Source organism: Dryobates pubescens, chromosome Z, assembly GCF_014839835.1.
Source record: "Dryobates pubescens isolate bDryPub1 chromosome Z, bDryPub1.pri, whole genome shotgun sequence".
Classification (NCBI taxonomy): domain Eukaryota; kingdom Metazoa; phylum Chordata; class Aves; order Piciformes; family Picidae; genus Dryobates; species Dryobates pubescens.
In genome coordinates this window covers 67661898-67733986 of record NC_071657.1, presented here as the reverse complement: position 1 = coordinate 67733986, position 72089 = coordinate 67661898, and positions in this window count along the sequence as shown.

The window sequence follows — 72089 nt, the reverse complement described above, 5'->3', positions numbered from 1 at the left end:
GGTAAATAACTGGCTTGATGGCCACACCCAAAGGGTGGCTGTCAATGGGTCCATGTCTAAGTGGAGGCCAGTGACAAGTGGAGATGCTGGCACAGGTTGCCCCGGGAGGAGCTGGAAGCCTCATCCCTGGAAGCTTTTAAGGCCAGGCTGGATGTGGCTCTGAGCAACCTGATGTAGTGTGAGGTGTCCCTGCCCATGGCAGAGAGGCTGGAACTAGATGATCCTTGAGGTCCCTTCCAACTGTAACAATTCTATGATTCTATGATTCTTTACTAGCAGTTAAAAATTAATACAATCCAAAATGCTGCTGTATGTTTAAATGAAAATGCTGGTGAAATGAAAGAGGTTGGTACTGGAATACAGGTAGCCATTTAGGCAATAAGAAGTTAGGTTAAACTCATCTCCTGTAAAATTGCAACGAGCACAGCTGAGATTTGCAGCATCTCAGCTCAGCTTTTCAAACTGTAACAGCTGGAAAGCATTTAAATTATCTGAAAAAGACTCTGGTATCTTAATGCCAAAGCAGGATAATTGGATGTAGTTGAGTATTGCTATTGTTTAAGGACATACAATGCTGTCAGTAATATGCAACTAAATATACACTCTCATAACCATCTAACAGTAAATTAATTGATCCTTGAAAACTCTTTTAGAGTTGCTTGGAGAAAAATTACTAGCTTGCTAAAATACAGTGTTTGCTAAAAATTTTACAGCTGTGAGCAATAATCTTAGCTGGTTGGATTATACAAAAGAGCTAACAAATATTTTAATTTCCCACTGCAGCCTGCAGTCTTAACAAGATATTAAAAAAAAAAAAAAGTGAGATTAAATACTTTAGTATTTTTTTCAGTGATGAACATTGCTTTATCAAGTCTTTCCTATTATGCCCAGAACTGGGAAACCTCTGTGTGTGTGTGTGAATCAATTAAAACTGCACCTATAAACCTATACCTTTCTTTTGGAGATTTGCAGACATATTAGTGACTTTTGATTTATTGATTTGAGTCACTAGTCACCATATTTTTTACTTAATAACAAAGAAATAAGAAAAAAAAATTTGTCTCTGCATTTCCATGAGGAAGGAAAATGTACCCAATCAAGTGCCACATACAATCCCTTTCTGAACATGTCCAGGGACGAAGACTCCACCACCTCCCAGGGCAGCCCATTCCAATGGCCAATCTCTCTTTCTGTGTAGAATTTCTTCCTAACATCCAGCCTAAACCTCCCGTGGCACAGCTTGAGACTGTGTCCTCTTGTTCTGGTGCTGGTTGCCTGGGAGAAGTGACCAACTCCCACCTGGCTACAACCTCCCTTCAGGTAGTTGTAGACAACAAGAAGGTCACCCCTGAGCCTCCTCTTCTCCAGGCTATACAACCCCATCTCCCTCAGCCTCTCCTCATAGGGCTTGTGCTCAAAACCCTTCCCCAGCTTTGTTGCCCGTCTCTGGACACATTCAAGTGTCTCAATATCTTTCCTAAACTGAGGAGCCCAGAACTGGACACAGGACTTAAGGTGTGGCCTAACCAATGCAGAGTACAGGGGCAGAATGACCTCCCTGCTCCTGCTGGCCACACTGTTCCTGATACAGGCCAGGATGCCACTGGCCTTCTTGGCCACCTGGGCACACTGATGCCTTGTGTTCAGCTTACTGTCAACCAGTACCCTCAGGTCCCTTTCTGCCTGGCTGCTCTCCAGCCACTCTGACCCCAGCTTGTAGCACTGTATGGAGCTGTGGCCAATGTGTAGAACCTAACACTTAGATGCGCTAAACCTCATGCCCTTGGACTCTGCCCATCTGTCCATCTTGTCAAGGTCCCTCTGCAGAGCCCTTCTATTCTCTAATAGATCAACACCTGCTCCCAACTTGGTGTCATCTGCAAATTCACTATCACAAGAATGGAACGTGATTCACAGTATCACAGTATCACAGTATCACAGTATAACTAAGGTTGGAAGAGACCCCAAGGATCATCAAGTCCAACCTGTTCCAACAGACCTCACAACTAGATCATGGCACCAAGTGCCACGTCCAATCTCCATCTTCAGCTAGTTGTAGAGTGTGATAAGGTCCCCACTGAGTCTCCTCCTCTCCAGGCTAAACAATCCCTGCTCCCTCAGCTTCTCCTCATAAGACTTTCCCTCCAGTCCCTTCACCAGTCTCATCACTCTCCTCTGGACTCTCTAGAACTGGGGGAAGGAAAGAAGTCAGAGAGTTGTGGTCAATGGGGCAGAGTCTAGGTGGAGGCCTGTATCTAGTAAAGTCCCTCAAGGGTCAGTATTTGGACAAATAGTATTCAATATAGCAATCAATGATCTGGATGAGGGAATGGAGTGCACTGGCAGCAGGTTTGCTTATGACACCAAACTGGGTGGAGTGGCTGACACAGCAGAGGGTTGTGCTGCCATTCAGTGAGACTTGGACTGGCTGGAGAGCTGGGCAGGGAGAATCTTGATGGAACTTAGCAAGGTGTGGTAGTTTTAGGCTATGTCTTTAAAAATTTTCCACAGATTGTGAGCAGAAAGCTGTAGAATGTAGATAAATCACTACTAAGTATAAAAAGGAAAATAAGGATAGTTCTAAAAAATCCCATTGGAAGAGATAATGGACTTAAACTAGTTGTGCAAAACAATTTCTCTCTCTTTTTGCTTCTTTGCTCTGGAAGAAACTAACACGCTTCTGATTGACCTTGGCTGCACTGCTTCACTGTGATTGGTATTAACAACTTCTCTGCTCTTTTTTCTTGCCCCTTTTTGTGTACGGGGGATAAGGAAGGTGAGCAGGGGAAGGAGAAGCTGTTGCAGCTTCCCTGGTCTTTGACCCTGGGGAGTTCTTGTAAGTACCTGTAAGTATTGTAATATTGTACAAATTCATTGCACTTCCTTGTAGATTGTGGTTTTGCTTGTAAATACAGCTTCCATTTGTTTCCAGTTGAGCTGGTATAGCAAATTTAATGTTGGCAGGGGAATTTTCAACCTATCACACAAGGGCAATTGTAGAGTTTTGCACCCAGGAAAGAACCACTCTACGTACCAGTATAGGTTCAGGACCGACCTGTTGGAAAACAGTGAAGTCGAAAAAGACCTGGGGTTCCTAGTGGATGGAAGGTTGACCATGAGCCAGCAGTATGCTTTTGTGGCCAAGAGGCCAGTGCCATTTTGGGGTGTATTAGAAGGGGTGTGGTTAGTAAGTTGAGGTAAGTAAGTTGAGGTTAGTAAGCCTGGTGAGGCTGCATCTGCAATATTGTGGCCCATTCTGGGCCCTTCAGATCAAGCAGGACAGGGAGCTGCTTGAAAGAGTCCAGTGCATAGCCACAAAAATGATTAAGGGAGTGGAACATTTTCCTTATGAAGACAGCCTGTGGGAGCTGGCACTCTTTAGCTTGGAGAGGAGGAGACTAAGGGATGACTTCATTAATTGTTTATAAATATGCAAAGTGTGAGTGCCAGGAGGCTGGAGCCAGGCTCTTCTTGGTGATGTCCAATGACAGAATAGGGGCAATGAGTGGAAGTTGAGGCATAGGAAGTTCCATGGAAACAGGAGGAAAAATTTTTCCACTGTGAGGATGATGGAACACTGGAACAGGCTGCCCAGGGGGGTTGTGGAGTCTCCCTCTGTGGAGATATTCAAAACTCACCCGGATGCATTCCTGTGTGGTCTGGTATAGGTAATCCTGCTTTGGCCAAGGATTGGGCTAGATGATCTCTCGAGGTCCCTTCTAGCTCCTAACGTTCTTTGATTCTGTGATTTTAATTACATTCAAACTGAGCAATCTATAAAACCTTTACTGTAAAATAAAGCCTAAAGGGAAAAGTCAATCAATGTAGTGGTGACAAAATCCTTGTGGACTTATCCTGTGCTTTTCTTAGAATTAGGTCTTTTTAATTAAGTCACAGAACAAACTCACCCATACTGGTAATTTGATTCATAGACACCTATTGATTTCAAAGCAAAACCTCCAACAAATATTAACTGGAAAAGTGAATACTCTCTTCTATGAGGTCTATAATATTAGAGATTCATTATTCACCATATTAACAAAATGAACCTTTTGGTTATTCACTTTTTCTTACAGTCACCTCCTCCATACTTCTACTATTAATAACTTTGTCTGCAGAGTTTATGGCAACATGGACCACAGGCTAGTAGGGCATTGCAGAATACTGCTGGGTCATCACTAAATATTCACACTTCCCAGGGCACCACTTCTAATTCCTAACTGCAGCTCAGTGCCTGCAGTGAAGGGAAGAATTCTTCACACCTGTAGCCTGTAATTGCAGCTGGATTTTTACTTTCCATTCCAGAAAACACAGGTGCTTTGATCTCAAATCAAAATAAAGAGAAAGGAGAGTCAGGTTAGTGACAGGTAGAGAAGAAATAAATAGTTGGGGTTTTTTCATATATATGTAAGTTGAAAAATTATTTGCACTTCCTCTACAAAAGGCAGCAGAAAGATCAAGAACCTGACTTTCCAGTTAAGAGTTGCCAGTTTTTTTCAGACAACGTTCTTAAGGCCAGACATTGAACCTAATCAGCTGGAAAATCAAAACCATTGGGGTAGTTTGGGGAATGTTATCAACAACTCTGTCATAATCCTTTTTGCCTAAAAGCTTTGAGTGTCCTCTAAATAGAGTATTCATAGGAGATGGAAGCAATCATATTGTGCCTGCTGTGCACAATTATTTTCCAGCGGTAACCACGAAGCAATGCTTACAGATCTATACCAGCAACTGTTGCTATGCAGTCACAGAGCAGGGAATATGTTTGGGGGTTTTTCTGCCACACTTATGCAGCTGAAGATATTTCTGTGGAGCTGATTTTAATTAACATCCTCCTCAGATATGAGACCCTTGTGGTCAGTCTTCAGTAAGATTGTGGAACTAAGATTCTGCACGAATTAAGCTAGTATATAGATAAAGGCCATGGAGCCTGAGGAGAGCTGGCATCTGTGGGTGGATTTAATCTTTTGCTGTGTCATTTTTTTAAAACTTCTGTTTTATTTCAGTCTATTGTTTCAATACTGATCACTTCTGGCCTATGATTTGTTGTGAGGTCATGCTCAGAAAAGTTTTTCATCAAGGTAGGATGGTATTATCTCAATGACTCTTTCATTTAGCTAATCTTTTGTGGACGAAGTTGATTCTTCTCTTGGAACAATGAATATTACCTCATTCATCAAGCCAAATGTCTCTTAATTGCCACCTGTACTCCTGTCACTCTTTGCTCTCAATTTATCATCAGGAGAGCTTCTAATGTGACAGTAGTTGATGCATACAACTAATTTTTAACCTCCAAAGAGCCTTGAAGACGTGGATAGTTCTTTATAATTCTGTTGTGAGTGATAATATTATTATGGAATTAGGTAGGAGCTTTTCAAAAGCATATCTGCTAAACAGACAATCTTTCCTGCAACAGAAACAGAGTTGCAGAATGCAGGTTATGGAAGATTTGGGTATAGCACTATAAATAGTGGTTCAGTGCTAAGTTCTCAGGACCTATTTGCATTAAAAAAATGACTCTGACTATCTGAAGACCGTTTGCTGTATTACAGACTGCCAAGGAAAGGTATGGGAGGCAGATGGCAAAGTAACTCAAATAGATTAATAAGGTCTGCAGATCATTAACTCTTTTGGAGGAAAAAAAAATACATTCAAGTATTTGTCAAATGATTGTATCCTCCAGAATATTTCTTCTCTTGCTCTTTCAGAAACAAGGATAGTTCCTGTGTACAGGCTGTGGTGGTAGGGCCAAACCCAGAACGAGTCCTGGCATGTCCAGGCATGATCACAGTATCACAGAATCACTAAGGTTGAAAGAGACCTCAAAGATCATCAAGTCCAACCTGTCACCACAGACCTCATGACTAGACCATGGCACCAAGTGCCACATCCAATCCCCTCTTGAACATTTCCAAAAATGGTGACTCCACCACCTCCCTGGGCAGCACATTCCAATGACGAATGACTTGCTCAGTGAAAAACTTTCTCCTCACCTTGAGCCTAAACTTCCCGTGGTGCAGCTTGAGACTGTGTCCTCTTGTTCTGGTGCTGGTTGCTAGAGAGAAGAGACCAACCCCTTCCTGGCTACAACCACCTTTCAGGTAGCTGTAGAGAGCAATGAGGTCACCCCTGAGCTTCCTCTTCTCCAGGCTAAACAATCCCAGCTCCCTCAGCCTCTCCTCACAGGGCTTGTGCTCAAGGCCTCTCACCAGCCTTGTTGCACTCTCCCTGTCTGTCCTGCAGGGGTCCAGGGAATGTGAGAAAGAGACACGGAACCCAGGCATCAGAAAGTCTGGCAAGTAAGGGATACATCCATCTTTGTTGTAAACAGGCATGTCCACTGCCCATGCTTTACCTAGACTAGGTTTATGTCTTTACCTTATATGTTCACAGCTTGGAGGAATCCCATTCTCTTGGTTGCCAGTTGGCCAAATTGAACTACAGGCAAATGATAAAAGCAAAGCCAAACTGTAAAAAATGTGCCTTGCCTAATATCTGGGAAACGAAGCCATGGGGTTGTTTAGCCTGCAGAAGAGGAGGCTCAGGGGAGGACCTAATTGATGTCTACAACTACCTGAAGGGAGGTTGTAGCCAGATGGGGGTTGGTCTCTTCTCCCAGGCAACCAGCACCAGAACAAGAGAACACAGTCTCAAGCTGGACCGGGGGAGGTTTAGGTTGGATGTTAGGAAGAAATTCTTCCCAGACAGAGAGATTCGCCATTGGAATGTGCTGCCCAGGGAGGTGGTGGAGTCACCGTCACTGGAGGTGTTTAGGAAGAGCCTGGATGAGGCACTTGGTGCCGTGGTTTAGTTGATTAGATGGTGTTAGATGATGGGTTGGACTCAATGATCTCGAAGGTCTTTCTATTCTATTCTATTCTATTCTATTCTATTCTATTCTATTCTATTCTATTCTATTCTGTATTTCAACCCTGGAGAGAATTCTGGAGAAGTAATTTTGTGAGTAATTGGTTATCTCCACAAAGCTTCTGTGAATGGCTCTATCTGTCTTCACTGCTGCTGTTTTGGCAGTGTTCCTGTTGAGTCTTCCCTAGTGAACAAGCAGCATCACCACACTGCAGATTCTCTGTCCCAGTGTTATTTTTCCAGTTTGCTTAATACTGTTTAAATTGTTAATATTGCCTACATACTGTACATATCTGTGTTAAATATACTACAGCCATACACCGTACCTATTTTAGCAAGTTTTGGACAATCTTTCATATTAAGAAATAATTAATCTTTGCATTAATATAATATTTTCCTTAACATTTAATAATTCATATTCATAACAGAGACTTAAACAGAAATCACTTCCCTCTGAGGCAGGAAATACTAAAAATCCCAGAGGTTACTCAAGGATAGAAAATAGGAGTTTGGACTTTGTGTCATCAAAACTATTGGAATGTGCTGCCCAGGGAGGTGGTGGAGTCACCATCCCTGAAGGTGTTCGAGAGGGGACTGGATGTGGCACTTGGTGCCATGGTCTAGTCATGAGGTCTGTGGTGACAGGTTGGACTCGATGATCCTCGAGGTCTCTTCCAACTTTGGTGATTCTGTGATTCTTTGATAACTACTCTCCCAGCATAGTCTCACAAGTACAGAGCAATGCTTCACCAGCAAGGATGCAATACCTGCAAGTAGCCTATGTCACAACACATTATTCCTAGGAGGCTGCAAAGACTGAGAATATTTTGGAATTTGGAACATAATGATGTGCTAACTAATCCAAATGTTGTGTGAAAAAAGACACCCCTATCTTCCTGAATTCCTCTGATGATCAGGAAGTCCTTGCATGATTCTTCCAGCCACTACATGAACCCAGAGGCCTCAGCTCAGCATGGCGCTAAAGGTGTCATTCTTGAAGTGTTTGTGGAGTATGTCCTATGAACATCTGTTCCTCAGCTTCTTTAATAATAAAAGAAAGTTTATATAAATAGCTATGTAAAATAGTACTTTAAAATTCCTAATATTATTTTGTATAAAATTACAGTTTTGAACAGAAGATTAGTTTGTGCAGTCCATACTGACAGTACACACTCATTTATTGGATTACAACATACTATACAGCACGGGCATTATGTTTTGGATCCTCCTAGCCTCTAAGGACCATCACTCATAAGCTTACACATGCAAAAATTCACCACTACACCTGCAGATCTGCAAAAACCAGATGCAAATGATGCATGTTCCTTGTTTTGACTGTAGCTAACAGTCAGGGAGCTGGAATTCCATTAAGTGAGTAGAAGTGTATTTTTTCATTTACCAAGGAAATCAAGAGCTTTCACAGAAACACACAGAATCACAGAATGCTAGGAGCTGGAAGGGATAACAAAACATCATCCTGCCAGAGCAGGATCACCTATACCAGATCACACAGAAATGTATTCAAGCAGGTTTTGATTGTCTCCAAGAAGGAGACTACAGAACCCCCCTGGGCAGCCTGTTACAGTTTTCCTTTCCTTGCATGAGTTGAAGACCTGCATATGGTCAAGAAGGACAAAACAGATCACACATGCTGACAGATTCACAGATTGCATTGGGGTTGGCAGGTCAAAGGTCATCTTGGCAACACCCCCGCAGTGAGTAGGGACACCTCCAGCTGGCTCAGGATGCTCAGAGCCACATCAAGTATGTTCTTGAATGTCTCCAGGGATGAAGCCGCAAGCAAAGCCCTGAGCAGCCTGCTCAAGCATTTCATTGTTCTCATTGTAAAGAACTTACTTCTTATGTCCAATCTAAATCTACTGTGCTCTAATTTAAAAACATTAATGACCTCATCAATGTTTACAAATATGTAAAGGGTGAGTCCTGAGAGGATGGAGCCAGGCTCTGCTTGGTGGTGCCCAACGACAGGACAAGGGGCAGTGGGTGGAAGCTGAGGGATAGGAAGTTCCATGTAAATATGAGGAAAGCTTTTTTCACTGAGAGGGTGACAGAGCACTGGAACAGGCTGCCCAGGGGGGTTGTGGAGTCTCCCTCTGTGGAGATATTCAAAACCCACCTGGATGCATTCCTGTGTGATCTGGTGCAGGTGATCCTGCTCTGGCAGGGGTTTGGACTGGATGATCTTTCAAGGTCCCCTCCAGCCCCTGAAATTCTGTGATTCTTTGATTATCCTATTGCTAGGCACCCTTCTAATTGGTCCTTCCACAGCTTTCCTGTAGGTCCCCTTCAAGGGAATCATCTACCACCCAGTACTCCCAGGCAAGAAGGAAGGCCACTCAAAAAGATGGCCATGATGGAACATCATATACTGGGCTCCTTAGCAGTTCACCATATTCAGCCTCAGTTGCTCTTATTTGCCTGTTAGTCAGGTTCACATCCCAACAATCCCACTGATAACATCAAGGCATAACTCTGAAACATATGCAAGAGGCAAGGATGGGCACCTTCCTTCAGGCTACCTGGTTTTTGTTGTACACTTTGGATACTGCTAGGAGAGGAGTTTCTGAAAGTATAAAGTGGTGCTATTGACCATTCTTTCTCCTCAGACTGAGACTTCTCCTGCTGCTCAATGCCAAACTGTTTGCTGATGCAGCTGCCTTTATTTGCAGTGAAGATGAGGAAATCTGTGCAGAGGGAAAAGAACAAACCCCAAAACCTGCAGCAATATTTCATCCTTTAGCAAGACAAGGAAACACCTGTGGGTTTGGTTTATTTCTTTTTAACATACATGCTACACTTAATACACTGTTCTATTAACCAGGGACTGACTATATTGATACTCTTTTTTACCCACCTTCCCCTCCCCCCCCCCCCCTTTTTTTCTTCTCCTGGCTTTTTGGTGATAAAAATTACTCCAGATATCTTGCTGGCAGTACAGCCCTCCACCCTGCTATTGTTCTAAGTCAATGTAGAAGGATGCTTTATGAGAAGCAATTACAGCACTGCAACAGCCTAGTGCAGATGTCTATCTGTCATAGTAAGACTAAAGCACAGTGGGCATAATAAGCTTCCATAATAATGAAAGCAACAACAAAAAATTATTTAAGAAGGAAGAAAAACAGGAAATCTTTAGAAAACCAAGAATACTCAGCTTTTTTAATCAATCACTTAAAAAAAAAAAAAAGTAAACATCAAATAAATGAGAAATTGATCACTAATCCAATCTTCTGTTATTGCAACTATTGCAAAACACAGTCATAATTTTCAGATAAGTACAGTGGAACTAATATATTTTCTAATGGAGATATTTTATGCTTTCCCTGAAGAGCCATCAAGTGAGCAATAGCATTTCTGCTGCATTTAAGTGGTGGTTTCAGTTCAAAAGGAAAAAAGTCACTTCATTCTAAACAGGCTAGCAAGATGATGTACACAAGGTGATTTGATGCTTAGATTATAGATAAGGTAATATTATAACCATGCTGCTGGTGTAAACCATTCAGTTCCTTCTCATTTGAGAAGATCAAACAAAAGGAAACACCCTTGATGGCTTTACAGTCAAAATAAATGGATTGAAATGAAAATGGATTGAAATCACTTAGCTGATTAAATTCTGGAAATATCCATTACATGACAATCACCTTCAGACTGTAACTGCACAGAAAATTAGCTAGAGTGAGCAACCTACTCTTTGAATCACACCTGGATGGGCAGAGCCACACTGAAGACATCCCATGCAGCTAGGCTGCCTTGCAGTGTGGTGCACAAGCCTCTGTGCTGCCTTTAACCTGAGCTGTTTGGTGCTGTTACAGAAAGCCTTGTTTCTTCTTCTGGCTTATTAAGCAAAGAGTGGAAAGGCAGGGGTGGCCTGTCAGATTGTATGTGGTGTCGTACATGCCTGTCTTTGCTAGGAAGTGGTTGGTTTACTACTCCAAGTGAATTTTTAGTCCAAATTTCAGCTCAAACTTTTTCTGTGTCTGTTGGAAGGGACACTAGAATGACAAGCAATAAGGTCTTTTGTGTGGATAGAAAGAGTACGAGCAAGGTCCCTATTCATACTATGATGTCCTTCTTCATTTTAGCCCCTCCCCCATTTTCTATACAACAGCCTGTCCCATTCTCTGCACATATCTATCTAGTTTTAAGACAGTTCAGAAGAAGATGTGTTTGGAATTTAAACATATCACAAGGCAGGCTTAAAAATAATGTGGTGATTGAAATTCTGTAACTACCCAGACAGATACATGCTAGCCTTTGCTGGACTGTCAGTGAAGCACAGGATTTGTTCAGGCAACATCTAACATAAAACCGAAGCCTTCCATAGAGGCAATGCTCACAAAGAAAGGTGTTACTACAATAGAGAAAATAACTGAGTGGAACAAAGCAAGCAAACTGTCTGGGATAACAGCTGTCAGTTACAGAAAATATAAGCAGCAAATTTCATTCTAAACACAGGTTTTCAATAACTGTTTAAAGTTCAGGGTATTGATGCCAATAAACTGAACAGATTAAAAGAAATTAAACTAGCTTGCCAGTGATTTCAAGTTTGAGCTTTGTCTGAAAAGCATGTTGATTTCAGATCAAAGGAAGAGAAGATGATTTCTTCACAATGCACCTGCATCTTTTTTTCCCATGCTCTCTCAAACAATCTTACAAAATTGCTACTTTTAACCTTGTTCTTTTATGGGTAGACAAAGACATACTGCAAAATCATCAGAACACCTCAACAAACACTTTTGCTTTTTCACTATGCATGTAGCAATTGTTATTGCTCCCCTTTAGGCTCAGAACTGAATTCAAATTAACCATGAAGCAGAAAGCTTCGCATACATTGCAAGCCACAGTAAGAGTCCAGCAACCAAAGACTACTGCTGGGCCCAATGGTATTTAACATCTTTATTGATGATCTAGATGAGGGCATTGAGTCCATCATCAGTAAATTTGTTGCCGATACCAAGCTGGGGGCAGGAGTTGATCTGCTGGAGGGTAGAGAGGCTCTGCAGAGGGACCTCGACAGGCTGGACAGATGGGCAGAGTCCAACGGCATGAGATTTAACACATCCAAGTGCCGGGTTCTGCACATTGGCCACAACAACCCCATGCAGAGCTACAGGCTGGGGTCAGAGTGGCTGGAGAGCAGCCAGATAGAGAGGGACCTGGGGGTGCTGGTCGATGGTAGGCTGAACATGACCCTGCAGTGTACCCAGGCAGCCAAGAGGGCCAATGGCATCCTGGCCTGCATCAGGAACAGTGTGGCCAGCAGGAGCAGGGAGGTCATTCTGCCCCTGTACACTGCACTGGTTAGGCCACACCTTGAGTCCTGTGTCCAGTTCTGGGCCCCTCAATTTAGGAAGGATGTTGACTTGCTGGAGCATGTCCAGAGAAGGGCAACAAAGTTGGTGAAGGGCTTGGAACACAAGCCCTACGAGGAGAGGCTGAGGGAGCTGGGGTTGCTTAGCCTGGAGAAGAGGAGACTCAGGGGTGACCTTATTGCTCTCTACAACTACCTGAAGGGAGGTTGTAGACAGACGGATGATGGTCTCTTCTCCCAGGCAGCCAGCACCAGAACAAGAGGACACAGTCTCAGGCTGCGCCAGGAGAGGTTTATGCTGGAGTTTAGGAAGAAGTTCTATCCAAAGGGAGTGATTGCCCATTGGAATGGGCTGCCTGGGAAGGTGGTGGAGTCGCTGTCATTGGAGGTTTTCAGGAGAAGACTTGATGGGGTGCTTGGTGCCATGGGTTAGTTGTTTAGGTGGGTTGGATTGGTTGATGTGTTGGACACGATGATCTTGAAGGTCTCTTCCAACCTGGTTTATTCTATTCTATTCTATTCTATTTCTATTCTATTCTATTCTATTCTATTCTATTCTATTCTATTCTATTCTATTCTATCTATGCAGAACCAAATATCACATGAAAAATAAAAGTAATGAGATATTTGATTGAGCTTACAATGAGCAGCTTTAGAGTCAGGGATGAGCAGCACTAATACAACCTGAAAGAGTGTTCACCAATGTCAGACCTTCACTGAGACACCAAATATAGTGCACCGCAGACAGAGAGAGGTTAGAAAGCCACAGATGCTCCAGCTGCAGAAGGAGTGAAATTCTACATCCAGTGCCTTGAGGTGGGTAGTTTCCTCTGAGATATCAGTGGATTGAAAGAATTCTCATCTGTGTCCCACAGAGGGAAAATTCCTCATTTGTGGTCAAAGACTGCGAAGTACTGAGAGGTATAATGGACTAGTGATGTGCAAACAATTGCTTTCCTGCTTCAGCAGCAAGACGAAGTAAACCCAAATGAGCAAACAGAGAAAGAGGCAGTAAAATTAGTATGCCAAATTAACTTCACACACACCTCTTATTTTCAAGTTCCACCAGAAGAAAACAATCAAACAACCAAACATTTCACCATGGGAATTATTTTGTTCATCCCAAAACTGATGTGTGTTTTCAGGACAGTTAGAGAGGTTTTTTGCTTCCATTTTTTGTTTTTAGTATACTGGACTTTCTGTTCTATACTCTGAAGTCCAGAGACAAAGCTGGCCACCTAAGTGCTGGTGAGCACGGTTCAAAACCTGTGTTCTGAATCCACTTGACAAATATTTTCAATCAGTTGCCAGGAGTTTCTCACTTAAATCAGGGTTGCAAACCCAAATGCAGACTCTGAATCAAAAGTGAGTACATGACTGGCATCCAGACTCAGTCTGATGAAGATCTCATCCTGTATTACCTTTGGAAGGAGGGGAAGGCTTCTCGAGGTATGTTTAAGGAAGTGGTTAGATTATGTAGGAATAAAATTAGAGAGGCAAAGGCTCAGTTGGAACTGAAGCTGGCCACCTCTGTGAAAGACAATAAAAAGCAATTTTACAAATATATCAACGCTAAAAAGAAGGGCAAGAAGAACCTCCACTCCTTACTGGACCTGGAGGGGAACATGGTGATCAAAGATGAGGAAAAGGCTGAGGTCCTGAATGCCTTCTTTGCCTCGATGTTTAACATCAAGGCAGGAGTCCAGGATGAGTGGCCTCCTGAGCTGGGTAATAGGGTCGGGGAGCAGTGTAATGCCCCAGAAATCCATGAGGAATTAGTTCGGGACCTGCTGAACCACTTGGACACCCACAAGTCCATGGGACCGGATGGGATCCATCCTAGGGTGCTAAGAGAGCTGGCAGATGAGCTGGCCAAGCTGCTCTCCATCATTTTCCTCCAGTCCTGGCTCACTGGAGAGGTCCCAGGTGACTGGAAACTGGCCAATGTGGTCCCCATCCACAAGAAGGGTCAGATGAAGGAACCTGGAAACTACAGGCCAGTCAGCCTGACCTCAGTGCCAGGGAAAGTGATGGAACAGATTATCCTGGTGGCAATAGCTGCGCACCTGAAGGATGGCCAAGGGCTCAGGTCCAGCCAACATGGATTTAGGAAGGGCAGGTCCTGCCTCTCCAACCTGATCTCCTTCCATGATCAGGTGACCCGTCTGGTGGACGTGGGGAGGCCTGTGGATGTGGTCTGCCTGGACTTCAGCAAGGCCTTTGACACCGTCCCCCACAGTAAACTGCTGGCTAAGCTGTCAGCTCGTGGCTTGGACAGCAACACTCTGTGCTGGGTTAGGAACTGGCTGGAGGGCCGAGCCCAGAGAGTGGTGGTGAATGGTGCCACATCCAGCTGGCAGCCAGTCACCAGTGGCGTCCCCCAGGGATTGATGCTGGGCCCCATCCTCTTTAACATCTTCATTGATGATATGGATGAGGGGGTTGAGTCAGTCATCAGCAAGTTTGCAGATGACACCAAGTTGGGAACAGATGTTAGTCAGTTAGAGCGTAGAAAGGCTCTGCAGAGGGACCTCGACCGACTGGACAGATGGGCAGAGTCCAATGGGATGGCATTTAACAAGTCCAAGTGCCGGGTGCTGCACTTTGGCCACGGCAACCCCATGCAGAGCTACAGGCTGGGGTCAGAGTGACTGAGAGCTGCCAAACAGAGAAGGACCTGGGGGTGCTGATTGACACCCGTCTAAACATGAGCCAGCAGTGTGCCCAGGTGGCCAAGAAGGCCAATGGCATCCTGGCCTGCATTAGGAATAGTGTGGCCAGCAGGAGCAGGGAGGTCATTGTGCCCCTGTACTCTGCATTGGTTAGGCCACACCTTGAGTACTGTGTCCAGTTCTGGGCTCCTCAGTTTAAGAAGGACATCGAGACATTTGAACGTGTCCAGAGAAGGGCAACAAGGCTGGGGAGAGGCCTTGAGCACAGCCCTATGAAGAGAGGCTGAGGGAGCTGGGATTGTTTAGCCTGGAGAAGAGAAGGATCTGAGGTGACCTCATTGCCCTCTACAACTACCTGAACGGTGGTTGTAGCCAGGAAGGGGTTGGTCTCTTGTCCCAGGCAACCAGCACCAGAACAAGGGGACACAGTCTCAAGCTGTGCCAGGGGAGGTTTAGACTCGAGGTGAGGAAAAAGTTCTTCACTGAGCGAGTCATTCGTCATTGGAATGTGCTGCCCAGGGAGGTGGTGGAGTCGCCGTCCCTGGAGGTGTTCAAGGGGAGATTGGACGTGGCACTTGGTGCCATGGTCTAGTTGTGAGGTCTGTTGGAACAGGTTGTACTTGATGATCCTTGGGGTCTCTTCCAACCTTAGTTACTGTGATACTGTGATACTGTGATCCCTTGGAACTTCAGTTATAGAATGGAATGGAATGGAATGGAATGGAATGGAATGGAATGGAATGGAATGGAATGGAATGGAATGGAATGGAATGGAATGGGATGGAGTGGAATGGGATGGAATGGAATGGGATGGAATAGAATAGAGCAGAATAGAATAGAATAGAATAGAATAGAATAGAATAGAATAGAATAGAATTAACCAGGTTGGAAAAGACCTTTGAGATCATCAAGTCCAACCTATCACCCAACACCATCTAATCAACTAAACCATGGCACCAAGCACCCCATCCAGTCTCTTCTGAAACACCTCCAGTGATGGTGACTCCACCACCTCCTCGGGCAGCCCATTCCAATGGCCAATCACTCTTGCTGGGAAGAACTTCTTCCTAAACATCCAGCCTAAACCTCCCCTGGTGCAGCTTGAGACTGTGATCTCTTGTTCTGGTGCTGGTTGCCTGGGAGAAGAGACCAACCCCCACCTGGCTACAACCTCCCTTCAGGGAGTTGTAGAGAGCAAGAAGGTCTCCCTTGAGCCTCCTCTTCTCCAGGCTAAGCAACCCCAGCTCCCTCAGCCTCTCCTCACAGGGCTGTGCTCCAAACCCCTCCCCAGCTTTGTTGCCCTTCTCTGGACACCTTCCAGCAACTCACCATCTTTCCTAAACTGAGGGGCCCAGAACTGGACACAGGACTCAAGGTGTGGCCTAACCAGGGCTGAGACACCAAATGTATCAAATGTTCTAATGAGCTTCATCTGCCTTCCAGTTGATTATTATATAGGTATGGGGAAATGTTTCCTGTGGTAAAACTAAAAGGCATTGCTTTGTGAAACAATTACATTGTCTGAAAGACAGTCAACAAAAGTGAAATAACTCTCTTGTGCCACTTACTGTAAGACAACTGTGCTAGCATTAGAGTAGCAATCTGAGATATATTGTTGACCAATGGTTGCACAGAACGTTTACAAACAGCCTCCAGTATTATTCCAATAGTGCTTTTTCAGCAGTGTTCTCAACTTGCAGGTGCCAGCGTCTAGTCACAACCAAAAAATCAGTTAACCCTTTTTTTTTTTTAAGCTACTTATATACCCCAGGATTATATATTGGCAGGTAGACTGATCAGAAAATGTACCTTTATTTCCTCAGCTTCTACTGTGGTTAGGCCAAGTTACCTAAGATCTCCCTTTGCCATAAGCATAGATGTCAGGAAGAAGTTCTATACAGAGAGAGTGATTGCCCATTGGAATGGGCTGCCTGGGGAGGTGGTGGAGTCACCATCATTGGAGGTGTTCAGGAGGAGACTTGATGGGGTGCTTGGTGCCATGGTTTAGTTGTTTAGGTGGTGTTGGATTGGTTGATGAGTTGGACGCAATGATCTTGAAGGTCTCTTCCAGCCTGGTCTATTCTATTCTATTCTATTCTATTCTATTCTATTCTATTCTATTCTATTCTATTCTATTCTATTCTATTCTATAACCAGGAAAGAATGTGTTGAAGAGCAGTTCCTACTTCCCACAGATCAGGATCTGTTTTGTTGTTGTATGTGCACTAGACCCATCATTACTTTGAAGAATACTGGTATCAAAAACATTGGAGGAACAATGTCTGAGTGCCTGAGATGACAAGGTGAAGGCAGTGACATAGCTGTGTGCAAATCAGAAGTTAAGAGTTTGTTTTCCCACACTGCAGGGATATCTTCACCTGCCAGTAATAGGGCACATAGGAAAGATTCAGCTGAAACACACACATACAATTAGCATTTTTAAAAATAGTAGATTTTGCAATCAAGTACATGCCTAGGAGCAGAAAATAGCTTGTAGGAAACTTTATGAAATCTTATTAACCTAAACACTAATTTGCCAAGTATATAAAAGAGATGGTTTAGCAGCTGATTAAAAGTGCTCAAAATAAAGTTAATCAGTCAGAAACCTGGAAGTAGACAATGAATGTACTGAACTGGTTTTATTTTAGAGAAAAAAAGTGTTCAAGGACAGAATTCTACAAGATTTTCTGAATACATGTAGCATCTGATAAGAGGAAAGAGTTATGTTTTAATCTGTCTCTGACATGGAGCAAAGGAAGAAAGGATGGACTGAAAAAAAGGCAAAAGGAAGCAGAAGTATTCTGTTACAAAAATAATAATTTTTCTTTCTCTACTGTCCAATATTAGACTGTCTGCAAACTAAATTGAACCTCTGAAACTGTTTATTTCACATCTAATGAAACAACTTGGGTCCTAGGTGTCTCATAAAAGAAAGCTTGAATCTACAGATTGTTAATGAGAGAGGACAGAAATTTTCCATTCTCATGGAAAATGTTTGTGCTGATCCCTAGAACAAAGAAATACGAGTTTGCCATGTTTTTCAGACAGACTTGTTATCAGCCAGACTTCAACAGCAAGACAAAATCTGTATCATAGTGAACAGCCAACAGCACTTAACAGATCTCAGCAGAGATTCTCACTTAGGAAAGCTTTTTCCTTCCTATTTGTTTGTCTAAAAACCTGTTTCTTCATTTCTGAGGATGAATATCAACAAATAGTGTTGATAAAGGAAGCAAACAAGGCTGAAAGGTTTACATCATAGTATTGAGAACACTGGATTTTGCAGTAGTTGGGTTTTGTACAGTGCGTTCTATTAACAGTTCACCACATACAGCCCTTTTTGCTCATAATCATTTCTCAAGCCCACAGAGTTCTATGACTCTGCAGATTATATGGTCCTTTAATGTAATTATGGTGTTAATGTAACGCTACAATTTTAATAAAATAAGAGAAAATCATTCCAATTTTACTGCAAGAGTATTTCTGCCTGATGTTCTGCCTGATGCCCTATTTGCTAAATCTGTGAAGATAAAAGTATTTGAATTATGGTAAACACCTGTGTTATAGATTGAGAGACTAAGTGCAAATATTGAATACTGGGAAGATATTGAGGAAGAAAAAAACTCAGTAATAATCAGCTGGTTATGCTCTATGCTTTCAATACACCCTGGCAGGATTAATTCTGGAGAAACATTTATCCTTACCTCTTTTTTTGTCATCTAGCTAAAATTGCAATTTTTTTATCTTGGATGCTGTGCTGTACTTCAGAAAACCTGACCTCTTTCTTTTTGGATACTAGTGAAGCCTCATTGAAAGTAAAGTACGCTTTGTAACCGTCTCCTAAATTGAGTCAAGTTTGTTTTAAAAGGCAACTTCCAGCAATTTGTGTGTTTTAAGTTTGGGGTTGGTTTGGTTTGTTAATGAAAAACACAGTATTCATACATGACAGCATCTCATAACTCTTCAGGGACAATCTACACCTCTGGATTCTCAGAGAGTCAATTAACATCACAACACCTTCACAAAGGCCATGAACACCAGGTGTTTTCCTGCAGTCTTTACCTTTACACTTAGGTGTGTAATCCATATTTTACTGAAATACAACCAACTCTAACCTGAAAAAACAGCAGCTAATAGAAGGCTTGTGGAAGCTGTACAGAGCCTTTGAGAACAGCAAGTATCAGAGACAGAAAGTGCCTGGAATAGCAGAATTCAGGAATTATCAAAAGAAGGCAAACTTTGGTTTTGAATGATCAAAGGCTAGGTTCTCAGCTACTGTTCATCTCACTGGAGAAAATAAAAAGCAGGTAGAGAAAGATGAAACACAGAAAACGAGGTTAAAATTTGCCCATTATGCATTCCTGTTTACACAAGAGCTCTGTGAAGATGAAATTATTTTTCTAGACCTTACTCTAACCTCACTCAAAAGCCATCAAAAACATCAGCAGGATGAAACATAAGGGCTACACTGTTAAATCTGATGATTTCAGCATTGTTACACAATACTGAGCCACTCTTGTTCCACATTTAAGCCTTCCACAACAGTATCTTCACACTCATGACAGAGATAGCTATCACGGCTGCAGCTACCTTTTCTTCTGCAATTAATTTCTCAGTGTTGTAAGACTATTTTTCTTGCTCATGGAAACAGAAATTTCAATTAATCCCACAGATCCACAAAAAATGATAACACAGAAAAGCTGGAAAGGTCTTGATATTAAATACCTTTTAACCCAGTTGGAACTCAGAAGCCCAAGCCCGTCCTGTTGAATTTAACAGGCATACTGACCATTTATATTTAAGCACATTAAGATTTCAGGGCAAGGTCCTGCGCTTCTTAGTTTTCTTATTTAAATAGACAAAAAAAAAGAGTGGTTTATATGCATTTTACATTATTCCCCAAAATGTCTGAAAGTCCTTTAGTAGTTTTCTCTGCTGACTTTACATCAGATGATTAAGAGCTGACAAGGACACTGAGATTTGAGTCAAAAGCAGTAACAAAGAAAAGCCTTCTACTCAGGTCTCAAAAGGTCAGAAGAGTGTTTCAGACCTAAGCTTCTAATAAAACTAGATTGTCTGAACTCAGTCCAGAATTAAATGGGAAAGAGAAATCTTCCTTATCTTCCATGTTTGAAAAGGGATTTCCAATTCCCCTCCTTCTCTTGGTAATGAAATTCATAAAATAATAGAATGATAGATTGGCTTGAGTTGGGAGATCATCTCATCATCTACTTCCAACACTCCTGCCAAGGGCAGGAACACCTTCCACTAGACCAGATTGCTCAAAGCCTCATTCAGCCTGGACTTAAACACCTTCAGGAATGAGGCACCCACAACTTCTCTGGACAAGCCTCTCCAGTGTCTCATCACCCTCATAGTAAAAAGCTTCTTCCTAATGTCTAATCTAAATCTACCCTGCTCCAGTTTCAGATCATTGCCCCTTGCCCTGTCAACACATGCCCTTATGAATAGTGTCTCCACACATTTCCTGTAGATCCCCTTCAGGTATTGGAAGGCAGCTATAAAGTCTTCCTGGAGCCTTCACTTCTTCATGCTGAACAGAGGCAACTCTCAAACTGTCCTCTCAGGAGAGGTGCTCCAGCCCTCTGGTCATCTCTGTGGTCCTCCTCTAGACCTGCTCCATGTCCTTCTTGTGTTGGGGACTCCAGGTGGGGGTCTCATAAGAGCAGAGCAGAGGGGCAGAATCACCTACCTTGACCTGCTGGTGATGCACTTTTTGATGCAGCCCAGCATACAGTTCACTTCTCAAGCTGCCAGTGCACATTGCTGGCTCATGTCATGCACCTCATCAAACAGTGCCCCCAAGTCCTTCTCTGCAGGGATGCTCTCATGTAAACCTTTCTGAGAAAAAACAAACAAACAAAAAAACCCAAGAAATAAAGAAACAACCTTTATTTTTTGGGGGGTGTGTGGTTTGTGTGGATTTATGTATTTTTTAATGTCTAAGAGAGATTTCTATCAAAGTGATCAATACAGTCTCACATCTTCAGCAAATACCCACACAGAGCCACAATCACAAAGATCCAACACATTCTCTGTTAATAAATTGTTTATTCTGTCACAAAAAAGAAATTTTCCACTCTGGTTGTTTGAGCACTTACCCAGAAGGGGCCTAGTTTGAGCATGTTAGTGAGTGGAACCAGAAAGTTGACTCTGAAGACTTGCTGGAACGTGTCCAGAGAGGGCAACAAAGCTGGGGAGGGGTTTGGAGCACAGCCCTGCGAGGAGAGGCTGAGGGAGCTGGGATTGCTTAGCCTGGAGAAGAGGAGGCTCAGGGGAGACCTTACTGCTCTCTACAACTACCTGAAGGGAGGCTGTAGCCAGGAGGGGGTTGGTCTCTTCTCCCAGGCAACCAGCACCAGAACAAGAGGACACAGTCTCAAGCTGCACCAGGGGAGGTTTAGGCTGGATGTTAGGAAGAAGTTCTTCATAGAGAGAGTGATTTGCTGTTGGAATGTGCTGCCCAGGGAGGTGGTGGTGTCACCATCACTAGAGGTGTTTAGGAAGAGACTTGTTGGGATGCTTGGTGCCATGGTTTAGATGATTAGATGGTATTGGGTGATAGCTTGGACGTGATGAACTCAAAGGTCTCTTCCAACCTATTCCTATTCTATTCTGTTCTTCCAAATGAAATAAAATAAAGCACATTCCCACTGTTCAAAACAGCAATGGACTTGTGGGAACATTCCTAAACAATGCTGTAGACTGTTTCATATACTCAGGAATAAGTAATTGTTTTTCAAGTTGAGCACAACTTAGACATCAAGTATATTGTGCATTCCATTAATTGTTGGTCCTATTATTTTTTCTTCCTCTGTATCATATTATATTATACATCAGAGTTACAGAGGTTATCAAGAGGCCAGCAGTTTTTACTCCAGCATACAATATTTCATTAGCAGTGCGCTCAATTTTATTGGCATCTGACTGCCTCCTTGTCAAACTTCTGTGTACATTTATTACTGTTTGAAGTTCGCCATTTTTGTCAATTACTTCAAGCCCTAGGGAAAGTCCTTTTGCAAATTGTTTGTGTAATGACAATTTGACTTCATTGTCTTAAGTGACAACAACTACATTTAAAACAGTAGTAGCCACAAGTGAGGGGTTACACCCATCCTGAAAGCAGGAGGGAGGAGGGCTTATGAGAGCTTTGCCCTCCCTGCAGGGGGTTTTCCCCCTGGCAAACTGAGTTAGTCTGTTACACTCCCTCTCCTTGTCCAGCAAGACAATAAAAAGGAAGGCGTTGCAGCCATTAGCTCTCTTTTTTGGCTCCTGCCCTGCCTGGACGAGAGCTACTGTTGCTGGCTTCCTGCTTTTCTGCCATGTGGTCAGGCCTGGTCCTCTCCCTGCTACATCCATGCCTGGTGGGCTGGTTTTGTGTACAATTTTTCCCCTCCCCCATCCATCCTTGTTCCTTACCCCTTGTGAAGCCTTCCTGTTATTGTGTTTATATATATATATATATATATATATATATATATATATATATACACTCACACATATTTTGTTTAAAAAAAACTTTTACCTCTTTACTTCCAGACCAACTCCAAATTATTTCTTGGCAGATTTGCTCCTTCCCTTTTTTTTTCCTCTCTATTGGGAAAGTGGAGGGGGCAACAGGGGATGGATTCTCAGTCTTGCCCCCAACTGAGCTTTTAAATCCCAGTTAAGGCTCAAACCACCACACCAGACAACACACTCACACAGAGACTTGCAAGTTAGAGATGGACAGGGCATGGTGAAGAAGGATGCTCCAGCCACACCTACGGGAGTGTTACTGCGGACATGGTACACTGTGATGCAGTGGTTCACATCAGAGTTACCCTGCTTCTCTAAATGTTACTTAAGTAAATAACTAGAGCCCCAGAAGATTCATGTCCACATTCTGCACCAATATATAAATCCTGTCACTAGAATTTCTGACTCATGGAGGGCAAACCTGACTAAGGTTCCCACATGACTTCCCTCAATATAACTGCCTTCTGACTTCTGCTCCTATATAGAGAGTCTTGAAGAAATAAATTATCCTCCTTCTTGCACACAGTTATTTAATTCATAACACACACATCTATTCCCTGTGCTTTGGTTCTATGCCTACACCACATTGGAAGGAGACTATTCTAGAAGAGAGCTGAGTACTGAACTTATTAACCTACCATAAAGAGACAAAATTGCCTATGGCTTTTTGGAATAAATGACCAAATACTCTATTAGTCAAAGCTTGAAACTGGTCATAGCATGACATGAGCCAGCCTTTTAACAGGGCAATGGCAAAGTCTTGGTTTATGACAACAAAGTGAGAATTTGTATCAGTTTCAAAGTCAATTTCATCATAAAAATTAAAATTATCTCACACAGTATTAAGCCTGAAGTGGCAACTTTTTCTTCACAGCATAAATTTGATTACAACTCAGCACAGATCCCACAGAGCATTCATGGTGGTGCAGTCCCTTAGGAGGGAGCACTTCTTAACTGCTGCTCAGTGTACTGACCGAACTCCTGACATACAGGATTCTTGCAGCTTAACTTCAAGCATCAAGAAGTATTACTTCCTGATTAAATCCTAGTTTTATAATACACTGTAAAGTATTTACACTGTGTTATAAAAATGTATTGTAAATCATTGAATGGTATTTATGGAGAGACCATAGGTAGGCTGATGCAGAAATCAGATGAGAGGGATTTCTTGATTCCAAGAAACATATTGAAATTCTTTGGTTTTCACCTGTTGTTACTTTGTGCTCATCAATGAACCATAGAATCATAGAATCAACAAGGTTGGAAAAGACCTCAAAGATCATCAAGTCCAACCTGTAACCCAAGACCTCATGACTACTAGACCATGGTACCAAGTGCCACAACCAATCCCCTCTTGAACAACTCCAGGGATGGTGACTCCATCACCTCCCTGGGCAGCACATTCCAATGGCTAACAACTCTCTCTGTGAAGAGTTTTATCCTTACCTTGAGTCTAAACTTCTCCTGGTACAGCTTGAGACTGTGTCCTCTTGTTCTGGTGCTGCTTGCCTGGGGGACCAAACCCCCACCTGCCTACAACCTCCCTTCAGGTAGTTGTAGAGAGCAATAAGGTCTCCCTTGAGCTTCCTCTTCTCCAGGCTAAACAACCCCAGCTCCCTCAGCCTCTCCTCACAGGGCTGTGCTCAAGGCCTCTCCCCAGCCTCATTGCCCTTCTCTGGACACGTTCAAGTGTCTCGATGTCCTTCTTAAACTGAGGAGCCCAGAACTGGACACAGTACTCAAGGTGTGGCCTAACCAATGCAGAGCACAGGAGCAGAATGATCTCCCTGCTCCTGCTGGCCACACTATTCTTGATACAGGCCAGGATGCCATTGGCCTTCTTGGCCACCTGGGCACACTGCTGGCTCATGTTCAGCCAGCTGTCAATCAGCACCCCCAGGTCCCTCTCTGTTTGGCAGCTCTCTATCCACTCTGACCCCAGCCTGTAGCTCTGCATGGGGTTGTTGTGGCCAAAGTGCAGCAACCAATTCAGTTACTGATTTTTGTATTGAGGTCAGATATGAGTGCATCTGGTGGTTTGTTTCAATAATTCTGCAAAATTGATTGGTAAATCCTCAAAAGCAATTTTCCACAAACATTGATCTTCAGTGTCACTAGCAAACTGCAGTATGTTACTGCTGGACCTGGTTTCAATCTGCAAAAAAACCTTCAGGCAAGATTTGAATTGGTTTCTCAACCTATCAGTGAAAACAGAGCTCATAGAATCATAGAATCACCCAGGCTAGAAGGGACATCCTTATTGATGACCTTGATGAAGACATTGAATGTGTCATCAGTAAATTCATAAGTTGGGTAGGATGTTGATCTGCACAAGGGTAGGGAGGCTCTACAGAGGGACTTGGATAGATTGGATCCATGGCCAATGTTAATGTGATGAGCTTCAACAAGGCCAAATGCCAGGTCCTGCACTTAGGTCACAACAACCCCAAGCAATGCCACAGGCCTGGGGAAGTATGTCTGGCAGAAAGGGACCTGGGGAGTTCTAACTGACAAGCAACTGAATATGAGCAAGAAGTATGCCCAGGTGGCCAAGAAAGCCAATGGCATCCTGCAATGTATCAGAAATGCTGTGTCCAGCAGGAGTAGAGAGTTGATTCTCCCCTTATACTCACCTCTGGTGAGACCACAACTTGAGTATTGTGTCCAGTATTGGGCACCTCAATACAGGAGAGTTGTGGAGGTGCTGGAGTCAATGCAGATGAGGGCAACAAAGGGAAGGGCCTCAAGAATAAATCTTATGAAGCGTGACTGAAAGAGCTGTGGCTGTTTAGTTTGGAAAAGAGGAGGCTGAAGGGAGACCTCATTGCTGTCTACAGCTGCCTGAAAGGAGAGAATCACAGAATCATAGAATCAGTCAGGGTTGGAAGGGACCACAAGGATCATCTAGTTCCAACCCCCTGCCATGGGCAGGGACACCTCACACTAGATCAGGCTGGACAGAGCCTCATCCAGCCTGTTCTTAAACACCTCCAGGGACAGGGCCCCAACCACCTCCTGGACAACCCATTCCAGGGCTTCACCACTCTCATGGTGAACAACTTCCTGCTCACCTCCAGCCTGAATCTCCCCACCTCCAGCTTCATTCCATTCTCCCTAGTCCTATCACTACCTGAGAGCCTGAGAAGTCCCTCCCCAGCCTTCTTGTAGCCCCCTTCAGATACTGGAAGGCCACAATCAGGTCACCTTGGAGCCTTCTCTTCTCCAGACTGAACAGCCCCAACTCCTTCAGTCTGTCCTCATAGGAGATGTGCTCCAGCCCTCTGATCATCCTTGTGGCCCTTCTCTGGACACCTTCCAGCACCTCCAGATCCCTCTTGTAATAGGGGCTTCAGAACTGGATGCAGTACTCCAGGTGGGGTCTCAGCAGAGCTGAGCAGAGGGGGAGAATCACTTCCCTTGACCTGCTGGCCACACTTCTCTTGCTGCAGCCCAGGCTCTGGTTGGCTTTCCGGGCTGCAAGTGCACACTGAGAGCTCATGTTGAGCTTCTCATCCACCAGCACCCCCAAGTCTCTCTCCTCAGGGCTGCTTTCCAGCCAGTCACTGCCTGGGGCTTCTCTCTTCTCACAGGTGATTAGTGATGGAACAGGCTCAAGCTGCAACTGGGCAGATTTAGACTGGACAACAAGGAAAAAAATCATGGAAGGAGTGATCAGGCATTGCAATGAGTTTCCCAGGGAGACAGTTGAGTCACCAACCCTGGATGTGTTTGAGGGGCATTTGGATATGGTGCTTGGGCATATGGTTTAGGGTTGAATCTTGTAGAATAGGGATGTTAGTTGGACTTGAGGATTCTGAAGGTCTTTTCCAACCTGAATGTTTCTACGATTCTATGACCTCCACAAGATATCTATTCTAACCCCCATGCAGTGAGCAGGGATATCCTCAACTAGATCAGGTCACCCAGAGCCCTGTCTGGCCTTATCTTGAATACGTCCAGGGATGAGATATCAACCACCTCTCTGGAAACCTGTTCCAGTGTTCAATCACCCTAATTGTACAGAACTTTTTCCTAACAACCAACCTAAAGCTACTCTATTTGCTCTTTAATTGCCCCACATTAATGCTTAAAATTAGAAACCAGAACCACATACAATTGTTACTGAATAAGATCATACTCCTTCCAGTTCTCAGAAACTGATTTCCTTTTGATTAGATAAATGGAGACATGCTTAATGGTCTTGCATATCTCTTCTATGCTAGATGCCTACTTTTGCCAGCTTTAATTAAGAGAGCTCCACACTGTTCCCATAGTGGCCAAGTTTAGCAGTCACAAGGCATTCTAGAAAGTCCAGAACAAATACTCCAGAAGGGACTAGTGGTAAGAAATCTGTGATAAATGTTGCCTGACTTACCTTAACAAGCCCAAAATAACTCAGCTGAAAACTAAAGCTTTTCAGCCATCAGGAATGAACTACCATTCTATGGAGACGTCAGTGTGAGCTATTGTACTGTTTCCAGACACATTCTCAGTCTGCTTCCATTCTAAATGATGATTAAACTCTTCATGGCAGAAGAATGGAGCTTCAAGACAACATCTGAGCAGCTGAGTTTTTGAAATTTGTTTTGCTTAAGAAATCATTAAAGATGCAAGGAACATCCTTGTTTCTTTCCTCAGAAAAGAGTAGCTGAAAAAAAGTGATTTAAAGGAGGCTTTGGTCAACGGCATCTGAAAGACTGAATTCAAGTCCAGTCTGTCATTCAGATCATACAGAATACTTATGTTGGCTGAACTGTCATAACTAGAAAACTTTCAGCAAAATTCTACGAGGATCAGAGGAAAAAAGAGAAGATATATGGATGTTTTCTGTGGTGAGAAGGCACCAGGACCTCTACTAATAAAAACTATACTCAGCACTGGTTAGGCCACACCTTGAGTCCTGTGTTCAGCTCTGGGCCCCTCAGTTTAGGCAAGATGTTGAGTTGCTGAAACATGCCCAAAGAAGGGCAACAAAGCTGGGGAGGGGTTTAGAGCACAGCCCTGTGAGGAGAGGCTGAGGGAGCTGAGGTTACTTAGCCTGGAGAGGAGGCTCAGGGGAGACCTCCTTGCTCTCTACAACTACCTGAAGGGAGTTTGTAGCCAGGTGGGGGTTGGTCTCTTCTCCCAGGCAACCAGCACCAGAACAAGAGGACACAGTCTCAAGCTGCACCAGGGGAGGTTTAGGCTGGATGTTTAGGAAGAAGTTCTTCACAGAAAGAGTGATTGGCCATTGGAATGTGCTGCCCAGGGAGGTGGTGGAGTCACCATCACTGTAAGTGTTTAGGAAGAGCCTGGATGAGGCACTTGGTGCCATGGTTTAGTTGATTAGATGGTGTTGGATGATAGGTTGGACTTGATGATCTTGAAGGTCTTTTCCACCTGGTCTATTCTATTCTATTCCAATGTGCTCTCATCAGGGCCAAAGGCTAAAGAAGGGAGAAATTTTTGTGCACATCAAGACAAACTGTATCCTCTTACAAGGAATATATGGAATAAAGTAGAAAATTTGACTGATGTGAAATTATCACCTGATGTACTTCAGGTTTGGAAAGCACATCCAAAGGATATAATAATCTGGAGAATGAATTTGTTTTATACACTGAAAATGTATTCTATCAGCATCATGGCAGCAGTAGTTGTATCCTCTTATTCCTTTCTTACTCCCTTCCCTTCTGCTTTCCCCAATACAAACTGAAATTAACTTGATATTTGAAATCCCAGTATGACATATTAATGGCAAACCAATTTATACAGAGCAGCAAACCAAAAGTCAGAAAGAAAACGGCATACAACCAGAGAGGCTCAGATGAAGCAGGTACAAATCAGTGTCAAGAACTAACACTTCTGACTCTGTAAACAATTCAACACTTTTAAGTACTTATAAAATACTGCTTGAACTCGGTGCATTGTTTTCAGCAGTAGACTGGAAATTAATTGCTATTTTGACACAAGGAAGGAGGAAAACATTTATTAGGATGGATATGCAGGTTACTGTTAAAATGTCTGCTAACAGATTTGTCAAAGAGCAGCATTCCTTCAGGGAGCAAGTGCTGTGACAACTGCTTAATAATGCTTGTCCCACGTGTCAGTCATTGCTATCATTACAACCATCTTATGGCTTCACCTGCGCTGTTGCCAGTGCCTCCTGGATGATACTGCTCATTTTCAGGTAAAGAATATATGTCATTTCTGTGTGGTTATTCTCACACTGTGAAAGAGAAATGTTGCATTGCTTACACCAATACTGTTGAAAGTGTAATTAATTCAAAGCTATAGCTCAGCAGACTTTCCTTATGAAAGTGCTTTAAAGCAATGCTCAAGCCATTGAAAAAATATAACTTTTGAGTCTGCATTGGACAGCAAATTTTCTGGAGTCTGTGCCCAACACCAAGTTTGTTTTGTGACTGTGGTGACTTCAAAAAAACAAGATGGGTATTTGTAGATGAAGAAACACAGAGAATATTATCCACTGAAAACAGCAGCAGCGTTTTTGGCTGAGTACCTAGATTGCATCTTTTTCTCTGATTTCATAATGGTGTTCTGGTTCATAACATGAGATTCTGAAAGCTTTTTGCTAAATTAAGAAAACAAACTGGCAGTGTCATGTCACCTCATACTACACAATACAGAACACAGTGTTCAGTTGTGGATTGGTATCAAAGGTCAGGCCGGGGTGAGCCACTAGATGTGTGAGAGATGCTCTCTATTAACCTCTCTCCCTCCCCAAAGGGAAGAGAAAGGAAATAAGAGACAGATTGACACACTGGGAAGAAAACTACCTTAAAGAAAACACTAAAAATAAAATTAAATATGGACAAACATATATCAATTCCAAACCTACCTGATGTCAATTACCTCCCTGTCATCACTAATGTTATGGGCAGGTCCTGGGAAAGCCCCAGACTGGACTCAGCATCAGAGAGAAGCTGGATTCAGGAGCTGGATTCTGGAACCAGACTCATGAACACATGGAAGGGGATGAAAGGGAGAATAGAAGCCAGCCACTGAAGAAGAAAAGACTGACACATGATCCCTCTGCTTTATATGCAATATCTTCTCAGTCAGTTTAGGGTCACTGGTGGATCTATTCCTCCCCACACGTGTGGCTTTTTGCTTCCTGTACCTCCATCGTGATACAAAAGGTTTATCAGTGATTTCCATAGCAATCCTTGTAGTAACTATAATCATCAAGTGTTATCACTTCTAGAAGTAGAGAGTTAAGCAGGGAGAAATTTAATGAAGTTCAGCAAGGGCAAGAGTATCACAGTATCACAGTATCACAGTAACTAAGGTTGGAAGAGACCCCAAGGATCATCAAGTCCAACCTGTTCCAACAGACCTCACAACTAGATCATAACACCAAGCGCCACGTCCAATCTCCCCTTGAACACCTCCAGGGACGGCGACTCCACCACCTCCCTGGGCAGCCCATTCCAATGACGAATGACTCGCTCAGTGAAGAACTTTTTCCTCACCTCGAGTCTAAACCTCCCCTGACACAACTTGAGACTGTGTCCCCTTGTTCTGGTGCTGGTTGCCTGGGAGAAGAGACCAACCCCCACCCGGCTACAACCACCCTTCAGGTAGTTGTAGAGGGCAATGAGGTCGCCTCTGATCCTTCTCTTCTCCAGGCTAAACAATCCCAGCTCCCTCAGCCTCTCCTCATAGGGCTTGTGCTCAAGGCCTCTCACCAGCCTTGTTGCCCTTCTCTGGACACGTTCAAGTGTCTCGATGTCCTTCCTAAACTGAGGGGCCCAGAACTGGACACAGTACTCAAGGTGTGGCCTAACCAATGCAGAGTACAGGGGCACAATGACCTCCCTGCTCCTGCTGGCCACACTATTCCTAATACAGGCCAGGATGCCATTGGCCTTCTTGGCCACCTGGGCACACTGCTGGCTCATGTTTAGGCGGGTGTCAATCAGCACCCCCAGGTCCCTCTCCGTTTGGCAGCTCTCCAGCCACTCTGACCCCAGCCTGTAGCTCTGCATGGGGTTGCCGTGGCCAAAGTGCAGCACCCGGCACTTAGACTTATTAAATGCCATCCCATTGGACTCTGCCCATCTGTCCAGTCAGTCAAGGTCCCTCTGCAGAGCCTTTCTACCCTCTAACTGACTAACATCTGTTCCCAACTTGGTGTCATCTGCAAACTTGCTGATGACTGACTCAACCCCCTCATCCAGATCATCAATGAAGATGTTAAAGAGGATGGGGCCCAGCACTGATCCCTGGGGGACGCCACTGGTGACTGGCCGCCAGCCGGATGTGGCACCATTCACCACCACTCTCTGGGCTCGGCCCTCCAGCCAGTTCCTAACCCAGCACAGAGTGTTGTGGTCCAAACCACGAGCTGACAGCTTAGCCAGCAGTTTACTGTGGGGGACGGTGTCAAAGGCCTTGCTGAAGTCCAGATAGACTACATCCACAGGCCTCCCCACATCCACCAGACGGGTCACCTGATCATAGAAGGAGATCAGGTTGGAGAGGCAGGACCTGCCCTTCCTAAATCCATGTTGGCTGGACCTGAGCCCTTGGCCATCCTTCAGGTGCGCAGTTATTGCCGCCAGGATAATCTGCTCCATCACTTTCCCTGGCACTGAGGTCAGGCTGACTGGTCTGTAGTTTCCAGGTTCCTCCATCCGTCCCTTCTTGTGGATGGGGACCACATTGGCCAGTTTCCAGTCACCTGGGACCTCCCCAGTGAGCCAGGACTGGAGGAAAATGATGGAGAGCGGCTTGGCCAGCTCATCTGCCAGCTCTCTCAGCACCCTAGGATGGATCCCATCCGGTCCCATGGACTTATGGGTGTCCAAGTGGCTCAGCAGGTCCCGGACTAATTCCTCATGGATTTCTGGGGCATTACACTGCTCCCCGACCCTATTACCCAGCTCAGGAGGCCACTCATCCTGGACTCCTACCTTGCTGTTAAACATTGAGGCAAAGAAGGCGTTCAGGACCTCAGCCTTTTCCTCGTCTTTGGTCACCATGTTCCCCTCCAGGTCCAGTAAGGAGTGGAGGTTCTTCTTGCCCTTCTTTTTAGCATTGATATATTTGTAAAATTGCTTTTTATTATCTTTCACAGAGGTGGCCAGCTTCAGTTCCAACTGGGCCTTTGCCTCTCTAATTTTATTCCTACATAATCTAACCACTTCCTTAAACATACCTCGAGAAGCCTTCCCCTCCTTCCAAAGGTGATACAGCCTCTTTTTTTCCCTTAAATCCTTCAGGAGCTGCCTGTCCATCCAGGCCGGTCGCCTTCCCCGCCGGCTCATCTTTCGGCACATGGGGACCGCCAGTTCCTGTGCCTTCAAGAGCTCCTGTTTGAAGTAGGTCCAACCCTCCTGGACCCCTCGGTTCATGAGGGTTGGTACCCAGGGAACTTTACAAATAAGTTTCTTAAAGAGGCTGAAGTTTGCCCTCCGGAAGTCCAAGGTGAAGGTTCTGTTGGTACTCCTCCCTATCTCCCTGCATATTGAAAACTGCACTATCTCGTGGTCACTGCACCCTAGGCAGCCTCCCACGGTCACATCTCCCACTAGCCCTTCCCTATTGGAGAGCAGCAAGTCAAGCAGAGCCTGTCCCCTGGTAGGCTCACTTAACAGCTGCGTCAGGAAGCAATCCTCTATCCGCTCCAGGAATCTTCTGGACTGCCTTCTCTCTGCTGAATTAAGTTCCCAGCAGATATCCGGCAGGTTGAAGTCCCCCACGAGGACAAGATCTGATGATCTTGAAACAGCTTCCAGTTGTTTATAGAATAATTCATCAGCCTCCTCATTCTGGTTGGGTGGTCTATAACAGACTCCAACCAGGATGTCAGATTTGTTGGGCTGCCCTCTGATTTTAACCCACAGGCTCTCAATTCCCTCATCTTCCACCTCGAGTTCTGAGGCAGAAAGTGTATCCCTAATATACAAAGCCACCCCTCCTCCTCTCCTCCCTCGCCTATCCTTCCTAAAGAGCCTGTAGCCCCCCAGTGTAGCACTCCAATTGTACCTGTTGTCCCACCATGTTTCTGAGATGGCAACTATATCATAGTTGCCCTGGTGGATTAGGACCTCCAGCTCATCTTGCTTATTGCCTAGGCTGCGTGCATTGGTGTACATGCACTGCAGCTGGGCTCCTGAGCTCTCAATTGACCCTACCTTGTGCTCTACTCTTACCTCTGCAGAGGGACCGATGTCTTCACCCACCCCCTTCAGACCTAGTTTAAAGCCCTCCTAATGAGTCCTGCCAACTCTAGTGCTAGGACTCTCTTGCCCCTTCTAGATAAATGCACCCCATCAGGACCCAGGAGGTTGGGTGCCGTAAAAGTAGCCCCATGATCAAAGAAACCAAAGTTCTTCCGCTGGCACCATTCCCTGAGCCACTTGTTGATGGTGTGGGTTCTCCCGTTCCTCTCAGTGTACTCCCCTGCCACTGAGGGAACTGAGCAGAACACCACTTGTGTGCCTGCCCCATCAATCAATTGTCCAAGGGCCCTGAACTCCTTCTTAATTGCCCTGGTGCCCTTCCTGTCGATCTCATCACTCCCAGCCTGTATTACCAGCAGAGGGTAATAGTCAGAGGGACTGATGAGCTTGGGGATTCCCCTTGCAATGTCCCTTACCTGCGCCCCAGGTAGAGAGCAGACCACCCTGTGGGATGGGTCGGGACGACATATGGGTCCCTCAGTACCCCCCAGGAGAGAGTCCCCAACAACTATAACCCTTCTCCTTTTCTTTGTGGAGCTGGTCGTTATAGCTGGTAGTGGCCGCTTGGCCTTAGGCTTGGCCTTAGGCTGCTCCCTGGAGCTGGTCGTTACAGCTGGCGGGGACCGCTTGGCCTTGATCTCCCCTCTGGATGGCTGCTCCTCAGCCCTCTCATCCCCACCGCCCTCAGCCCGCAGGGCCTCATACTTATTATGCAAGGGCAGCGGAGGGGGAGGAGATGGCCGGGGTGGATTTCTCTTGCCACCCTTGGCAGGGACTTGTGTCCATCCCTCTCCGTTTTCAGGGGCCCGTCCCTCAGCAGGGGAGATCTGCAGAGCCTTCTCCCACAAGTCTAACTCCCTTTCACTTTCCCTTATTGACCTTAGCCTAGACACCTCCTCTTTCAGCTCGGCCACTTCATCCTTCAGCTCAGCCACCAGGCTGAGGAGAAAGTTCACCTGTTCACACCTGACACAGGTGTCCTCACCCTCTCCCTCTATTCCAACTGCCAGGCTGAAGCACTCTCTGCAGCTGGCAGCCTGGACTCCAGCATGCTGGAGAAACAACTCTGTCTGGGTAGATGCTGTCTTTCTACCCTTGGTCCGAGTAATGACCATGGTGCAACGTGTGGGTTAAAACCAAAAATTTTTTTTTTTTTTTTTTTTTTTCCTCCCAAGCAGCCGAAAGGCTACCGAGCCAAAATGGCGCCGCGCGCACAGCCCGCCCGGGATTTAAATCTCCCGCGGCTGACGTCAGGCACTAGCTCCCGTGCACGCTCGCGAGAGCACGAGCCCGCCTCAATCCCTGCCCCCGAGGAGTCCTCCCGACCCGCTAAACCCCGAAAGCAAGGCAAAAAGCCGAGCAGAAACTCACAAAGCGAGCGGTGCTGTCCCGAAGGAGCGGTTCTGACCGGCTACCGAGCCAAAATGGCGCCGCGCGCACAGCCCGCCCGGGATTTAAATCTCCCGCGGCTGACGTCAGGCACTAGCTCCCGTGCACGCTCGCGAGAGCACGAGCCCGCCTCAATCCCTGCCCCCGAGGAGTCCTCCCGACCCGCTAAACCCCGAAAGCAAGGCAAAAAGCCGAGCAGAAACTCACAAAGCGAGCGGTGCTGTCCCGAAGGAGCGGTTCTGACCGGCTACCGAGTAGAGTCTTGCACCTGGTAAAGCACAGCCCTGTGAATCAGTATAGGCTGGGGACTGATCTGCTGGAGAACAGTGAAAGGGAAAAGAACCTGGGAGTCCTAGTGGATGGAAGGATGACCATGAGCCAACAACGTGCTCTTGTGGCCAAGAAGGCCAGTGGGGTGTATTAGAAGGGCTGTGATTAGTGGTTTGAGACATGTTCTCCTCCTCCCCTGCACTGCCCTGGTGGGGCTGCATCTGGGATATTGTGTCCAGTTCCAGGTCCTTCAGATCAAGCAGGACAGGGAATTGCTTGAATGAGTCCAGTGCAGAGCCACAAAAATGATTAAGGGAATGGAACATCTTCCTTATGACAACAGCCTGTGGGAGATGGCACTCTAGCTTGGAGAATAGGAGACTAAGAGGTGACTTCATTAATGTTTATAAATATATTAAGAGTGAGTGCCAGGAGGCTGGAGCCAGGCTCTGCCTGGTGGCCCAATGACAGAACTAGGGACAATGGGTGGAAGTTGAGCCCTAGGAAGTTCCATGGAAACATAAGGAAAATTTTTTTCACTGTGAGGATGATGGAACACTGGAACAGGCTGCCCAGGGGGGTGTTGGAGTCTCTGTCTGCAGAGATACTCTGTGGAGATATTCAAAACCCACCTGGATGCATTCCTGGGTGATCTGGTATAGATGATCCTGCTTTAGCAAGGGGGGTTGGACTAGATGAAGTTTTTGGTGTCTCTTCCAGCTCCTAACATTCTGTGGTTCTGTGATTCAATGATAAATGTCAAGTGATATCACTTCCAGTAGTAGATATTGTCTGTGAAAACGTGCTGTTAATTTCAGAGAGTGATGTCACTTAGAAGGGATTTAACTGAAAAACAAAATCACTGAACACAGTTCTGCTCCACCTCAAACCAGGATAATTGATTTTGTCTGGTCCAGCTTGTCCATTTTTTCTCCTCTTCCATTAACTCTCTTATTTTTTTTACTATTTACCTGACTAACTGGTGTTAGAGGAAAAATCCTCTCATGGAGAGCTGTTGAGTAAACATGTAAGAAGTTTGAAATTAGATTAATGGGGAAAAAAATTTAGTGAAAGGTCAGGACAAGAAAGACTGTTAAGTTCAGGAGCTGACAAACTGTGAAGGGGAGAAAAAATATCAAACAAACAAACCACAAATTAAACCCAAAATACTTACTGGCAATAGTGAAAAGGAAAAGGCTCTCCTGTGTTTCAGAGGCTATTACTTAGCTTCCTGATCCAATGTGAAAAATTCCCATTGGGCTGAATATTTATTTACTTTTAAAACCTTACATATTTAATAAAAAGCAACTACTATAAAACCTTAAAAGACTTCTTTCCACTAGGTACTGAAACACATATAAAATCATTCCCTTTTAGCACACAGCTCTAAACATATTGTAGATACAATGAACATATGAATAATTTTTAACAGTTTCTCACAAAAAAAAACAGTAAAGGCTGTTTTAATTTTTCTCCTGTTGCCTGTAATACCAAGAGACCAGTGGTCACAGAGCATGGAATGGCATACATTGGAAGGGACCTCTCTGGTTGTTCAAGGTCTCATCCAGTCTGGCCTCCACACTTCCAAGGATGGGGCACACATATCCTCTCTGGGCAACCTGTTCCAGAGTCTCACTGACACTGAGGAAAAATAGATAGTATATTTCACCTTCAGAAATACTTGTTCTTGTCTCTTCAGTCTTCAAAAAGGACAAGAAGGAAAATCTAGGAAACTGCAAAGCAGTCATTTTCACCTCCATCCCTGGAATGGTGAAGAAGCAGCTCATTCTGGAGGTCATCTCTAAGCACATAGAAGAAAAGAGCTAAGACAGAAGGTTGTGTTTAAAAAGAAGATTTTATAGGTGAAATAGCTTACATGCTTCTATTAAAAAAAAAAGGCATGAAATGTAGGAAAATGCCATTTTTCCTGAATTTCAGCACTCTCATTATTTCTGTTCATTAGAAAGTTTGTTATGATGAAACTGCTTGAATGCTTCTTTATGTAGAGCGCTACATGGTGATTAAAGAAAAACAGAAGCATCACACAGGTGGAACATTTATAATCAGGCACTGTTTTAAGATGTTCAATGATAATTTGGAAGACATTCTTCTAGGTAGTGCTAATAAAGCCAACACATACAAGAACAAACCACAGCCCATCTTTAAGTCAAGTACTTGGTGCAAAATACTGTTTCAGAATCTTATGAAAATTTATAACCAGTACAGAATCATAGAATCAACAAGGTTGGAAAAGACCTCAAAGATCATCAAGTCCAACCTGTCACCCAACACCTCATGACTACTAAACCATGGCACCAAGTGCCACATCCAATCCCTTTTTGAACACCTGCAGGGATGGTGACTCCACCACCTCCCTGGGCAGCACATTCCAATGGCCAACAACTCTTTTTGTGAAGAACTTTCTCCTCACATCCAGCCTAAACCTCCCCTGGCACAGCTTGAGACTGTGTCCTCTTGTTCTGGTGCTGGTTGCCTGGGAGAAGAGACCAACCCCCACCTGGCTACAACCTCTCTTCAGGTTATTGTAGACAACAATAAGGTCTCCTCTGAGCCTCCTCTTCTCCAGGCTAAACAATCCCAGCTCACTCAGCCTCTCCTCACAGGGCTGTGCTCGAGGCCTCTCCCCAGCCTTGTTGCCCGTCTCTGGACACATTCAAGAGTCTCAATATCCTTCTTAAACTGTGGGGCCCAGAACTGGACACAGGAATCAAGGTGTGGCCTAACCAGTGCTGAGCACAGGGCACACTGACTTCCCTGCTCCTGCTGGCCATACTATTCCTGATACAGGCCAGGAAGCCACTGGCCCTCTTGACCCCCTGGGCACACTGCTGGCTCATGTTCAGGCTACTATCAACCAGTACCCCCAGGTCCCTTTCTGCCTCGCTGCTCTCCATCCACTCTGACCCCAGCCTGTAGCTCTGCATGGGGTTGCTGTGGCCAAAGTGCAGCACCCAGCACTTGGACTTGTTGCATGCCATCATGTTGGACTCCGCCCATCTGTCCAGTCTGTCTGGACAGTATGTCTGTGTTCTTCACCATAGATAGATTACTCTTTTCTCAATATTGGGACACAGTCTCAAGCTGTGCCAGGGGAAGTTTAGGCTCGAGGTGAGGAGAAAGTTCTTCACTGAGAGAATCATTGCTTGATTAATGACAAGTGATAAAGCATCTATAGGATCTTCAATAAAAGAATAGACAAGGAATTTTGCATGAGATAATGTTCTATTTCTAAAGTTTCTTTTCATCCTCTATATATCAAATTCTTTCATAAAAGGATTAGATCAATACAGTGATTCAAACTAGAAAATTGATTTGTTGTTAAAGGGAATAAAATCATACCACTGATACTCTGTTCTCCCATCTGCCCACATCAATTTAAAAAATTCAGTAGAAACCTTGTAAAAGAGATACTTGTAATGGAAAAAACCCAAATTTTAACTGAACCAGAAGAGATGTCAAGTGTCATTACAACTCTACAGGATTGAGCCTAGGAAAACAAAATAAAGGACTTTTTGGGGGCTGCATATATAAATGGCAGTGGTAAGAAGAACTTCTCAATGACCTCTAAATGATCCAAAATAGTGCTTTTCAATCTTATTCAAAAGGAAGGTTATGCATTATACCTTTTCTTTCAGTGTATAGAAGGGATTTATACCTGGGTTGGATCAATTGCTGTTCCTACATACTTACTAAATTATCTAATTTTAAAACAAGCTTCCATTAGTTATTTTGAAAGAAACCAATCAACGAACCAATCAACCAAAACACTAAAAAACCTGAACAAAACAAAGAAAAAAACAACAAGAAAACCAAAACAAACCCACAAACAACATATTAAAGCCCCCCCCCAAAAAAAATACACACATAGAACTCCAGGAAAAAAAGCCAAACAAAACCACCAAAATAAGCACCTCAACACAGGGGACACAGTCTCAAGCTGTACCAGGGGAGGTTTAGACTCGAAGTGAGGAGAAAGTTCTTCACTGAGAGAGTCGTTCGTCATTGGAATGTGCTGCCCAGGGAGGTGGTGGAGTCACCCTCCCTGGAGGGGTTCAAGGGGAGACTGGACGTGGCATTTGGTGCCATGGTCTAGTCATGAGGTCTGTGGAGACAGGTTGGACTTGATGATCCTTGGGGTCTCTTCCAGCCTTAGCTATACTGTGATACTGTGATAACATCTGTTACAGGGTACTTCAAAACCTCCCTTCCCCTACCTCCATCAGGGGAGATTTGAATGGGGAAAGACAAAGGAACAAAATTGCCTTCCCAGGTGTGAAATTGCATTCCCCTTTTCCCTGCCAGCGCAGAAGTCCCTTATAGGTATTTATTGGTGGGGAAGATCTGCTGGGTTTGGTGATTAGCAGGGTGCCTCACACCCAGTATACACTGGCCCTGGACACATTGTCTAGGAAAGCCTGTACACATCCTAATACCGGGTTCTGCACATTGAGCACAGCAACCCCATGCAGTGCTACAGGCTGGGGTCAGAGTGACTGGAGAGCAGCCAGGCAGAGAGGTACTGGGGGTACTGGTCAATGATAGGCTGAACATGAGCCTGTAGTATGCCCAGGCGGCCAAAAGGGCCAATGGCATCCTGGCCTGTATCAGGAACAGTGTGGCCAGCAGGAGCAGGGAGGTCATTCTGCCCCTGTACACTGCACTGGTTAGGCCACACCTTGAGTCCTGTGTCCAGTTCTGGGCCCCTCAGTTTAGGAAAGATGTTGACTTACTGGAATGGGTCGAGAGAAGGGCAACGAAGTTGGTGAGGGGTTTGGATCACAGCCCTATGAGGAGAGACTGAGGGAGTTGGGGTTGCTTAGCCTGGAGAAGAGGAGACTCAGGGCGGACCTTCTTGCTCTCTACAACTACATGAAGGGGGGTTGTAGACAGGCAACCAGCACCAGAACAAAAGGACACAGTCCTAAGCTGCACCAGGGGAGGTTTAGACTGGATGTTAGGAAGAAATTCTTCATAGAGAGAGTGATTTGCCATTGGAATGGGCTGCCTGGGGAGGTGGTGGAGTCACCATCATTGGAGGTGTTTAGGAGGAGACTTGATGGGGTGCTTGGTGCCATGGTTTAGTTGATTAGATGGTGTTGGGTGATGGGTTGGATGCGATGATCTTGGAGGTCTTTTCCAACCTGGTCTATTGTATTGTATTGCATTGCATTGCATTGCATTGCATTGCATTGCATTGCATTGCATTGCATTGCATTGCATTGCATTGCATTGCATTGCATTGCATTGCATTGCATTGCATTGCATTCTATTCTATTCTATTCTATTCTATTCTATTGAGTGACCAGAAAGTGGTTTGGGCTCTCACCTTTTCCCTGCTCGCTCCCATTTTCCGCTCTCATCTTGGACTTAGTCTGCATGCGCAGCAAAACTGGTGAAACCAGCACTTGGACTTGGCTTCTCCCCGGACCTGCCTGCCCTGGGGTCCTGCTGCCTGCCTGCCACTGGAGTGACCCTGCCTGCTGTGAAACTGTGGCTTCCTTGCACTGTTCAGTTGGTGCTGCTGCTCATGTGTCTATGAACCCTTTGATTTTGGAGGGACCTTTTCCTTTGGATCGTGCTGCAGTATCCACGAATCGAATTATAAAACCTGCAGTTCCTGGAGCCTGTAACTGATGAGAGACCTAGGGGCCGATGCCAAATTCCTGCTCTATCTTCATGAGTACAACCTGGTGTTCTCATCAGCTTTCCCTATGGTCCTGGCTTACCTCTGATTTTATAAGTGGGGTGAAGCTATTCTGTGGCTTAGCCTTTTCCATTTTCTGAAGTCTCTGAGTTGCACTAATGTTGCCCATAAGCACCCTGGTAGAATTTGTGACCAAATAGAACCTGCCAATAATTTAATAATATTTAATACCTAATTTGGGAGCAGAGTTTGGGGGAAAAATAAAGATAACTATATTTTTGTAATCTCCACCTCGTTAATTTAACCCCAATCAAAACAACATCTAAACAAACACTCTAGCATAGCCTTTTAAAATATCAGATTTGAGTGTGTCAGCACACGTATCACCAATTATAAACATTCTCTGGACCTAATATTCCAGATATTGAGCCTCTGTCTAGTCTTTAGTGAACCAGAGTGGGTAGCAGAAGGCACAAGTGGACACACAGACCTGCAAAACAACAAAACAAGGCTCGAAAGCTGAACGTTTTGCATGCAAAAGTGCATGGCCAGAAGGAAAAAGGAGCACAGTGTACATTCACAGATCTGCAGCATCACTGGGATCACAGATATGTGGTAGGACAGCCAGCATGACTAGAATGTGGTGATGGCTGTGTACAAGCCATTAAAACAGGGTCAAGGACAGCAAGGAGGAGATGATCAGCTTTCAGAAGGAGCAGTTGAGATGTATGGAGGTCCTGTACAGGATGTGCAACAGGTGGTCTAAACCAAGTGGGTGAAAGTCAGAAAAGAGGGCAGGAAAACAGCTTAAGGGTTTGTTACCTTGAGGAGCAAAGCACATGAAGCTTCTTTAAACAGTGTGATGGAGGCTCTGATCACTGCCTCTAGTTCTCCCTGGCTGCAAGGAAACAGGAAAAGAACCATCCAAGAGATCTTTGAATAGTCTCAGGCACAAGAGAGAGATGCTGGATGAAATGGCCTGAGATGGAGGTGTCTCTGGATCTGCTGCTCACTAACAAGGAAGAAGTAACCAAAGCAGTGATAACCAACAGCAACCTTGACTGCAAGGAGCCTGAAATAGAGATGTTTGAAGTCCTGTGGGGATTCTGAAAGGGAACTAGTTAAGCACAAAGCCAAGACCTCAGGTGAGCAGAGTTGGGGTCGCTCAGAAAACTCACCAGGAAGGGTCCCATGGAAGGCAGCTCTGAAAGGCAAAAGAGCTCAGGAAATTTAGCAGACTTTTTAAAATTGCATCCTCAGGCTCATGAACATCCTGACACTCACAATAACAAGTAATACATTAAGACATCATCAGAAGACTAATGAAGACTCTCCAAATCAAAAAGACACAAAAGAAAGCAATGCCAGGCTGAAAAGACTGAATTCTTGTTGCCCAGTAATGCAGGGGTGATGTCAGGAAAGTCACAGCTCAGCTGGAGCCTTGCAGTACAATGTCAAGGGTGACAAGAAGGGTATCTCCTACCTGCTTTAGTAATAAAAGGGTGATCAAGGAAAAATGTGGACCAACTGTTGAAAGCAGTGTACATCTTAGTGACAACAGACCCAGGAAAGTCTGTTCCACCTTTGTCCTTAGTGAGAGAGTTCAAGAGGAAGGGAAAAAAAACATAGGGAGATGAGACTTCAGTCAGCACCAGAACAAGAGGACACAGTCTCAGGCTGCACCAGGGGAGGTTTAGGCTGGAGGTTAGGAGGAAGTTTTACACAGAGAGAGTGATTGCCCATTGGAATGGGCTGCCCAAGGAGGTGGTGGAGTCACCATCACTGGAGGTGTTCAGAAGGAGACTTGATAGGGTGCTTGGTTGCATGGTTTAGTTGATTAGGTGGTGTTGGATGATAGGTTGGACATGATGAGCTTGAAGGTCTCTTCCAACCTGGTCTATTCTATTCTATTCTATTCTATTCTATTCTATTCTATTCTATTCTATTCTATTCTACTCTACTCTACTCTATTCTTTCATACATTAGTCACTGTCATAGTTGCTAAAAGTGAGATGGTTTTGAAGCCAGCCTCACACTCTTACACTGACCCTTGGTAAAATCATGGATTGAGTCCCCTTGAAGCCCATTTCCAGGAAGAGTAGAGACAGACTGAGAACAATCAACAAGAATTTACCGAAGTTTAACAATACTTGCACAATGTGATGGAAGGAGACCAGTGGATGTTATTTGCCCTTATTTCAGCAGTGCAGTCAACACTTCCAAATAATACAATGTCTTATATCTAAATTAGGATGTTTAAGTCTGGATAAATCAACAACCAAACAGATGAAAAACTGATGGAATGAAAGAGGCCTACAGGGTGGCTGTTAATGTGTTGTGGTGCTTAGGGACACGGTTTAGTGGTAGTAGTTTAAGAGTAGTGGTGGAATTGTGTGCTCGAGGCATGTGGCTGGGCTTGATGAACTTGAAGGTCTCTTTCAATCTCAACAGTTCTATGATTCTGTGAATCTTTAATTCTGTTAACCTAGTGAGTATACAGCACTTGTCTGTACACTGAGGCTGGTCCTGCTGAACATCTCTGTCAGTGACATGTAATAGGGGAAAACGCTTGTGGATATTGCAGATCACACCAAGCAGGGGAACCAGCTGAGGTGTGCAAGAGCAGGGCCAGTGGTACAAAGGAGCGATGTCCTATATTCATACCATGAGGCCCCTTCCAGGGACCACATCCCATCTCGGATCCTGCAGAAAAGAGACATCAGGTAACCAGAGGGTATCAGAGGAAGCCAGTAGGATGACAGGCCTGGAGCACTTGCCCCATGAGAAGGGGACTGTAGAGCTGAGACACATTCAGCCTGGAGCAGAGGTGACTTTGGGGAAACTAACAGCACACTGCCACTTGAGATGCAAGGACTGAGGGGATAGGGGAGGGCTCTTCCTCCCTCTTGCCTGGCAGAAGGCCAAAATACAGCGTCATCAGCTGAAACTAGAGACATGTAGGTTGGACATAAGAAGAAGTCTTTCTGCCATGAGGACCAGCAGATTGCTCACCCTGAAACTTTTTTAAAGGCTTATTAGACAAAGCCATGAGCAATCTTTTTTGATTATCACCAACACCTGACTTCTTTTAGAAGATGGCTGAGAGATAATCATGTCCCAAGGACACTTCTAACCTGATTTATGCAATGATTCTATGATGATGAAAGATGAGTCAGCAGTGTGCTTAGGTGGCAAAGAAGTCCAGTGACTTCCTGGCTTGTATTAAAAACACTGTGGCCAGCAGGAACAGGGAGGTGACCATCCTCCTGTTCTTGGCACTGGTGAGGCCGTATCTCAAATACTCTGTTCAGTTCTGGGCCTTTCACTCTAAAAAGGATGCAGAAGTGCTGGAGTGGGTCCAGAGAAGGACAACAAGGCTTGTGAAGGGCCTAGATCACGTGTGTTTAGAGGGGTAGCTGAGAGAGCAGGGGTTGTTAAGTCTGGAGATGAGGAGGCTGAGGAGAGACCTCATTGCTTTCCACAAATACCTGAGAGGAGGTTGGAGTGAGTAGGGTGATAGTCTCTTCTCCCTGGTGGCAAGTGACAGGACTAGAGGAAATGGTTGCAAGCTGTGCAGGCAAGGTTTAAGATAGATATTAGGAAGTATTTCTTCACTGAAAGGGTTATCAAACATTGGAATGATCTGCCCAGGGCAGTGGTGGAGTGGTTTGCCACCATGCCTGGAAGTGTTTAAACAGTGTGTGGAGCTGATTCTTAGGCACATGGTTTAGTGGTGACCTTGATGGGTTAAAGGTGAGACTAGATGATCTTGAAGGTCTTTCCCAACCAAAGATATCCTGTGATCCTGTGACTGCACAGAATAAGCAGCTCATAAGCATGACACAGGAAAGACTTAACAATTCAGTAACTCCAGTAATTTACCTAAAAAAATCCCCAAAAATCCAAAAAACAACTGCTAAGAGTTCATCTTCTTTAGGATATCTGCACATCAAGGATCTACTATTTAACCTTTCATCAGTATTCAAATAAAACCACAGATTCTTGGGAAAATCCTGTGAATGGAAATGTGAACACAAATTTCCATGATTACTATAAAGACAATGAAGTCTCTAACTTACTCTCAGCTGATGTCACTGACATTGTGGTGGTACTAAGCCAGCCTTTTTGTAAAACTAAGACTTGTGATTTACTTCTGGGTGAGAAATAGCTGAAATGAAGTCAGGTAATGAAAAAGACTATGAGGGGCTGGACAGGTTAAATCTGCAAGAGCTAGCTTTGAATTCAGATATTTGCCACAACTTGAAAGAAGTTTCTCATTCAACAGTTTTCTTTGAGCCTTCAGAACTGTCATTGTTTTTAAAAATAAACAAGTGCTGCTGTGCAATACTTTTCCATAACTTCCCTAAACTTCACAGTAGAAGAGTACACTAATAATTACTATAATGGTAAATTATATTTATTGTGGATGTGAAGCATGACATTTATTCTTGTACAAAAAGCAGATCTAATTAAACTACTGAAACAGACATGTCTCACAAGGCTGTTGTCCTTTGTTGTCACCCAGGTTTCATAAAGCATGTGCCTTCTTTCTCAAAAAGGGAGGTTGTAGACAGGCAGCCAGCACCAGAACAAGAGGACAGAGTCTCAAGCTGCACCAGGGGAGGTTTAGGCTGGATGCTAGGAAGAAATTCTACACAGAGAGAGTGATTGGCCATTGGAATGTGCTGCCCAGGGAGGTGGTGGAGTCACCATCATTGGAGGTGTTCAGGAGGAGACTTGATAGATTGCTTGGTTGCATGGTTTAGTTGATTAGGTGGTGTTGGATGTTAGGTTGGACACGATGATCTCAAAGGTCTCTTCCAACCTGGTTTGTTCTGTTCTGTTCTGTTCTGTTCTATTCTATTCTATTCTATTCTATTCTATTCTATTCTATTCTATTCTATTCTATTCTATTCTATGCTTTGCTCTGGTGAGGCTGCACCTAGAGTACTGTGTCCAGGTCTGGAGCCCTCAATATAGGAAGGACACGGAGCTGAGAAATAGAATACATAGAATACATAGAATAAACCAGGTTGGAAGAGACCTTCAAGATCATCACGTCCAACCCATCAACCAATCCAACACCACCTAAACAACTAACCCATGGCACCAAGCACCCCATCAAGTCTCCTCCTGAAAACCTCCAATGATGGCGACTCTACCACCTCCCTGGGCAGCCCATTCCAATGGGCAATCACTCTCTCTGTATAGAACTTTTTCCTGACACCCAACCTAAATCTCCCCTGGTGCAGCCTGAGACTGTGTCCTCTTGATCTGGTGCTGGCTGCCTGGGAGAAGAGACCAACATCCATCTGTCTACAACCTCCCTTCAGGTAGTTGTAGAGAGTAATAGGTCCAGAGGAGGGCCAAGAAAATGATCAGGGGGTTGGAGCATCTCTACTATGAAGACAGGCTGAGAGAGCTGGGGTTGTTCAGCCTGGAGAAGAGGAGGTTTCAGGGACACCTGACAGCAGCCTTCCAGTACCTGGAGGGGGCCTATAAGATGGAGAGAGACTGTTTACAAAGGCCTGCAATGATAGGACAAGGGGAAATGGCTTCAAACTAGGGGAAAGCAGATTTAATTGTATGTTAGGAATAGGTTCTTTACTATAAAGGTAGTGGAACACTGGAACCAGGTTGCCCAGGGAGGGGGTTGGGGCCCCATCCCTGGAGATGTACAAAGTGAGGCTTGACAGGGCTCTGGGCAACCTGATCTAGTTGAGGATGCCCCTGCTTACCGCAGAGGGGGCTGGACTAGATGATCTTTGGAGGTCCCTTCCAACCCAGACCATTCTATGATTCTATGATTCTATGATTCTATTCTATTCTATTCCATTCTATTTCCATGTCTCTGTTTGGTTGTGCCTGCAAATGCAGAGACAAAACTTCCTCTCTTGTTGCAACCTAGTACCATGTGTTTTAGTATTATTAAGGCTTGTGCATCCAGGGCAGGTCTCAAGATCTCTGGCCCTGTCTTGACCTGAGCTGTTTTAGCTTTTTTTTTTTCAAGCTCAGACAGCATCTGCCAAGGAGTCAGATAACTAAGAACTAGATTTTTCTGTTTATTTGATTGTTATTTTGTTTTTCTGATTATTTTCTGTTCTGGGAAAACTGAATTGTCCATGACTGTAGACTAAAACATTTTCTGGAAGAATGCAGAGACAGGACCAGAAGGTCCAGCATTAAACACAAATCACAATGGTCACCAAAGGGGTACACCCTCAGGTATGTCAGGCAAAGCCAGTTTTGTAAATGACAAACAGAAACATAAAGATTGAACAACAGGGAAAGAAAGATGGAACTAACAGGAATAAAAAGTTTTAAAAATACAGAAATTAAACTGAACCAACAAACAAAAAGTCTAAGCAGATTCTGGAAAGAAACTGATGAACCCAAGACTGAGAAGAAAGAAATGCTTATCAATAAATCCCAGTGAGGAATCCAGGATGCTAACGACATACCAGAGCTCTCCACATTTTGCCCAATCCACATTGCACCCACAGACATCTACATCCTGGGGAATGTTTGGAAGGAAAGTAAAACATCAGAGAAAAAGACTACATTCTAAGAAAGTTTGATTTTTAATTGTGTTTAACCATGCTGTTTCTAAAGATAATTGTTCCCTATTATATAATTTATTGTTCAAATGTCCATACTTTTGCTTAAGCTCTGCTATCTTGCCCTTCCAGCAGGCACAGGAGTTGTTGAACTCACCCATGTGAAACAGGGCCTGTGAACACAAGGCTTCTTACAGGTATTCTAAAGAGGAGTCCATGCACCCCTTCACCCTGATCAAGAGGTCTACAACAGCATCCTCATTGATGTGCCCAATAAACTTTGCCCAGAATATCTCAGCTGACTCCTGACATATTCCAAGGCAGAGCTCAATTTGCTTCAGCTGGTCTCTCACATTAAGTTACACATCAGGGAAAATTGCAGGTGTTGAATCTTTTTAGACAGGAGTGCCCAGATACAGGTTACAGCAACCACATCAGTAACTCCTAAGGGGAAGCAGTGGATTCCCCTACATTAGACAGTTTCAAAGCCCAGCTTCACAGGGTGCTGAGAGATCTCATTTAAACTATATTCTTGTCATGAAAGGTTGGAGTAGATAATCCTTGAGGTCCCTTTCAACCTGGTTTTCTATGTATCTATGAAGGATATTCCTCTCCATCCATTGATGCATTTGGAAATGTTTCCTGGCCAAAATTATAATAAGGAAAAGGCAGAAAGGGTAATGGTAACTGAAGAGATGTCTGAGTTAAAGAATGATACACATTTTCATAGTATCATAGTATAGTCAGGGTTGGAAGGGAGCACAAGGATCATCTAGTTCCAATCCCCCTGCTATGGGCAGGGACACCCCACACTAGATCAGGCTGGCCAGAGCCTCATCCAGCCTGCTCTTAAACACCTCCAGGGATGGGGCCCCAATCACCTCCCTGGACAACCCATTCCAACAAACTGGACCTCACCACTCTCATGGGGAAGAACTTCCTCCTCACATCCAGCCTGAATCTCCCCACCTCCAGCTTCATTCCATTCCCCCTAGTCCTATCACTACCTGAGAGCCTGACAAGTCCCTCCCCAGCCTTCTTGCAGCCCCCCTTCAGATACTGGAAGGCCACAAGGAGGTCACCTTGGAGCCTTCTCTTCTCCAGACTGAACAGCCCCAACTCCTTCAGCCTGTCCTCACAGGAGAGGTGCTCCAGCCCTCTGATCATCCTCATGGCCCTTCTCTGGACACCTTCCAGCACCTCCAGATCCCTCTTGTAATAGGGGCTCCAGAACTGGAGGCAGTACTCCAGGTGGGGTCTCACCAGAGCTGAGTAGAGGGGGAGAATCACCTCCCTTGCCCTGCTGGCCACACTTCTCTTGCTGCAGCCCAGGATCTGATTGACTTTCTGGGCTGCAAGTGCACATTGAGCGCTCCTGTTGAGCTTCTCATCCACCAGCACCCCCAAGTCTGTCTCCTCAGGGCTGCTTTCCAGCCAGTCACTGCCTAGCCTGGATTTGTGCCTGGGATTGCCTCAACCCAGACGCAGGACCCTGCACTTGGTCTTGTTGAACCTCATGAGGTTGGCTTGTGCCCACTTCTCCAGCCTGTCAAGGTCCCTCTGGATGGCATCCCTTCCCTCCAGCATGTCTGCTGCACCACACAGCTTGGTGTCATCAGCAAACTTGCTGAGGGTGCACTCAATGCCACTGTCCATGGCCCCCACAAAGATGTTGAACAAGCCTGGTCCCAGGACTGATCCCTGAGGGACTGCGCTTGTCCCTGGCCTCCCCTGGGACATGGACCCATTGACAGCCACTCTTTGGGTGCAGCCATCAAGCCAGTTCTTGATCCATCTAGTGGTCCACCCATCAAACCCATGTGTCACCAGTTTGGAGACCAGGTATTTTAGGTATTAACTTCCCACAGTCAGTGAGGCCAGAACCCCCCTCTATTTCTCTCTCCTTCATTGCTACCAATGAAAACAGAGCATTTTAGGTGAGTAATTTTACACACGATAATCTTCTCTGATTAAAGTATCCACAGCTATCTGGAAATACAAAGTGAGAAAGCAAAACAGACCAAACACTATTGTGTTTAAGGAAACAGAATGATTGTTCAATTTATTGTGGAGGATAAATACTCCTGTCCTATAAACCTGTCCCACATTCAGACAGGAGATACACATCTTTACCAAGGAGTCTCACTGCACCTTGATCCCTTTGCAAGATTTTTACAAAATGCACATTTTTTCTTAGAGAAATGTGAAAGGCAAGACTGAGGAAATACAGGTTAATATTCTGGATTTCTTTCTCACAAAGCCTGTAAAATTTACTTTATTCAGCTTTATTTGGGAAAAAGTATTCCAATATCCCTTTTATGAGATGTCTGTGCTCTGATTTTGCAGCACAAGGGTGCAAGGACTAGGAGGGCCCTAATATGATGCTCCAGAGTTATGGTTATGGCTTCCTCCATCCAGACTGTTCTTTCATCTCTGAATTAATTACAGTTAACACAATGATAGAAAATACTCTCCTATTTAGATGAAGAAGATATATTCCAACAAATAGTATATTTGGGAAAAGAAGTGGAAACTTTACCTCACAACGTTTACACAAAGTGTGGTTGCGCTCCTCCTGAAACGCCAAACCAAAACAAAAAGCAAAACCAAGAACAAAACACACAACACCACAACCAAACAAATAAAAACACACACCCAAATAAAGCTTCTACTTCACAGACTGTCAGTTCAAAGTTGAAATCTGGGTTCCAGAATGCAAATTATTTCTTTCTCAGATGGAACAGAATAGAATAGAATAGAATAGAATAGAATAGAATAGAATAGAATAGAATAGAATAGAATAGAATAGAATAGAATAGAATAGAATAGACCGGGTTGGAAAAGACCTTCAAGATCATCGCATCCAACCTATCACCCAACACCACCTAATCAACTAAACCATGGCACCAAGCACCCTATCAAGTCTCCTCCTAAACACCTCCAATGATGGCAACTCCACCACCTCCCCGGGCAGCACATTCCAATGGGCAATCTCTCATTCTGTGAAGAATTTCTTCTAACATCCAGTCTAAACCTCCCCTGTTATATCCTTGAACCAAAAATGTTATTTTTATTCACCTATCAAACTAGTAATGGAAACAAAAAGAAATCAGCACAGGTTTTCTTTTGTTATTCTTTGACATAAGAAAACAAAACAAAACAGAACAATAGAATCATCTTATGACAGTGATTTCCTAGTCTAATAATGTAGAAAGATAACTGCTCCACAAGTGCAAACTCTGAGTCTCCAGTTTCTTTGCTGGTAAAACCCTGAAAGGGAAAAGAAAATACTGGATTTGCCAATAGTCCAAGTTCAGGCAACATGCTAGTGTCAGACTGCTTTACTTTGTCAGGATGTCAGCCTTTTAAAAAATACTGCTAATTGCATAGTAATGATTTCTCATTAAATAGACCATAATTCAACATAATGGCTGTCCTGAGATTTTTCTGTATAGTTCATTTGCTTTACCTATTAAATATAGTTTGAATATTGTTCTGCATTTTCTGTCATGGAAGATGTTGAGTCCCTCTTGGTGGAGGGGCCAAAAATCAGCAATTTGAGTTGTTTAGTCTTGAATATCAAAACACAGAGCTGCCTTGGGATTTCATACACTGAGGAGAGATGTGAGAGTATAGAGAATTTACAGGTTGGAAGGCACAGCTACTTCTTCTCAAAATGCTGGGTATTTTGAAATGATCCCACTAGTATTCACAGGTTTTTACTATTTATCTCGAACTATCAACACAGATATATCCAATTTAACTAACTGGCAGAGCCAGAGGGATTGTAGTTTTCCATACCATAAACAGAAGTCAAAAAAAAGAAGAAGAGGTCCTCAGGTTAAATCTCACAGTATCACAGTATCACCAAGGTTGGAAGAGACCTCGAGGATCATCAAGTCCAAGCTGACACCACAAACCCCATGACTGGACCATGGCACCAAGTGCCACGTCCAGTCTCCTCTTGAACACCTCCAGGGATGGTGACTCCACCACCTCCCCGGGCAGCACATTCCAATGACAAACGACTTGCTCAGTGAAGAACTTTCTCCTCACCTTGAGCCTAAACTTCCCCTGGTGCATCATGAGACTGTGTCCTCTTGTTTTGGTGCTGGTTGCCTGGGAGAAGAGACCAACCCCTTCCTGGTATAACCACCCTTCAGGTACTTGTAGAGGGCAATGAGGTCACCCCTGAGCCTCCTCTTCTCCAGGCTAAACAATCCCAGCTCCCTCAGCCTCTCCTCATACGGCTTGTGCTCAAGACCTCTCACCAGCCTTGTTGCCCTTCTCTTCTCAAAAACACAAATCAGGATGCTTTACATCTTGGCTTAGGAGTTCTTTGATTACAATTAAAAAAATAAATAAAGGACTCTTGAACTTGTGCTTTGCTCACCGTTTGTTATTCAGTGTCAGGTTTTATTCACCATATTGTATTCTTTTATTCATTAACATATTCCATTTTATTAACTGGAACATATCTTATTCAGCAGCAGCTGCTTGCCAATTTTTCTCTGTTTCAGGATGAAGACAGCCAGAAGAGCTTTATGCAGCTGAAATTGCCAAGACCCTCTATTCAGTCACCATGCATAGATCAAGACCAGTTAAATTCCAAGAAGGCAGGATATGATTATTCTGCTTTGACTGACTTTATGAAAATGAATAGCAGATAAGGAATGTCTGTATACTGTGCCAGTTGTTTTCCTTATTTGACCTACCAATTTATAACCACAGAATTTGAAAGTGAAAGACAGGTCCTTTCTGTCTCTGACCTCTTAATAATTTAAGCCATAGTATCTCTTGGCCACATGTAGAGCAGTTGAAAAGAACGACAGGTGAGGGGGAAAAAAGAAAAAGAAAAAAAGAAGATGAAAAAAAGAAGGTTGCAAAATTTTTACTGTGGAAGAGGCAATACAGAAGCTATGTACTTGGAGACTACTAGCTGAATATAAAAATCTATTGATGGAAAAAGGCAAATATGCACAACTGTCAATAGAATAGAATAGAATAGAATAGAATAGAATAGAATAGAATAGAATAGAATAGAATAGAATAGACCAAGTTGCAAGAGACCTTCAAGATCATCGAGTCCAACCTATCACCCAACACCATCTAGTATCATAGTATCAGTCAGGGGTGGAAGGGACCACAAGGATCATCTAGTTCCAACCCCCCTGCCATGGGCAGGGACACCCCACACTAGATCAGACTGGCCAGAGCCTCATCCAGCCTGCTCTTTAACACCTCCAGGGTCGGGGCCTCAACCACCTCCCTAGACAATCCATTCCAGGGCTTCACCACTCTCATGGTGAACAACTTCCTCCTCACCTCCAGCCTGAATCTCCCCACCTCGAGCTTCATTCCATTCCCTCTAGTCTATCACTACCTGAGATCCTGAGAAGTCCCTCCCCAGCCTTCTTGGAGGCCCCCTTCAGATACTGGAAGGCCACAATGAGGTCACCTCGGAGCCTTCTCTTCTCCAGACTGAACAGCCCCAACTCCTTCAGTCTGTCCTCATAGGAGAGGTGCTCCAGCCCTCTGATCATTCTCATGGCCCTAATCTAATCAATTAAACCATGTTATCATTAATGAAACAAGCTTCTTGGTATAATCTTAAACATTTTAAACATTGTTAGGCTCAACATTTCTGGGCTACAGCTCAGTTCTTCAGAACAAATATGAGCAAAAATCTCCTCTGTCCTTAAAGTGCATGTAAGGCAACAGCAGTAAGCAGGACTGAATGAAATAAGGGAAGGAACATTCTACAGCAGAGAGCTACTGCTCCTCTCTATACTGCCTTCAAGTAAGAAAATGCTACATTAAATTTATTGTGTGTAGGATAACCACTTCATGATGGAAATTTAGCATCTCTTTCAAGGGCTCCATAATCAAATTTCCATAGTTGATTCTGTTCAATTCCAAAAGCAGCCATTGTAATATTGCCTTCCTGCCTTCCTTCCTTCCTTCCTTCCTTCCTTCCTTCCTTTCCTTCCTTCCTCCCTCCCTCCCTGCCTTCCTTCCTTCCTTCCTTTCTTTCTCTCTCTCTCTCCTTTCTTTCTTTCTTTCTTTCTTCCTTTCATTTTTCTTTCTTTTCTTTCTTTCTCTTTCTTTCATTTCTTTCTCTTTCTTTCTTTCTTTCTTTCTTTCTTTCTTTCTTTCTTTCTTTCTTTCTTTCTTTCTTTCTTTCTCTCTTTCTTTCTTTCTTTCTTTCTTTTCTTTCTTTCTTTCTTTCTTTCTTTCTTCCTCTCTTCCTTCCTTTCTTTCTTCCTTTCTTTCTTTCTTCCTTTCTTTCTTTCCTTTCATAATTATACCTAGTTGGAACAGCTTAAGTTTTGGAGAAAACAAACACTTCCTCTTGGATTATTCCAGAAAGTTTAGCAAAGTGGTAATGTAAAGCTTTCAATGGATACAGTTCTCAGTTACACTGGCCTTGTCACATGCCAATTTTGCTTTCCTGCAAAGGAACAGAATCAGAGTGTGATTAAATTATTCTCTCTTCCTGGAGGCAGGCTTATTAACCTTGAGCAGCTTACCTTTCAATTGACAAATCCCAGGCAATTTCTATAGGCTACACATACACTATACCAGCATTTAGCAGCTTGAATTTTGGAAAGCACTGCTCCTCCCATTTACAAATACCATTCAAAATTCATCTTTCTCACTTCTGTACAGAGCCTCAGAAGGACAATTCCTCAGACTTTCTGTCTTGAAACCAGTTACACACTTGCTGTTCTGTGACTCAGTAAATGTTGAACTATAAATAACCTTGGGGACTATGGCTCACAATATTTTCCCTCCTTGGTTATTTTCTCATTCTAGATTTTTTGAACATCACCACTTTGCATTTGACCACAGCTGCACAGACTTCATATTTTATGCTCTACAGTTTCTTCCTCTATTTACCATTCTCTTCTACCTGAGGACCATGGAGAAATTCCTATGCACCCACAATGCCTTTTAAGTACTTCATAACTTTCCCAGTACCTTCACCAGGTTTGGACTGGATCCTTAGTTTAAAAAAAACACAAAATCACCCAAAATATCAGTATTCAAACTTCACTAGACATTTCAGCTCATACAAAATGCTGAAGCATATTAAAGGTACTGTGTTTTCTGTCATGTACCTTCAATTTCCAGTAGCAGTCCACATTTTCAACAAGTTTTACCCACTTTCAACATGAGTAATTTGATGCCCTACCAGAAGCCTGCCTCTAATTTGTAATGTGGCTTGTGCACTAATCAAAATGTGATTATTTATTTAATTTACATAGGAAAAAAAAATATCTCTTATCACATAATTACTGGAATTCCACAGAGTAACACTGCATTCCACTGAAGGTCAGCAATCACTTTCACAGTAATATGATTTAGTGTTGCAGGGTATCATGTTTTCCTCACAACATATTTGTGACCAAGTAAAATGCCTTTCTGATCCAGAGTTAATAGATAGGGTCTGAAGGGCCTGGTGCTCAGGACATGGCATTTAGGTTTAGCGTTGACTCTTTGGTGCTGGGTTGAAGGTTAGACTAGATGATCTTTGAGGTCTCTTCCAACCAGATATATTCTGTGATTCTATATTCTGAGATTGGAATGGGTTTAACCCATTTACATCAAGTGCTCTAACCCATAATCCTAACTATAGGATTCAAGGTGCTGTGTTACTCCAACAATAACCTGAAGCTTTCACTCATTGAGTGTGTATGTGACCACCTCAGAAATTAAATGGGAGTAGCATCTTTGTAGTGGTAAGGTAGCCTAGCATGTAAGTGTGATGAGTTAACACCCATCCTGGAAGCAGAGGGGAGAGGGCTTTCAAGTGCTTTGCCCTCCCTGCAGGGCATTTTCCCCCTGGGAAACTGAGTCTGTTCCACTCGCCCTCCCTGCCCAGCTAGGGTATAAATGGGAGGACACTGCAGCCTTTAGGGCTTCTTGGCTCCTGCCTTTCCTGGATGAGAGCTACTGCAGCTGCCTTCCTGTTTTCTCGGCCACGTGGTCAGGCCTGATCCTTCTCCCTGCTGCCTCCACGCCTCTTCAGAGAGACTGGTTTTGTGTTCTTGTTTTTTTTCCCCTCCCATCCATCCTTGTTCCCTTGTGAAACTTACCTGTGATTGTTATATATATATATATGCATACATAATTTAAAGAAAATTCTTTACCTCTCTACTTCCAAGCCAACTCCAAATTATTTCTTGGTGGATTTGCTCCTTCCCTTTCTTTTTCCTCTCTCTTGGGAGGGAGGAGGGGGGAGCAGGGAGGTATTCTCAGCCTTGCCCCCATCTGAGCTCGTAAGTCCCAGTTAAGGCTCAAACCATCACAGTAAGATACCTTAGCTTTTGGATGTCCATGTTTCAGATAGATACAGCAGGAGGAATTTTCTTTTTTAGTTTTCAAGTTGAAAAAGACTTCAGCAGAGCCTGGCTGTTTAAGTATTATGAGATTTCACAGAAGCCTTGACACAAATGTAGCTTTATATTGAATTGACACAGTGCTACTTTTCAGTAATTCATATTCCTCATCAGTTGTACTGTGTGCAGCATTTTATCAATCACTTCAATATCATATGTATATATCACAATTTTCTGAAATATCAAAATTTCTGAAGTTCTGGCTCTTGATCTGTACCATTTTGTTATATCTTTTGGGAGGTACTACACGATATTACATGATATTACAATGGCCATGATAACAGAGCTGTGGATATAAATTTTGCTAGTAGTCAGTTATCATCAAAGAGCAGATATGGCATGCTGCCACATTTTACATTTATATTAGTATTTTTTTCCTAAATGCTCTTCTTGCACAACTCAGAAGACTGAAGGCAATACTACAGAAGGATTTAGTTTGGGACTTTTGGAGGCTCTATGGTGAGCATTGCAAGCCATTAACAAATCAAATTCTTATGAATTTAATTCTTATTCTTATGAATATGCAGGTTATTATTTTCTCTTTCAATACATGTAGATTCTGGCTTTAGAATAGTACAAAGATGCTTTCAGTCTTTGCATTTAAGTGCTGGTAAATATGATAAATTTTGGAAGGTGAACAGTGATTCACATTTAACCAGTATTGATGGAGACCTCTTCATGGCTGGTGAGTAACAGATCATTACAAAACATGCTATTCCTTTGGCCAGGAAGTCTTTGCCTTGGAGAAGATATTTGCCATACATCCTCAGTAAGTAATTTTGGATGGGGACATACTGACCTAATTCCAGTTAGTGATTAAAAGATTGGAAAGGATTTCCAGATTTCATCCAGGCTAGTGCACACATGCTCAGACAGGATGATCTACAGCTCAGTTATTCTAGACAGGTGGCTGTGATACATGATTATTTCCTGTGGGGGGATGATATACCCTTTTTTTTAGTTCTTCATCACTTCTTACCATGGAGATTTTTTCTTGTCCTTTTAATTTTCTTTTTCCTTTTCCTTTTTCTCTTTTTCTTTTTATCCTTTTTTTCTTTTTTTTTTTTCTTCTTTTCCTTTCCCTTTCCCTTTCCCTTTTCCTTACCCTTTCCCTTTTCCTTTTCCTTTTTTCTTCTCCCCTCCCCACCTAAGGTCTCATTTAAATGTCTCTTACTGCAATTTAAACTTTCTTCTCCCATCTTTTACATCGTCTAGAGTCCTTTTCTTTTTTGAAATAACCTTTCAAGTGTGTCATGTCTGTGTGTCATGTTACTAAGCTACTTTTTTTCCATCTTCTAGCTTTTCCTCTGTAATCTGAAAAACTTTAGTTGATTTAATTGATTTTTATAGGTCATATTTTCCAGATGCCTTAATGTTTACCTTACTTTCATCCTTTTTTTTTTTTTAGCTGTTTTTATTTTCTTCTTCTTTTGTTAATATTTCTGAATTGAATGTTATAGTTCAAAGAATTAAGTTGCCAGTAAAGTTTGAGAGTCTGTAATTCTGTTCAGCACTGCTATAATAATGCTGTGTTCTGGACTCTGTTTTTCCTGCTAACTGACCTTTGCAGAATGATCATTGATTTTTTTGCAGGATGTATGATTTTTTTTTGACAGACCTTTGGCAGAACTTTACAAATATACCACCTTTAAGCTTATCTTTATTTATCTTTTATATTTCTACAGATGTATTTCTATAGATGTAATTGCTTTTTTGTGTGTCAGGAAACAAACCAACAAATTATTATCCCTTTGTGAGATCATTATTATTATTCTTAGAAGAAAGACCTTGTTAGTTAAACCTATAAACACAGAGAGAGGGAAAATAGCATTAAAAATCTTTTGCAGTAATATGAATGAACAGGGATACACAGCTGAGTTATTCCTTATTAGGCAAACATGAGCTTTACTTTTGTCTTCACCTTAAGATAACCTTAGCTCCTCTGGGCACTTTTTTTACCTTTTTGGAGTCTGTTCAGTCAGATATTACTATGCTCTCTTCTCACTCTGAAAAGGACTCTGGTGTAGTTTATGAAGAATTAATTATCAGTGAAAGTTTGCAAAATTAAAATTTCAAGTGCAAGGCTGTAGATATTAAACTATTATTAAGTCTAAAAACAGGGGAAAACTGCCTGATTCAGTAAAAACTCTTAGCAGACATGTTAGAGTGGCACCCTGTAACCTGTTCTTTGCCATATTCTGCTTTGAATCACAGAGTAGATGGTTCCTTTACTTTTTGATGAGCCAGGAAATGACAATGATCTTGCTTTTATACAGTGTGTCTCATTTGGGGGAAAGAACCAAACCAAACCAAACCAAAATGAAACAAAACAAAACAAACGAAACAAAACAACCAAACCAAAACAAAACAAACCCCACCAAAACAAAAAACAAACAACAGCAAAAAAAAAAGAAAACCAAACCCCCAACCAACCAAAAACTTCCAAACAAACAAAAAAAAACAACAAACCAAATCATACCCTAAAAAAACCAACCATAAATAATCCTTGTTTAACAACAGTTCTCTACAGTTTATGGACATGAAAAAAGGAACTGTGCAGATCCTGAGAAAATTTACACCAGCTCTTCTCCTTACATCTCAAGGTTTTATTCCTTCACTTCTACAGTATCTTTTGCTCTCTGAGAACATACTCGCCTCCTGTCAAGTCATCTGAGCACTGAAAACCTGGAGGAGCAAACAACCCCAGCTCCCTCAGCCTCTCCTCATAGGGCTGTGCTCGAGGCCTCTCCCCAGCCTTGTTGCCCTTCTCTGGACACGTTCAAGTGTCCTCCTTAAACTGAGGGGCTCAGTTTCAATATTTGCTCTGCATCCTTTCTTCTTCAATTTTCTATGTCCTGAATTCTAGTTGCTTTATTATTAACCCAGGTCTGGATTGTTAAAGAATTATCAAGGATCATAAAAGGCATTTGCAGCTGAGCAGCGAATGGGACTTAATTTCTCAAACTTTCTACAAACCAGAAAGGACCATGACAGTTATTTATGACTCCCATTATGCTAGTGAGTGGTTTCATGACAGCAGGTGAATGAGAGCACTGTGTTTTAAAACACATTTAAGAAAAATACTTATGTAGTAGCATTTATAATAAAATGCAGAACTACCTGAAAGAGGAAATCCTACATGGGAAGAAGAAGAAAAAAAAGAAGTAGACAAGCAATTTAGGTAAAGAAAAGAACACATTTTCTTCCATGTAGGCACATGTTTTTAAGCAAAACTGAAAAAGAAGGGTAGATAATAAGGAACTAAGATTATCAAATTGTGCAGAAAAGACATGCATGTTACTGTAAACAGGGTTAGGGAGATTAAGCTTGTAGTTTTTTATAGTAGAATACACTTAACTAAAGGTCTCTGGTGTGAACCAGTGCCAACATTGAGAACAAAAGGAGAAAGGTTTAGTTTCTGAAAGTCATTTAGGCTCCTTGGAGCATTGTCTGAAGCTTTAAAAAGCTAAAAACCTCAGAGAACCTAGGCCTATATAATAATAATAATAATAATAATAATAATAATAATAATAATAATAATAATAATAATAATAATAATTTTTTAAAAACCAGGTTGGAAGAGACCTTCAAGATCATCATGTCCAACCCCTCAACCAATTTAACCCACCTAAACAACTAAACCATGGGTCCAAGCACCCCATCAAGTCCCCTCCTGAACACCTCCAATGATGGTGACTCCACCACCTCCCTGGGCAGCCCATTCCAATGGGCAATCACTCTCTCTGTATAGAACTTCTTCCTAACATCCAACCTAAACCTCCCCTGGTGCAGCCTGAGACTGTGTCCTCGGTGCACAGCTCCGGTGTCTTCAGACTCAATAATTTTCAGAGTCAGTGAAACTGACAACTGATGCAATGAAATGTAGCCAGGAGGGGGTTGGTCTCTTCTCCCAGGCAACCAGCACCAGAACAAGAGGACACAGTCTCAATCTGTGCCAGGGGAGGTTTAGGCTCCAGGTGAGGAGAAAGTTGTTCACAGAAAGAGTAATTTGCCATTGAAATGTGCTTTCCGGGGAGGTGGTGTAGTCAGCATCCCTGGAGGTGTTCAAAAAAGGATTGGATGTGGCACTTGAAGCCATTGCCACTTGCCTGGGTGAAGAGACTAACCCCCACCTGGCTACAACCTCCCTTCAGGTTGCTGTAGAGAGCAAGAAGGTCTTCCCTGAGCCTCCTCTTCTCCAGGCTAAGCAAGCCCAGCTCCCTCAGCCTCTCCTCACAGGGCTGTGCTCCAAACCCCTCCCCAGCTTTGTTGCACTTATCTGGACACCTTCCAACAAGTCAACATCTTTCCTAAACTCGGGGGCCCCGAAGTGGACACAGGACTCAAGGTGTGGCCTAATCAGTGCAGTGTACAGGGGGAGAATGACCTCCCTGCTCCTGCTGGTCACACTGTTCCTGATGCAGGCCAGGATGCCCTTGGACTTCTTGGCCGCCTGGGCACACTGCTGGCTCATCTTCTGCATCTGTTTTTGTCATTGCTGAGCTTCTTCAGAGAACATTTGTGCTATTTCATGAGCTCAGGGTTGAAGTTACAGTCACTGTTCACACAGTCTGTTTGATAGCCTGCATGCTCATTTGAACATGGTGTTAGTTTTAAACATAGTAACCACAGGAAATGTCTTAAACTGCAACTCTCTGCAGTAATGGTTGCACAAATGGTGAAAAATCCCTCAGAACACATAAGACCATTGCTAACAAACCACACAATATGGTCTTCATGACTCAAATGTGCCTTACAAATACTCATCGTTATGTGTGACTAAACACTCCCACACAGGATCTAGAGTAAGATACAAGAAGGCAAAGGTCGGTCTCCAAACTGGCACCTACTCTCCATATTGTATGATTGCCCATTCTCCTTCCTGTTAAATTAAGAGGTCAAGCAAGACACTTCCTAGGACACTTGATGGCACATGGCTTCCTGGAGCAATCAGGATAATCTTTTGTACAGCTTGTAGAGATTCCTAATGGGGATTTGCATAAGCACAGAACAGCTTAAGCACTTCATAAATTATGGAAGCATAAAGACCAACTTCTAATGACCAAGTGAGTGAAAATACTACAGATACTTGTGAAGGATGGACCAGCATCTTGAGCTCTGAGGCTCAAGGCACTCTAAAGTAGCCACTTGATGCATCAAATGAGACAAGAACACGATTAATAGTATTCCTGTGAGAAAGACCTCCAATTAAACAAGAAAACCCTGATGCCTGCTGGCATTTTATATTGTGCATAATCATTGTGCATTCCACTATGTATCAGCATATCTGACACTCAGTTCAAAACTGAAATGAAAAGTGTCTCTGGTGTTTGGGAAAGGTTAGGGAAATGCACACATCCTACATGGAGTTCCTAAATAGGAAGAGGTTTCTAACAGTCAGCCTTTGGGTGGCTGCTCACTTGCATTTCAGTAGGTGTTTCCATTTCAGTGGTGGTAATCCTGAAGACCTGATTTGTGCCTTAGAGACTGATAATTACAGAGGACCTCTTTCTGATAATGGTGCAATTGATCAGCTACATAACTCCATTTTTCTCATTGTATGTATCAAGCAGGGTGCAAACATCACCTTGTGATAAGTGTTTTGCCAGATGGAATGAAGTGTAAGTTAAATGAGGAATAGGTTTCCTGTGAAAGACATGTTTAGAATCAGCCTTAGAGAGTATGAAAATCAATAATAATAATAATAATAATAATAATAGTAATAATAATAATAATAATAATATTTGTCACATTACAGATAAGATCCCAATCATCATCCCATCATCCCTCAGAGATCATCAAGTCCAACGTATTGCCTAATATCTAACACCTCATGACTACTAAACCATGGCTCCAAGTGCCACATCCAATCCTTTTTAGAACCCCTCCAGGGATGCTGACTCCACCACCTCCCCGGGAAGCACATTCCAATGGCAAACAACTCTCTCTGTGAAGAACTTTCTCCTCACCTTGAGCCTAAAGTTCCCCTGGCACAGGTTGAGACTGTGTCCTCTTGTTCTGGTGCTGGTTGCCTGGGAGAAGAGAGCAACCCCCTCCTGGCTACAGCTTCCTACAGCGCAATAATGTCTCCCTTGAGCCTCCTCTTCTCCAGGCCAAACAACCCCAGCTCCCTCAGCCTCTGCTCGTAGGGCTTGTGCTCAAGACCTCTGCCCAGCCTCGCTGCCATTCTCTGGACACATTCGAGTGTCTCAATGTCCTTCTTAAATTGAGGAGCCCAGAACTGGACCCAATACTCAAGGTATGGCCTAACCAGTGCTGAGCACAAGGGCAGAATGACTTCCCTGCTTCTGCTGGCCCTGATATTTATGATGCAGTCCAAGATGCCATTGGACTCTTTCTTCAACTCTTTGATAAAATTAATGTTTGCCTCTCTTTTTCCAGTGTCCCAATAAGGGTTTGAACTGACACAGATTCAGAAAGTTAAAACCATGAAGTGGATTAATTTATTAAGTCAATAGATGCAACTCATTTGGGATTGCTGGTGATAAATGCACTGACTGCAAGATGATCTCAGGTTAATAAATTCTGGGTAACATCTGACACAGTCAGAGATCCAAACCTTCATAATAGCTCCAATATATAATAGAAATGCAGAAATATTAAACCATGTATTGAATTAACAATTCCTGTTATGAAAAGTGTCCTTATCTTGGATGGAGGAAAAGGAGCACAGTTCATTGACTGATCTCATCCCTGCCTTTCACTCCCATCTGCTGCTGCTGCTTTTCTTGCTGCTGGTTCTTCTGCACCTCATACTGCTGGCCCTGCACACCCATGTATGTTCTTCTTATGGGTTTTATATGCAAGCCACAGCTGTCTCTGCCTTCGCGGCAACATTTAGCATGATTTGGTTGGAGAGCTGAGTAACATAGTCATATATGCTTACCATGTACTCAGTTTGGTTCAGTAGCATACCAAGGTGTAGAAACTTCAAGTCCTACAGCTCTGTGAGGAGAGACTGAGGGATCTGGGATTGTTTAGCCTGGAGGAGGCTCAGGGGAGATCTTATCGCTGTCTACAACTACCTCAGGGGTGGCTGTAGCCAGGTGGGGGTTGGTCTCTTCTCCCAGGCAACCAGCACCAGACAAAAGGACACAGTCTCAAACTGTGCCGGGGAAGTTTAGGCTGGAGATGAGGAGAAAGTTCTTCACTGAGAGAGCTGTTGGCCATTGGAATGTGCTGCCCAGGGAGGTGGTGGAGTCACCATCCCTGGAGGTGTTCAAGAGGGGATTGGATGTGGCACTTGGTGGCACGGTTTAGTCATGAGGTCTGTGGTGACAGGTTGGACTTGATGATCTTTGATAGCTTTTCCAACCCTGGTGATTTGGTGATTCTGTGATTCAAAATTAACATTGCACTTAATTAGACATAGGGCTTTGCCCACTTTTACCTTTAAAATATTTTTTGAAGTTCACAGAATCCCAGGTTGGATGGGACCCCAATGATCATGTGGTCCAAACTTTTCTAGGTGATAGTGTAGTTTAAATGAGATAGTCCAACATCCTGTCAAGCTGAATCTTAAACTGACCAGAGAAGGGCCACGAGGATGATCAGAGGGCTGGAGCACCTCTCCTGTGAGGACAGACTGAAGGAGTTGGGGCTGTTCAGTCTGGAGAAGAGAAGGCTCCGAGGTGACCTCATTGTGGCCTTCTAGTATCTGAAGGGGGCCTCCAAGAAGGCTGGGGAGGGACTTCTCAGGATCTCAGGTAGTGACAGGACTAGGGGGAATGGAATGAAGCTCGAGGTGGGGAGATTCAGGCTGGAGGTGAGCAGGAAGTTCTTCCCCATAAGAGTGGTGAAGCCCTGAAATGGGTTGTCCAGGGAGGTGGTTGAGGCCCCGTCCCTGAAGGTGTTTAAGATCCGGCTGGATGAGGCTCTGGCCAGCCTGATGTAGTGTGAGGTGTCTCTGCCCATGGCAGGGGGGGTGGAACTAGATGATCCTTGTGGTCCCTTCCAACCCTGACTGATACTATGATTCTAAAGCTACCATTAAACAAAACTAGCACTAACAGGATTCCCCAAACACAGTATTTTGTACTCAAATTTTGGTTTCCACATTATAACTAAAACTAAAGGTAGCAATATTGCAATAAAAAAATATTAGCAGTCCTTGCAAATGCTCTAACATCAGATACGCTGATCCTTGGTCCCAGGTGTAGTGAAGGATGCTTATGGTCAGGATTGTGCCTCAAACATTTCTGGAACATACTCCTCTGAGTGTATTTTCGTTGGTATATCTGCCGCTCATTTTCTGAGGGCATATTCACAACATTAACGGCGCAGTGCAAGGGTTATCCAATAAGTGACTATCTTTACAGAATGGGATACGTGATTAAACGATCCGATATACAATGGGCTATAGAAAATCTGACAAATCCGGACCAAATTACTACGAAATTTACCGAATACGTGATCGAGCTATGCGCTGACCCAACTGCACTAACCAAGGAAAGAGTTACTGCGATCGGGGCTTGCATAATATGAGCACAAGGCGAATTTACAGCATTACAAGAAGAGATTAAAAAACTCGAGCTAAAAAATAACTTCCTGGAAAGAGAGTTAGGAAAGGCCGAGGCACAAAATGGTAAACTTCATGACTTATTAACGTTGCAAATTAAAGAAAGCAACGCTACTCTCAAGGCATAAGCGGGATCAGACATAGACTCCGTTTCAAACCTCCCTGGGATCTCTCAGCCGTCTAGCCCCAAGGAGCACCGCAGCCGCGATGTCGCGCCCAGACCCAGATCTCCCGAACCATCCTTTTACGAATTCCCCCCACCGCAGTCTCGCGGAAAGAACTTAAAAGTAGCGAGTCCCACCGTAGCGCAAGACTTTAGACCCATGGTGTCCTTGGAGCTGCTGACGCTCCAAACCGTGTCTCCTGATTCACCCGTTCAGCCCAGCACGTCAGCAGCAGCGCGCGAATTAAATCCGCCTGCTCGTAGTGCTCCAAGGAGCAAAGTCCGGGAAGAATACCGGAACTACCAAACGGAGAGAAACCCGTCTGACCGGGGCGATACGGATTACAGTTCGGAAGACGAACCCGTACGGAGCAAAGCCGTGTACTTACGTCCCGTTCTTAAAGAGCAATCCACGGATGGCCGCCGCACCCGAGGGACAACTATCTCCGTTCGCCCGTCCAGCGGAGCAAAGCTTCGGGAGCTGCAGGAGACGTTCGCACGAGAACCGGACGAGTCGGTAACAGACTTTTTGTATCGCGATATGGAATTGGGCGGGGATACAATTATTTTGGACCGTAATGAAGCAAAAGGCTGTTCATGGGGCCATGAAGTATTTTTGGGGATGGGTCCAGAAGGATACCACTCGTTAACTTCCCGTATCGCTCACTGGGCTGGAAGTTCAGACCCTATAGATAGAGATGAACCAACAGAAGTGAGGGTTACAAGTTCGGCTGAACTCACTGCCGCAATCAAAAAGTTGGCGTGCGTTCAAGCAATGTACGATCACGGGGCATATTCTTCCCCACTAGATGCCCCAATTAACCCAGTGCGACTCAAAATTCTAATCCATGGTCTGCCGCCGGGTCTAAAAAATGTGATGCCAAAAAGGAGGAAATTGAACGAGTAATCGAAAGGAATAATGCCTCTGCTAATTCCCGGGAACACCACTTAACTTGGGAAGAGCTTCTAATGGCATTATCCCACTAGGGCCGAGACCTGGGCTACTCTGACCATACGCCCACGACAGACTCCCAGCGACAGACGCCATACTGGCTTCAAAGGCAACCACGCGGCGACGCCGCGGGGGAAGAAGCAGGAAGTGCGCCACACTGAGGCATCCCCTACTGCAACTTCTGCGAGTTCACGCAGCAGCACGGAGTCAGGTCACAGTCACTCGGGAAGTCCCAGAGGGAGAAAGTCCCACCCCCAGAGAGATAAACAGCGTACTTCTAAGAGATCCTTCTCATCCAGAGAGAAATGGTGTCGACTAGCACAGTCTCTGAATGTACCTGAATTCGTGATAGCGCCATTATCAGCGGGACAATTAAGAGGAATAGTGCTGGCCTTACAAAATAAATCCGGCAGCTGGAAAGAGGACAACTACCGAAGTGATCGCCGTGGCAAGGGGAAGGATGGAGCTGGAAGCAGCAGTCCTAAAACTGTTTCACTCAGCAAGGATGCTAACCCCTTCATACCTCGCTGCCAGAGCCCTGATAAAAAGCCAAAAAACTGGACACAGCGGTGGCTGTTCCAGGCCTCATGCATCACTTTGTTAACACTTGTCAATGGTCTGAGGATCCAGAGCCTTTCATTTTGATTCCCACTGGACCTGATCGAACTGCTGTAAAATTTCTTATTGACACTGGGGCACAGATCAGTGTTTTGAATGTGCAACAAGCCAAACGCTTGAAGATCTTACCATCCCGCAAAAAGATAAAGATACAGGGTGTTACAGGAATGCCTCTTACATGCCATTTAGCCAAAACAAGGTTGTGGCTTCCTGGCGACAAGCGGAGTACCCTGGTAGAAGTTGCCCTGAGTCCGTACCCAGAGAACATCCTTGGATTTGATGTTTTAGCTGGCAAACGGTGGCATCTCCCTAACCGTACCTTGTGGTGCTTTGGCTCCTATGGAGTAGGAGCAAAAGGGACCAGAACCACTCAGGTAGGCACTCTCCAAATTGCTCCACCCTTACCCAAATCGAGCATCACATGTGTTGCACAATATTCTCTACCAGCAGCAGCCAGACAAGGTATCACTGAGGTGATTGCAGACCTGGAAAAGAGACAAATCATCACCAGGACACACTCACCCTATAACTCACCAGTGTGGCCAGTGCGTAAACCTGACGGACGATGGAGACTCACCATTGACTACAGGAAACTTAATAGCAACACACCTCCTCTCACTGCTGCAGTCCCAAGCCTGACATCCATTGTGACAGCAGTCCAAGCTGCATCACATGCTTGGATGGCTTCACTGGACATTAAGGACATGTACTTTATGATCCCTCTATGTGAGGAAGACAAACCACAGTTCGCTTTCACATGGCAAGGTTCCCAATTCACCTTCAATCGTCTTCCCCAGGGAGGGTACAAGCACTCAGGAACCATTGCACACAATTCCCTAGCAGCACTGTTAAGACACCATTGAAGTCCCAAAAGATGTAAGTGTGTACCAGTACATAGATGACTTCTTTGTCGGGAGAAATGACAAAGGTAAGGTGGGTTCAGTAGCTGCAGCGATCTGGGATCTTTTAACCAAAAATGGGCTACAAGTTCTACGAGACAAATGTCAAGGCCCAAGCCAAGAAATTAAGTTTCTTGGATCCTGGTGGGTTGCAGGAGCAGTATCAGTGCCAGAGGATGCTCTTGAGGCTATTGAAAGGGACCAACTTCCCAATAACAAAAGGGAGCTTCAGCAGCTCTTGGGTACCTTGGGTTACTGGAGAAAACATATTCCAGGTTTCTTGTCCCGTCTGTGACCTGCTTAAAAAGAACAGAGTCTGGGACTGGACCCCAAGGCACACTGAAAGCCTTAAAGTCTTGAAGGACGAATTAAAGGCTTACCAGAAATTGGGCCCTTTGCACCCACATGACCCCTTAAGGGCAGAATGGGGCTTTTCTGAACATGATTCCTACTGTGGGGTTTCTCAAAGAGGACCTAAAGGCCCAAACAGAGCTCTTTTATTCTCTTCAACTTCTTGTGCTTATCTTAACCTGCACAATTTGGTCAAAAGGTGGGTACTGTTATTAATACCATTGCCAGTGTCCCAGGCTGAGGCATTTTAACCAACACCAGCTGGCTCACATACTTCAGATGTCTGAGCAATGCCTGCAGGTGATGCCATACCCCTGTGAGCCATATCTGGGAGACAGGAACGTTCCCAAGTTATCACACTTTGTTCCTTCCTTATCTGTTCCACAGTGTTTGGCATGATGGTGGTAAAAGGTACACGATTGGTGTTCAGTCACCTGAAATCAGTTGTAAGCTGCCACTGTCCATTTAGCTTTTTCACTGGCCAGACGGGAGAGTTAGAAGGAAAACATGCATGAGAATTACTAACACTTTTCTGTACGTCAGCTCCCACCTTGGCACTGCCTGAGTGTGCAGCTGCAGGCAGAGGTTGGTTTACATTTATGATTTGTGATAGGGGGAGGGATACTGAGGTCTCTAACAAATGTATAGATTGATGGGTTGGATGTGATGATCTTGAAGGTCTCTTCCAACCTGGTTCTTTTCTATTCTATTCTATTCTATTCTATTCTATTCTATTCTATTCTATTCTATTCTATCCTATTCTATCCTATTCTATTCTATTCTATTCTTAGTCCAGGTTGCTTCCAAGCCTACCTCTAGTTTACCACAGTCCCACCTGGAGTTTCCACACTCTGCTATAGAGTAAATCAAATCCCAAAATGTGAATGTCAGCAGTGCCATCAAGTACCTTTGCAAAATTTGACCTTTTTTCCCCTGGAAGACACAATCAGATTTTTTTGCAGTGATGCACTCATTTACAATTCCACAAACTCCCTTGTATTCCACTTTGAGGTGACTGGGTTTTATATCAAGCTCCTTATCAGTTTTACTACAGATTACAGGTTTTTGTGCTCCTGTTTCTATTACAAACTTAAACAAACTCTCCAGGGCACTACTGGAACTTTCAAACATGTGCTTGGAACAGCTATTAGCAGCCACCATATTTATATTAGGCACCAGGGAAGGTAGAAGAGTAGGCATAACTTTCTAACTCCTTATTTGCTATCTGATTTTTCTGAAAGTGCTTTATTTGACTCAGTAGCTGTATTAATCCTTGGAGATGGCAGTGACCATACCATGTAATTCCTGCCATGCTTCCCCCAGTTTTAGGACTCTGTGTCAAGGAATAGAATAGAGTAGAATAGCATAGAATAGAATTGAATTGAATTGAATTGACCACGTTAGAAAAGAACTTCAAGATCATCAAGTCCAACCTATTACCCAACACTATCTAATAACTAAACCATGGCACCAAGTGCCTCATCCAGTCTCTTCCTAAATGAATTGTTGGCCACTGGAATGTGCTGCCCAGGGAGGTGGTGGAGTCGTCATCATTGGAGGTGTTTAGAAGGAGACTTGATAGGGTGCTTGGTGCCTGAGGTCTACCAAGACAGGTTGGACTTGATGATCCTTGGGGTCTCTTCCAACCTCAGTTATACTGTGATGCTGTGATACTGTGATGGTTTAGTTGGTTAGATGGTGTTGCATGATGGGTTGGATGCATTGATCTTGAAGGTCTCTTCCAACCTGGTCTATTCTATTCTATTCTATTCTATTCTATTCTATTCTATTCTATTCTATTCTATTCTAAGAGGAGGAAGATGGGGAGCAAAGAATATAACAAGCCCTCCCTGGTGAACTGTGTAAGTTTGTAGGCAGCATTGTCAGAGGACATTCCATGTAATTTTTGTACAACAAGCTGGAAATACAAACACTGAATGGTGTCAGGGCTATGATATTGGTAAGCACAGAGGCTGTTCAATAAAGTATGATGAAGTTTTCTGAAAGCAAATGGAAGTAGTAAATAAGTTTCATTTTGATTTGATATCAAAAAATAGGTTGAGATTATAATTGTATCATTACCTTCCTCTCTTCCCATGAAAGGATTGATATTTATAAGAAAATATTTTACAATACTACAATAGGAGATAATTAGCAATTTAATATCCTTTCCAGACCTGAGGAAAGGACATGTACATGAGTTATTGAGTAATAACTTGTGAAGGAATATTGGTTTGGATGGTAATGTAAATTTATCAAAGGAGAGCTTGAAAATAGAATCATTAAGGGAGGCCTGGAGAACCAGACAGTTAGGAGATCATTAAGTTAAATAAGACAATTATTTTGAATTAAAATGCATACACTACTGAGTGTATTTGTTCCTGTGTTTAGACCTCTACTGAGATCTCAAGCACTGCGCATGTGAGATGGTGATTCTATCACTCAGAGGAAAGAGGGAGAGTGAACTAAGGGGATACAATCAGATTAATCTGAGGAGGAATCTCCACAAGGTGACCCAAACCCCGGAGAAACTGAAAGAGACAACTTTGAAGAGAACAATATGGTGATGGAAAGAGGCAGCTAGGCTCTCAGAGGCTTCATTTCTCAACAAGGAAAGTGAAGAGATACAACAGGACCAAATAAAGGCCTTAGAATAGATTTCACAATTTCTCCATTATAAAAGTAATCAAATACTATCGTCTCAGCAGGCCCAGCAGCAGCAGAAATATGCCAGTAACTGCAGGCACTGGAGAAAACATGCCCAGGTGGCAGGAGGCCAGCAAATGGAAACAAACTTCAAGCTTTTCACAGCTGCTAATGGAAACAAAAGTATTGTCATGTAGTGAATGCATTGTTAGTCAGCAAAGATGCATCGTTAGCAAAGGAAGCTCATAGAGTTAAAAGCAGAACTGAAAGGAAATGAACACACAAACAGCTGCTGCCAGCTACAGTCCAACTGTATGGCACATAGTGTGCATAGTGTGCATGTGTGTAAGTGTGTGTGTGTGTGTGTTTAGGCATGTATCTGATTTTCTGAGTGACTTTTGCTTTACATTGCTACTAGGGGAAACTAGGAGGTAAGTGGTAGTAAGGTCCTTTCATCGCAGCCTTTGTTCTCTGTGGAATAATGCATGTGCACCAGGCTGCTCAGTATCACAGTGCATTAGAGGTTGGAAGGGACTTCAAAAGATCATTGAATCCAACCTCCCTTACAAAGCAGGATCTTCTAGGGTAGTCCACACAGGAATGCAGTCAGGTGGGTTTTGAATGTGTTCAGAGGAGACTCCACAACCTCTCTGCGCAGTCTGTTCCAGGCCTCTGTCACCCTCACTGTAAAGAAGTTTCTCCTCATGTTGAGGTGAAATCTTCTATGTTCAAGCTTGAACCTGTTGTTCCCTATCTTATTATTGTGCACCACTGAAAAGAGATTGGCCCCCTCCACTTGACACCCAGCCCTCAGATATTTATCCCCTCAGTCTCCTCAAGATGAAACAGCCCCAGGGCTCTCAATCTCTCTTCATAAGGGAGATGCTCAAGTCCCCTAATCATCCTCATGGCTCTCAATTGGATTCTCTCCAGCAGGTCTCTGTCTCTCTTGAACTGAGGAGCCCAAAACTGGACACAGGATTGCAGGTGAGGTCTCACCAGGCCAGAGTAGAGGGGGAGAAAAACCTCCCTAGACCTGCTGGACACACTTTTTACAATGCACCCCAGGATGCCATTTGCTCTCTTGGCCACAAGGGCACATTGTTGTCCCAGGCAGAACTTGCTGTCCACCAGCACTCCAAGGAGGCAGCTCCTAACCTGTCCTGGTGCCTGTTGTTATTATTCCCTAGATGCAGGACCCTGCACTTGTCCTCATTACACTTCATGAGGTTCGCCTGCACCCAGCTCTCAGCCTGTCCAGATCTCACTGGATGGCTGCACAGCCTGACAGGTGTCAGCCACCCCCCAGTTTTGTGTCTTCAGTGAACTTGCTGAGGGTACTCTCAATCTCCACATCCACGTCATTGATAAAGATATTGAACAAAACTGGGCCCAGCACTGATCCCTGGGGAACACCACTGGCCACAGGCCTCCAAGCTGACTCTGTGCCGTTGATGATAACTCTCTGAACTCTGTTGTGGAGCCAGTTTACAATCCATCTCACTGACCAGCTGTCTATGCCACATCTCCTGAGCTTTTCTATGAGGATGCTATGGGAGAGAGTATCAAAAGCCTTACTGAAGTCAAGGCATATCCCCTGCTCTTCCCTCATCTACTCATTTGGTCATAATTTCATAGAAGGCTATCAGATTAGTCAGAGAGGATCTCCCCTTGGTAAATCCATGCTGGCTACTCCTGATAACCTTCTTGTCTTCCATCTTGCTCAGAATGAGCTTTGCACCAGAAAAGAACATGGTTAAGCTAGTGGTCCTGAAATGTTCATGACACATGAAAATTATCTAAAGCATCTTATGTATTAAAACAGGAAGGAAGTTTTTCTGATCTGTGGTGAAGTGAAAAGATTCACATTTTTTAATGATCTCTCATCTTTTGACATTTCATACTACTAAATGAACAATCTTAAGACTGGTCATTGAATACTAGTCTCACAATAGATCATAGAATGGTAGAATGATTGGTAAAGATCTTTAAGATAGTCATCAAACACAAGAGGGGAACCCACAAAGCATGGAAGCAAGGACAAGTAACCTGGGATGAATACAAGGAAATTGTTCATGAAACCAGAAACCAGGTTACGAAAGCTAAAGCCCTGGCAGAATTAAAGCTGGACCAAGACATTAAAGGTAACAGAAAAGGATTTTACACATTTGTCAGAGACAAAAGGAAAACAAGAGAGAATGTGAGGCCTGTCTGAAGGGATACAGGTGACCTGGTTACTGAGGGTATGGGAAAGGCTGAGGTACTCAGCAACTGGTTTTTGTTTCAGACTTCGCTGGTAACCACTTGAGCCACACCTTCCAATTCAGAGGGCAAAGGCTGGGTATGGGAGAGTGAATAACCACCCACAGCTGGAGCAGATCAGTCCTGGAACAGCTAGAGAGCCTGAAAGTGTACAAGTCATAGAATTGTAGAAACATAGAAGGGACCTCCAAAGGTCATCCAGTCTGAACTCCTGAACTCCTGCAGTCAGCAGGGACATCCCCAACTAGATCAGGCTGCCCAGAGCTTTGTTGAGCATCACCTTGAATATCGCCAGGGTAGGGGCCCTGACCACCTGCCTGCACAATTTGTGCCACTGCTTCACTAATCTCATAGTAAAGAACTTGTTCCTAATATCCAGTCTAAATCTGCTCTTCCCCAGATTAAAGCTTTTGCTCCCTGTCCTGTCACTGCAGGCTTTTGTAAGCAGACTCTCCCCATCCTTCTTGTAGGCCCCCTTCAGGAACATGAAGGCTGCTATTAGGTCTCCCTAGGGCCTTCTCTTCTCCAGACTGAACAATCCCAGCTCCCTCAGCCTGTCCTTCTACCAGAGGTACTCCATGGCCCTATTGTTCTCATGGCCCTCCTCTGGACCAGCTCCATCAGGTCAATGTCCTTCCTATATTGAAGGCTCCAGAGCTGGATGCAATACTACAGCTGAGGTCTCACCAAAGCAGAGTAAAGTGGCGGAATCACCTCTCTGGATCTGCTGGCCACACATCTTTTGATGCAGCCCAGGATGTGCTTTCCCTTCTGGGCTG